The sequence below is a fragment of the Magnolia sinica genome, chromosome 19 (genome assembly GCF_029962835.1).
Source record: "Magnolia sinica isolate HGM2019 chromosome 19, MsV1, whole genome shotgun sequence".
Taxonomy (NCBI): domain Eukaryota; kingdom Viridiplantae; phylum Streptophyta; class Magnoliopsida; order Magnoliales; family Magnoliaceae; genus Magnolia; species Magnolia sinica.
In genome coordinates, this window is record NC_080591.1 from 21,689,620 (window position 1) to 21,761,708 (window position 72,089).

Consider the following 72,089-nt stretch of genomic DNA (forward strand, 5'->3'; position numbering starts at 1 on the left):
ACTAACGAGCGGTCTATAGCTTGTTCAAAAAATGGGGCATTTCTGTAATGAATTAGGTATTGAGATTTCTTATGGGCAATAATTAGGGTTTGGATTAACTATGTTCATAGTGTGACCTATTTATAATTAGTGAAAGTGGAGATTTGGTCATGATTACTCTAAACCGTCGGTTTTAGGCTAAAAGAGTAACGGGGTTGATTTGGTCTATTAGTAAAGATCCGGGACTTATCTGACTCGACTTCGGTTAGATCTTTAATTTATTTATGATTGTCTTGATTAGTTAGCGATGAGATGGTCAGATTTGGGTCTTATGTGAGTAAATCATGGGGTTAAATTTGATGTTCAAGTGATCGGGCGGATTCGTTGGCTTCTTACGATTGATTAATCGAACTTGTGCGGTTCTTTATTGGTATCACCCGTGTATAAACTAACATTGAGTGCTAATGGTCAGTAAGTGATAATATAAGTTAATTACATTAAAAAAATTTTAAAGAATTTTTGAAAATCCAAAACAGTGAAAATCTAGGACGTTACACAGTTCCTCGACGTTAATGTATTTCTGAGCTCTATTCAGTAGGTCAGCTAGGTTTGTTGGGGGAGTTTTTCCAAGCGAGAAGAGGAACCTCCCACGCCTAAGCCCGACCATCATGGTCGTGAGGGCTACTTGGTCGGAATAGCCATCGACCTGGATAGCCTTGGCATTGAATCAGACAATGCAGTTTTTCAGCGACTCGTCGTCCTTCTAAGTTACCATAAGGAGTTGTGCATATATCTTTTACCTCCGATAAACTGACTGAGGTAGGAAAAAGAGCCAATGAACTTCAGCTTCAGATTTCTGTACCACTTTTGAGCTTCCCCAGTGAGTGTTAAGAGAATGCCTTGCACATCATGGGTCTGGAGGTGTCGTGAAGTTCCATCCATGCTTTGAACGATTTTAAGTGCTGTCGCTTGGACCTGAGTATGATGTATCTGGGGCATCCAAAACCTGGGTGGCGGCTGAGTTTGCATAATGTCATCGGTGAATGCTGATTCGATCTGCTCGAGAAGGGCGTCCAAAAATACTAGGGCCTTTACTTGGTAAGCCTACTGGATATCACCGAGCTGGTCTCGGATCTCTCTGATTTCTACCCCCAAGGGACCTCATATTTTGTCGTGACTTATGGGGTCTTCCCATGGGCTTATTGCCTCTCGTCTATGATATGACACAGGTTAAACTCAGTGAGCTCAATGGTTGCCAGGGTCCATATTGGGGTGACGAGGCTTCGTCTGGCTCGGGGATGCTCATGATGCAACTTGGGGTGTGACCGCACTGGGCGGGACTGCTCAGTTGCTACTTTCGCTACTGCATGATGGTTGGCTGGGTGCACTTATTGTCTCTCTAATAACTTCATGAAGTGATTTACATTACTGGTCAGAGGTCCCACTTGGTTCTCGAGGGAGATAAGTTGACTTCCCCAATTTCGAGATTTCTGCACCACCGCTTGTGAGGGCGGTTGGGACTTAAGAGGTGATTGTGAATCCTGAACCTTGCCCGATGTGGCTTGGTGGGAGGTTTCGGCTGCATGCTGTGGTCTTCCCTTTTTTCCTTGCCAATGAAGGGAAGATGAGGAATGATTTAAGCTGAGGACGGTGAGAATATGGCTTTGCTGTCGTTCCCACAGACGAGCAATCGAGGGGGGAGGGGGTGTGGACCCTCCAATGCCTTAATCAGGGCAATAAATTCTAATTAAAGGTGTAGGCTAAGCATTTTTTGATCTTACCTCTTCATACTTAGGATAGTCGTATATATAGGATCCTCGGGCAATTATGAAACTGTTGTGTATTAATGGGATACACTGGAGAGTCCCTATCTTGACAGGGAACTGCTTTCAAAGATGTCGTGGATCCCGCATCTGTTGGCGTGATCGTTGGCGGAGGTCAAGTTGGGTCCTCCTTTCCTGGGTCTGGAGCCTAATCCCCCCGGTTAACTTGATCAGCTCGAGGTGATGGGGGAAACTAGGGGCTCGAGCTCATTCACCGATGGGTCTTTTACCTGCACTGTAAACGTTCCAGGAGAGGTGAATTCTCCCACCAAGACCCGTCCTCTTACAACTCAGCTAAACAACTCATGCTTTATGAACTAATCATCTCGTGCCAAAGGCTTTTTTACTTGGATGCAAAGTCACTCATAGATAACAATGGCATAACGCTATCTCTTTTAGCGTGAGGGGACCAACTCAGTTTTCCCACGACAACGTTGATTCACATCATCGGCTGCACGTTGATTTCAGCGGTGAATGGACCATCTTCGTATGGTCCCAAGCGATCTTTATGGTTGGGTCCACCTTTTACAAGGATCCGATGTTATGCACGTCAATGGAGAATGTATTTGATAACCACTCTCTTTATTATATACAAAACTTTGATACTCTGGCAGACCGCCATTGATGATACACAAATACTTACAAAATAACTTTCGTAAACTAAACTTTAAGCTTATCTGATTATCCGACTATGGAGTTGGTGGACACCAATTGGACGGTTATGAATGAATAAAAAAAATCAACAAACTAGTGTATTTAAATCAGAGGTTAGAATTGCTCACAGTTTAGACGGTTTAACTTAAATTAAGAACACCAAGTCTCAGTGCATGCATACCAGGTGTCATGGTCTGGCACAGTATCAAGTAAAATCCTCTCTTGGCTGCCCCAGAGCCTGGTGGGTGGAACTTTCGTAAGATCCACCCCGTCCATTTGGTACACTGCCTCATGTTCACCGTCAATACCAAAAATCATGGTCTAGCACTCAGCTGACCACAACACGAAGCGGTTGAGATGGGACGCCCATTAGTTGTGTGTACGGTCATTATGGTTTTTTATGGAAGCCGATGCACAGTGAGTAATTCAGTATGCTAACGTACTGAATAAACTCTGTGGGGCCCACCGTGATTTATATATTTTACCCACTCCGTCCATCCATTTTACCAGATAATTTTAGGGTAATGTACCAAAATTTAAGAATATCCAAAGCTCAAGTGGACCACACCGCAGGAAACAGTTTGAATTGAACAACTACCGTTGAGAAATTCTAAGGGTCACTGAAGTTTTGTATCAATCTGATATTTTTTTCCCTTCATCCAAGTCCTTATGATCGTATGAACAAGTTGGATTAAATAAACATCACTGCACGCCCAAGGAAGGTTTCAATGGTGGACATCATTATTACCACGGTTTCCTGTGGTGTGGTCCATTTTAGCTTTGGATATGCTTCAATTTTGGGCTCATGCCCTAAAATGATCTAAAAAAATGAATGGATGGCGTGGATAAGATTCATACATTCAGGATGGCCCCACTGAGTTTACTCACTACAGTTAAGCATACTCTGTACACTCGTTTTGTATAGAGCTGGGCATTTCTGACCCGATCCGGTGGATCTGACCAAATTTGACCAGATCCGACCCGATTTGTACCGACCCGACGGCCTGGATCAGTGCGGTTCGGGTAGGATCAGGCAGATCCGACTGTTTATCGGATCGGACTCGGATCAATGTCAATCCGGATCGGACCGATCTGAAATCCGATCCGATTAGATCCGATCTGATTCGGACCAATTCGATCTGGGTCATATATGGTGTGTATTTTATAGTTTCTAATAAATTTTATTTTATATATGTATAAAAAAGGGGGAGTTGATAAGAACTTACATAGATTTTGAGCTGGTATGCTACCATGAGAGTTGCAGAGAGAGAGAAAGAGAGAAAGAGGTGCAGTTCGTTGCTTCTTGCTTGATATGCCAGGCAAACGATTCAAATGTTCAAGCGAGCAGTAGACAGGAAGCGGATTGGCTTGTGTACCTCACACCAGCTATATAGCTGCTATATTGATGTCAGTAAGATCTGTGGGTCTGATATCCAAACTGTCCATCCATTTGGCGAGCTCGTTTTAAGGCTTGAGACAAAAAATAAAGCAGATCTAACCATCAACTAGACCACACTACAAAAACTAGTGGGAGATTGAATGTCCTCTATTGAAACCCTTTTTAGGGTCACAGAAGTTTTGGATCAATATGAAATTTGTTTTTCCTCTTCATTTAGGTACTTGTGACCTTATAAAATTTGTTTTTCCTCTTCATTTAGGTACTTGTGACCTTATAAAATTTGTTTTTCCTCTTCATTCAGGTACCTATGACCTTATGAACAGATTGGATGTAAAATAAACGTTACGGTGGGCCCTTCAAATTTTTTAATAGTGAAAATCATTATCTCCACTTCTATTTCTTGTGTGGTCCAGATGATCTTTGGATATGATTCATTTTTTGGATAATGATCTAAAATGATCTCTAAAAATAGATGAACGGTGTAGATATAATAAATACATCACTGTGGGGCTCATGTAACTTTGATCTCCTTTGAACCGTTCGTATAACTCGGAGCTCGAGGAGTGTCAGTGCTCGTCTTCGCACGACACGTACCTAAAGTAGCTATATAGCTGGTGTTAGCTAGCTACAGACAACATTACTTGAAGCTTCTTCAGGAAGCCATATAGCTGGTATAAAGCTTCTTCAAGAAGCTATATAGTTGGTGTGAGCTTTAAATAAGTTGTATGTTTTTATCCTACTAAGTAAACTATGTGGGGCCCATCTTGAATTTTTGGTTTATCCACACCGTCCATCAGTTTTTCTAGATCATTTTAGGGGTTGATACTAAATTTTAAGTATATCCAATAATCAAGTAGATCGCACCATAGAAAACAATGAGAATAATGATTTCCACACTGTTGAAAAAAATTAATGATCCAAACCTTACCCAATCTGATCCGACTCGATTTTCCTGACCGAGTCGGACTCGGATTGGTTCAGGCCAGCAAGTATTCGGATCGGATCGAGTTAGATGGCCCGGAATTGGTACCGGATCGGATCGAGTTCGGGTCAGGCCCTGCAAATTTCGAACCGAGTCGAGTTGGGCCTAATCCAATCCGACTCAAATCGATGCCCTGCTCTAGTTTTGTATATGACATTCATGTGATGTGATGTGTCTCATATGGAGGAAAGAGTTATCCAAAAATTGATATGACGTGTCTCGTGGGGACGAAAGAATAACCCAAAATTGTTATATTTCCCAATTCAGGTGGACCATACCATGTGAATTTAGAAGTTTTATATATATATATATGGAAAAGGTTCTATGCGGTCGAGCTCGTGGGAACTTTCCATGAGGTCAAGCTGTGTGGGTCCCACCATGATGTATGTCAAACATCAACACCGTGCATTTGATGGGTCCCCTTTAAATTATGGGATATCCCAAAAATCAGCCGTATACAGAACTCAGGTGGGCCATACCATCTAAAATTATGTGAAGACATTTCTAAAACATATAAAAGCACTTGGTGGGGCTCACCTGAAATTTGGATGTGTCTGAAACTTGGTCTGACCCCTCATCTATGTGGGACAAACATAATGGATGTGCTGGATTTGTGAACCACATCTCGGTGGACCCAACAAATGATTATGAATGTTTTAATGGAGGGTAACCCCTTTCAACTTTTTGTATGTGGTGTGGCCCACAAAAGTCACGGATTGACTTGATTTTTAAGCCCGAGGTCCACCATGGAATGGTGCATCTGATTGATGGGGTAGATTTTCGACACGCATCACGGTGGGCCACACAACTCTGACCTCATGGGAAGTTCCCATGATCTCGACCGCATAGAACCTTTTCACACACACACACACATATTATGTGTGTGTGTTTTGGTTGGGCCACTAAGTGTTTAAGTGCTTTATTTTTTTAGATCAAGGCCACTGATGAGATGGTATAAGTCCCGTCATTAAACTTGTTCAAATTATATGTGGGGTCCACTATCGTGTGTATATTCCATCCAATCCGATCATCTGATGTGGCCAGGTTAGCCAGGCCGTGATGAATGGATATGCCAAAAATTAGAACATTCCAAAAATTAGGGCTTTAGGCATGCTTTTACACTGTTTGTGGATTTGATTGAATTTTATGAACCATGATGAAAATCTGACAGCCCACCTGATGAACGAAGTGGATTTGATGCACGTTTGTCTCACATAGCCATCGATTGCCGCAGGTCAGACCCTTCGCGTGCCTACCCAAGTAAGGCCAGCATAGGGGAGTTACTTGATACTCCGTTGCGAGAATTGATACGCAAGCACTAGAAATGGTACACATGGCTTATATTAACACAACTTAAACCGACTACATTATGGAATCCATTCTCTTTGAGTAATATGAAAAAAATTAGGCGATCGGTTGAACAATACTGATATCTGATTCGCGTACACTTAGTTTTTTAAATAAGAACATTCACTTATAACTGTCCAATAAATTTTCAAAAATTTGACATTTGGATAATCTAGTATGGTTAATTTTTGTATTGGGATACATATAAACTATTTCACATACTTTAAACAATTTATTTTAAATTATTTTTGTTATGGGAAAAATCAAGCTGACCTAACGTATGAAATACATGGCAGATAATCATCAAAGTAGACTACTCAAATTATCGAAATACCTACTACCAGGAAAGCTGAGCAGAGTTAGAAAATATGATGAATGAGCTGAATCAGTCTACCAAGCTTGCTAATAAGATTCATCGACCAACCTCGACCATGTACACCAACCTCGACCATTAACACTGACCTCAAACTCAGATATCAACCTTGAGCTCGGGATGGAAATATCTAGAGAGAATTTCGTGCTGTATATGGGAAGGATTACTGAGTGAGATTTTAGCCAAAAATCACACCAATCGAGGCATAATTAGAGAAATACTCGATAACAGATTCCAACTCCAATATGGGTTCCTCTAGCGTATCTCACAGATCTACTCAGATAAGTAAGCTGCCTAACAAACCTATAAATACATCACCCTACTTAAAGGGAAAGTATGTACAATGATCCTGACTCTAATCACACATACTTTGAGTTCATTTACCTGGCTTAGGCATCGGAGGAGGGTCCCCGACCACAACTGATGCCCCTAGTGTCATCGTGTTCTTCGTTAAAGTGCAGGTACCCAGCAGCTCACAGGAAGTGTTATGAGATCGATTAGATTTCTGCAATAACAGTTTGGCGCTGTATGTGGAAACGACATCAAAGCCATTAAGAAGTTCCCCCTACACCAATGAGTTTAAACGCCTTTCTACTTCTCCCCCTTTGATGGCTAAAGGAAAAAAGAAGGGCTTTGGTTGCTATCACTAAGCCGATACTAGAAGAACGGCCTGAAAACCCTCGAGTTCTGCAGTTAGGCCTCCAGCCTGACCCCCATTACCTGGCGATCGCACAAAGATTCCGGAACAGGGGAAGTCGGCTCGTCTATTTGGAAAACCAAGTTGAGGCTCTGATTGGCAACATTGATCGCATCATGCGAATATTAGAAAGGCAACACCTTCTCCCCAATGACTACAATATAGAATTGGAGGCGGCGACCGAGCAATCTCGTCCTTCGCTCGCATCTCCCGACTCATATGTAGTAAAAGATTGGCCAACACAAAGCATGTGTGTCCCCACCTAAATCTTGGGAACAATTGAGCTTGCAGGGTCTAATATACGACATACCCTTGAAAAGAGAAGGCGAGTTGGAGGAAAAGCTCCTGAAGTCACATCAGAAAATGAAGTCCCATGGAGGCGAAACTAAAAGAAATCCGATATCAGCTCGGGGATATCCAACAGGCATGTCGGACTAAGGCCCCTGCCTCTATAGACACCGTGCTCGAAGAAATCGAGCCCCCGTTCACTGACGGCATCATGAGATCCCAGCTACCATCTAGGTTTGAATGCCCCAGATAATCCCATACTCGGTGGTAGAGGATCCAACTGAGCATTTAGAATCATTCCGGGCATGGATGGAACTCCACGATGCCTTTGGGTCTGTAATGTTAGAGCGTTCTCCCTGACTTTGTCAGTAGCCGCACGAAAATGGTATAGACACTTGAAGCCCAAGTTCATTAGCTCGTTTGTCTAACTTAGGCATTCATTACTTAGTTCATCAGCAGAAAAAGACAGTAGAAGGCCTACAACTCACCTCCTCACAATAACATAGACAGAGGATGAGCTTCTAAGGGACTACATTGCCGCTTTAATGCTGAAGCAGTCTAAGTAGATGGTTACTCTGACCAAATAGCTCTTACCACCATGGTGGCCAGCCTCAAATATGAAAAATTTCTCTTCTTGATTGGTAAGAATGCCCCGACTACTCTAGCTGACCTGCTCAACTCAGTTAAAAAATATTCGAACACGGAGGATCTCTTCAGTTCATGGAGGGCTACTTGTGGCAGAAACAGCTCGGCAAGAGACATAAAGCGAAAAGAAGAGGGGGAGCCTTCTGTTGCTAACGCCAAAAGAAAAAAGGAAGATGATGAGAATAGGGGCCAACGACCCAGTTGACATCCAGAGAGTCGCTTCCACCCGTACACTCCCTTGAACACTACGCCAGAGCAGATACTTATGGAAATACGGGACAAAAGAATCCTGAGATGGCCAAGCAAGGTGACGGTCGACGCCGAGAAGAGATACAAGAGAAAGTACTGTCATTTTCACCGAGATCACAGTCATAACAAAGCTGAGTGCTTTGACCTAAAAGAAGAAATCAAACCCTTGATTCGAAAGGAACATCTATAAGAGTTCATCGACAAATAAAGGGATGACCGACCGACTAAGTAATCAGAACAACATGATGAGCAAAACAATAATGAAGCGACATGTGAAATACGCACCATATTCAGAGGACTAGACGGTGGTGAACACTCGAACCAGGCACGCCGAACACATGCTCGAAGTGTGACCAACAACGAGAAAGAGTACTGTGTCTACCTCACTGGTAGATATATGAAAGAATCTAAGCTGAATTCATGTAGTTCGACCTTCACAAAAGATTATGCTTGAAGGCACCACCACTTGCACGATGATGCCTTGGTGGTCGCTATGACTGTGGCCAACCACAAGGTACATCAGATATTGGTCGACACTAGCAACTTGGCTAACATTTTGTTCGCCAATGCATTCGATAAAATAGGGGTCGAAAGATCCACATTACAGCTGGTCCAAACACCCTTGCTCGCCTTCGCAGGGGAAAAGGTGACCTATGGAGGGAGCATTCTACTGCCTATAACTACCGACAAAGGTGCTAACCAGATGTAATACCCCGGTTCTTGAAACCTGATTAGACTACTCATTTTCCAAAAACCCGAGTGTTAACCTTTAACGGTGACTCAAATATCACGTACATTTATTATTATTATTATTATCAGAGTTAGCAATTTTAGCAAAATAAAAATAAATCAAGTATAAGAGGGAGTCTAAATATACATAACCAAATATTCTTATGGTTACCCAAAAACTTATATAAACTAATGTCTTAACTTATTATAAAACATGACAGTACAAATTAAAATGAACTGAAATCAGGAAAGAGAGTCGTAAGGTCCTCTAGCTCCTCCTAATCCACATGAACACCAATATGTGCATCATCTGTGTCTCCTGCACACTAAATATGGTTCAATAACGTCAATGACTATTGTAGTGAGGTATACCCCTCAAGATTTATCGTATCATCAAGATAATTAAGCATAGTTAACAAAGTCAGTGTATAACAAATATTACATAATGATTATCATAAAAATTAGATAAGGTTCATCAGATACACATTCATTAAATAAATTTCATAAAGATGATCTTGTTTAAATGCATGGATGCATGCACATGCTCATAGACCTGGGGATGCACATCCAACTGGTAAAAAGTTACCCAAGGAGAACTAGTCACATGGAAAAGTACTCAAAGGTATGCCCAATGAGACTAGCCACCTGAAAAAGACTATGTAACGAGGTTGCCCAAGGAGAACTAACCACTCGGAAAAGTACTCAAAGGTACACCCAAGGAGAACTAGGTGCCCGGAAAAGACCATATGTCATGAAAATGCATGATTAGCCCAACCATTATTATTCCAATTTCAAATAATCATTTTAAGAAAGCTCAAAGGTCACTATGGGGGGTTTGTCATCCATCATAGGCCGACAACTCAGGCATAGTATCCCATTCCATCATCCCTGGCTCATGAGATTAACAAATAGGGTGTTTAAAGGTAACCTACCCAACTAGTGGCCAATTATAGTTGGTTTATCCCAAAAGTCACTTAGGCAACAAACGTTCTATAAGATGATAAGTCCACATCAAATGTTCCATTTAATTTATTAGGCAAAGTGGCCACTAGTTTTAGGACCTCCAATCATTCCATCAAGTGATCATGAATGACAAATTATATACAATATTGATATAGCACATGCATATTTAAAGCATTCATTTCAAATCAAAATAGAGGTAATTAGATCTTACGGCATATTCAAATATTAAATTTAAGTCTAATTTATCAACCATCATAAGGAATCAAAATTGATAAGAGCGATGAACCACATTAAGCAATTAACAAAGTAAATGAACAAAGATAAATGAGCAAAGTTAATTATCAAGATGTAGAAAAGCTTGAAGGATAATCCTCACCTTATATTTTGGATTGACCTCTTGAGTGACTAGAATGCAATTACAAAACTTCACCATCACAACTAATTCAGTTAGAAATAGTTAGAATCTTTAGGGTGGAAGCTGGGTTTGATCTCCTGCATGAAAATCAAGATTAATTGGATTAATCTAAAATTAAGGTAGAATTAATATTCGTAAGGTAATGAAGTTTAACTCTCTTCAAGTAAACTTGGTTCAACTAACCCGATTTTGATCACGGTCCAATATGGATCTTAAACAAGATGAAGCTAAAGACACACTAGTAACTTAGATTACTCTAATTAAGATACTAGACTTGAGATTAACTTACCTCAATGCAATCAATCTGGCTTTCCTAACTTGACTAGGGGTTGATTCATTTTGAACACAATACTTGGACTCGCTTAACTCTTGGATTGAACAAGTCAGTGAGTCCGTGACTTAGCAACTCGAATGTCATCTCTCTCTTCTTCTCCTACTTCCTCTTCTGTTTTCTACCTTTCTTTCTTCCCCTTTTTCTTTCCTTATGCTTCTCTCACTGCTTGACCAGAGAAATTCTGGACCCGGCCTGCATTCAGCCGCGACTTAAACCAAGTCAACTCGAGCTAGCGAGTCACTGACTCGTCCACCATTTCTTCTCTCAATCTCTCTGATTTCCTTCCTCCATTTCTCATTTCTTTCTTCTCCCTTCTGCTTCTCTCTCTCTAAACATAAATGGGTTTGGACATGGCCCCAACCACTCGGACCAGAGCTAGAGATACAACGAGTAGACCCGGTTGGGTCAGCGACTCATCAGTGAGTCATCAATCAATAGTGAATCAGGACTCCTGCTGATCTTGCCTTCTTTCCCTTTCTTCTCCTTTTTCCTCTCATCTTCTTTCTCTCTTTCTGCAAATTGCATCTAATAGATGGACTCAGCAGCACTCGACTCACAGCGACTCAACTAGCCCCAACTTGACTCGATACGGCAATGGAGAATGGCGCACGAGCCCTCTCTCTCTCTCTCAGATTTCTCTTCTCTCCTCTTCTTCTGCTCCTCTGCTTCTTTCTTTTCTTCTGCTAGGAGGACCCGAGGCATGAGACACGGCTCAGATTTGGCCCAGACACTAACTGAGTCACCCTGTAGTAGCAGCAGCGACATTCTCTCTCTCTCTCTCTCTCTTTATTTCTTCTATTTTTTTTCTTTTCTCTCTTTTTGAATATGTTGCCCTAAAAGGAAAGAGGGTTATTTATACCTTCTTAGACGTCTAGAAGGACTGGCAACTAATCACGGATTAGTTACCGGTTCAGTTGCCTAACCCGACAGGATTTGAGTCGGTATGATTGTATTCTAATAGTATGGTTGTGATCAGAATGTAGGGAAGGATTTCTGAGTCAGTGGCCCACCAAATGATCATTTTAGATCCAGGAATGGGGTCCATGATCAGATGGTGTGTTTGTCGGCCAGACAGGGAAGATGACTCCACCGTTAATGACAATCCCTCAATGGGTGGATGGTCCTATGATTTGATGTGTTTAGAAGGTTCAGATAGGTCATAGAGACCTTGTGGGACCCACCATTTGGATGGACAACCATGAAAACTCAATGGGTTCTTAGTTTCTAGGTTGCGTCGGTTCTTCCAATGCGATGGAAGCCCTAATTGGTGCGAAGAGGAATGGATAGCTAGGATTGACTTGTACTGAGGGTTAGGATTGTGGGAGAGTCCCACACATAGGCTACCAGCTAAGAAGGAAAATGAATTTCTGTTTTCGAAAATGAGTCGTGCGCATAACTCGGTTTGTGCTGGATCTCGTTGCACACGAGTGCATAGAGATGGGTGTGAAGAGTAGGGTTTTCGCTAGAAATCTCGTCCAAATCAGATGGATGGTGTGGATTATCGGGACAGGTTATGATGGTGGACCACAAATCGAACGTCTATAGTCCGTTTGAACTGCGTTCGAGCGGAAGCACCAAAAGGAAGGGATTTCCTTTCCCAATTTGAATTATATCGGGCTAACACCCGATTTCTCTTGACGTGGATCCAGTGTGTCACACCCCAAACTCGAAAACCAGGCTCACAAAATTTTTGATTACCGAATCCGGCACCGACTACCTCCGTAGTACCCCATTCTCGGCTCCCAGTACCCATACGCTAGATTCTGATCATGGGATCCTATAAGGAGGATTTTCAGTATAAATTTGTTTATAAATGAGCATAACCACAAGTGTACCCAAACCATAAGAGTAACATTATCATCACATATCCACTAATATAAATCGTTGATTACAATGTTGAAAGGAAATACATGAATATAATAAAATCTACACAAAGCTCGGCCTCCACGCTCCTACCTCAATGCTACTACGACCTAACGTCACCTGCACACAATGGTCGTGCATAAGCTTATAGAAAGCTTTGAGGGTGGTGTATGTGTGTGCAATGCACGTGCCAAGCATATAGATATCAGAGTAAACAGAAATATTGACAATTTCATCAATACCATCAGACTTATCCAGACTATACAATGCAAAGACATAAAAAGGCAACGTCATAAGCTGAGGAAGCAATGTAAATCGACTACGCAATGCGGAGATATAGTAAGTCAAATGTCATATCTAGGCCATACAGTGCACAATCATAGTAAACTCAATGTCATAAGCTGAGGGTGCAATGCAATATGCGAGTGCAAAAGAAATGATAAAGCTAGAGTGTGTAATCAGGATGATAGTATATGGTATCGCAAGCTGTAGGGTTCGTCACAAGGAACTTCTATCCAAACTAGTTCCATACCTAAATTTGGATAGCCAAACTCAATGTGGTAAGCTCCTGAACTCAGGTTGGTTGCGCACCCTAACCGAAATCCTGGCCATTGCGAAGGTACACATAATGAATTAATTGCGCACCACTAGCCCAAGTGGATAGTGAATGAATGAATGAATCAATTAAATACTGAGTATGCAACTCCTGCTTAGTAAGTCCACATATTAGTATCATACATCTCTGGAATCATCATCGGGGTCTAGTACACTTTATGCCAGCTTGTCGCCCCAACAAGTGCATAAATGGGTAAGTGGAAGAGACCTCACTATCTGCTTGCCAATATCGACCCAGCTCATCGATAACGGACCCATTTATGAGCTGGTCAGACTTAGTCTAACATTGCCTACTCCCTCGGGCGGGTAAGGCCACACCCCCTTTCAACTGACCATGACATAGTGGGAAGTGAGACCTCCTAGTATTCGGCACTCGGTGCTTTGCATCCACTCAGTCTAGACGTTAGAGGTTCTCTAGTACTACGAGGGTTTAAGAAATTTCACCCAGGGACATCTATAACACCCCATGTAGAAAAAGATTTTCGGTGTCCCATCTGACCATCCACGATATGCCTGTGGAGGCTACAACTCTGATGTCCCTAGGGCGTATGGTAGACATGTCACACAACGCAAGATGCATGAATCACACTATCCAGTTATGCAGCAATCCTGCACGTATCGCGTGCTCATGTGGGGCAACTCCGCCTATCAGGGAGTCTCATAAACAATCTGCCCAATGACATATGCTATGATTAGTCACTCCTCGTATCAAGCATACATATGATGCGTATGGGCATGTATTACGATGCTATGCTAAGCATGTTCTACTAGAGTAAATACATTAGCATGATTCTCAAATATAACGGGCGATGATCGGCCTTAACCGGTATGTTACTTACAAGAGTAGGGGCTGAACGATACGCCCCATTAGACACATAGAAGTCTATATGGAATGGTCCATGTTAGACTATCATAACCTACTCTAGGTACCAGCATATCATATGTCCTAAGGCAGGGTCCACTGAAAGGATGACTAACCTATGCATTAAGGTAGTTTCCACAAAGTGGATATACCAAATATGATATCACGTATCCTTTCATCTACGACAAGGAATGATGATGTAATAATGTCAGGGATGGACCTCACACTTGTCTCAACGAGGAGATGGACAGTGTGGAAGATATGTACGTGTCACGAGGTCTTAGCAAATGGGATACAAGGGTAGGATACATTTCTCGTGGGGGAGTGAAGCGGGTATACAATAAGGTGAATTCACAGGGTGAGCTAACCAGGTGAACAATTGGGCTTTCTCAATCTCTTATCATGAATAAACTGGGCTTCCATATGGGACCTGATACATACACAAAGTGGGCTTGGTGGAGTTCATACATTTAGGACTATGTGTCCCTCTAACGAATTGGGTAGCCTGCTCAACTCCTAAGTGGACCTTGGGTATGGTAGCTAAACTTACGCAAAATATGAATCTAGATGGGTCACATTTCTATGAAAAGCCTGGTATGAGCATAATGTGGGTTCCAAGGTTTGGACAACCCTACAGGGCATGGTGAGAAGGTACTAGCATCAATGGGGGCCCAACGGTTTGGGTTAGCCCAATAAGAGAGACGGGTAGTACTAACATCAATGGGACCCAATGATTGAGGAGAGCCCAATAAGGGAAGATGGGAATAGGCCTAATAATAGGCCCTAGGAAGATTTACAATGGTGGACCTTTAACCACCATTGTTCTTACAATGCCGCCCATTAGGGGATTGGGATCTAACTCACGATGGGTCCCACGGTCTTTATACAAATCTGGAAAAAAGGGATGGAGAGCGTGTGTATACAATACATACAGCTAGGTGGGTCTCACAAGGCAGCCACACGGGAAAATGGGTATTATTATCATTGGTGGGGGCCAAACAGTTTGGGTTAGCCCACTAGGGTATCGGTGGAAATGGGCTTAACAATGGGCCCTATGAAAGTTTACAACGGTGGACATTTAACCACCATTATCCTATGGTGCGATCCATTTGGGATTGGAAAATGGAATCACTATGGGGCCCTCAACTTTCCAAATATCTAGAAGACAGATAGACAGAGTGTACATATAACATGCACATCATGGTGGGCCACACACATCACAATTGGGCCTCATATACATCACATTGGGCCTCACACAAGGGCCTCACATATATCTTAATGGGCCTTGCTTAAGGGCCTCAAACACATCACAATGGGCCTCTCATGTACATCACATTGGGTCATACCTTATGGACCTCAAATACATTACGATGGGCCACATCCGTGGGCCTCAAATGCATCATAACGGGTCACAACCATGGGCCTCAAATACATCTCAAAGGGCCACATCCCATGGGCCTCAAATACATCATAATGGGCCATATCCATGGGCCTCACATACATTGCATTGGGCCTCACTCATGGGCCTCATATACCTCAGGTGGGCCCTGCATGCTGTAGGAGGGCCTACGTCTAGTAAAAACAAACCGACGACGTGGTTATAAAACACAGATCGTGGTGGTTTCCACCGTCTAGACCGCTAAACGGTGTGGATGCCACACGTGCATCAAGTCAAGGCCCCACCGTCCTAGCCCCTGGACGGTGCGGGATAACATACATCAAGGTGGGCCCGTTAGACGGACGGTGTAGATAAAACGTTTACCTCATGTGGGTCCCACCATCTGCGTGTGGACGGTGCTGGACAATATATATATATATATATATATCACGGTGGCCCCTGGGAGGACGATATGCATCCAGCACATATGTTATTGTGGTATCTCACTATCTAGATGGACGGTGAGGATAAAACACATGTATCAGTGGGCTCCACCGTCAATTGCTAGATGGTGGACAGCATGGATAAAACACTTACATCCAGTGGACCCCATGGATGGATGACCTGGATATGACACGTACCTCATGATTAGAACCTCAGAGCTTGCTGACGTCAATAAAGCAGCTATGTCTCTGGTGGGGCCCACAGTCCCTTGCTGGATGGTGGGATAAAATACATAAATCACAGTGGTCCCCACAGATTGACGACATAGATGAAACACGCATATCACAGTGGGTCCAATAGATGGACGGTTAGGATGAAACACATATATCACAGTGGGTCCAACAGATGGACGGTTAGGATGAAACACATATCACAGTGGGTCTAGTAGATGGACGGTTAGGATGAAACACATATCACAGTGGGCCACACTGTCCTCAGCTGGACGGTGTGAAGGAAACACATACACCATGGTGGTCCCCCACCTGGTATTTGAATCTGCCTTATATATGGGTGGACGGTGTGGATCAAAACACACACGTCAGCGGGTCCCATCGTCCTTAATGGATGGTTAGGCAAAACACATACATCAGGGTGGTGCCAAGTCAGTGTGGCCCACCCGTTTTAGGATCAAAGCTGATATTTGTAGTTTCCCTTCGTCCATACCAGACTGGTCCAGGCAGGGGGCCTGCTCGCTGGACGATCTGTCCAACAGCAAGGCGGGCCCTGCCTGCTGGATGGACGACGTGGATAATACATCAAGGTGGGTCCACGTGGTGGCCCACCAGCTTTGTATATAAGCTGATATTTGTGGTTTTCCTTTCATCTAGGGCCTATCCCAAAAATGGGCAGCAAGGTGGACAATGAGGTGGCTGCCACTGATGGACTATGTGGATCTAATTCATTCATCAAGGTGGGTCGCAATAGGAAAAAGAGAGAGAGAGAGAAATTGAGAATCACGTGATGGAGGGCTCCGCCACTATGAGACCTCCTAGGATTATAATACATATAAAAAGATGGGTCCCAAATAGGATCCATACCATCAATCAGTAGGCCCCACTTGGCCCATTATCAAAATACAAATCTAATCCTACAAAAACACCCACTGATTGCTAATCTTCTTAGTTCTATGGCTTCCTTAGCTCCTTGGTTTCAACTTAGACGGAGGATGATAAAGATTGAAGGGTTGGGATGAGAGATGAGGGGGTAGGAAGTGGGCCACACTTTGAGTCTCCTTGGGAAGCTTGGACGTCCTCTCTTGTTGCTTGGAGAAATGGTGGAGAAAATGTGAGAGAGAGGAGATGTAAGGAGAGAGGTGATGGGTGATGGGTTATGTTGACTTTGGGGGTTGGTTGCTTGTCTTAGGGAGAAAGAAAGCATGGGTTGTTGATGGGATGTGTACTTAATTGATTAATGTGATGGATGGTAGAGATTCTTTCGGGATTTGCAATGCGCGGCATTTCTTCGAAATAAATGCGGGCCCACAACTCCTAGCCTAGGTATCGCATCGGTGCACAAGTTGCGGCGTAGAACAGCGGTGACGGGGCGGTCGCTAGGGTACAAGTCCTGGGTCGAGTTGACTCAGATATACGAGATGTGACTTAGGGTCACGCGCAAACGTTAATTATAGGTCACGAATTATCGAAATTCGACAGGGAGGATCGCAGAAGTTTACGGAATGGTACGGACTAGGATACGGGCCTTAAACAATGCATTGCGTGTGCACAAAGTGGGTGCACATTTACAAGCCGAAAAGTGGGGTCCATGGTGATGCTTGGTGACATCCATACCGTCCATTCCTTTCTACTTGTCTAGATAAACCGTCTTTCTGACGTTGAGGCAGATTCAACGCTTAGGAGACCATATTTACTGAAATATCAGCCGTTAAGTGGTCATTATCATCGATTTGATGGTTGGATCAGTTCTAATTTGTACATTAAGTGTACTAATAGACCACTTACATTATATTTTAATTTTCCTGGAATCATCTCTGAGTCTATTCTTGGATTAAAGTGTTTTGGCAATGTTTGGTTGGATTCTAAACTGTCGATCCATGACAACATCATAAATCGATGATCAATAGGTTCCTCAGGATTTCAAGGTGTAGGTGTTTAGTTGGACTCCTATATCAACGGTTAGATTGGCTTTGGATCGGAGATGGAGTGTCCACGGGATTTCTTCCCAAGGATCCATGGTTGGATGATTCGATAAAAGCGAAACAAATGATCTTTTAGTCCCTTTAGGATTCTACGATGTAAATGCATGGGTAAACCCTTAGATCGAGAATCAGTTCATGTAACTTACAGTTAGATTGTTTATAAGTCATTGATTTATGGTCTTAGAATCTCTTAGAGTTATTCAGGTGAATTTGAATGATTGATTTGGTAATCATACGGTTAGATTTGTATGATTTTAGGTAGGTTATCAATTGTTATGATGTGAATCAACTAAATAGTAGATTTTGTGGCTTAATGATAAGCAGTTCAATCTATCTAACAAGGCATGGTTTGGACTTTAATTGTCACTGGAGTCTTGATAAATGATTTTCTAAAGTTCTATGTTAGTTTATAATGACGTGATTGCCTATTTTGAAAATAAATAGTAGGATAGCTTAGTCCATGGACAGAGAGGGTTCATAATTATCCGATTTATGTTAGAGTGAAGTAAACACTCAAATGAGTCAGGTTTACATATGCACTAAGTTAGGTCTCCATGGTAACACCCAAGTAGTGGAAAGTACGGGGTGTTACACCAGACCACTACCATGGTCGATTTCCTCGTGGTAGACTGTCCATCAGTTTAGAATGTGATTCTGGGAAGACAATCCTTAAACACCATGAGGGTCGTGGTATCCACTTACCACCTCACCATGAAATTTTCAACTGAGCACGGGGCTGGCTAGGTTAGGGGCGATCAACATGAGGCCTGACAATGCTACTCAACGTTGCTCCAAGCGAAAGTGCACCAACAACAGGCGACGCACATAACCTCCTTGGACCCACGAGAAGAAACCACTGAAAGAGGATCACCAATGGAAGACTTCATGCCAATACAACTCTCCAAGTCTGATTCGTCCCTCACTGTCCAGGTCGAATCGTTGCTTGAGCCAGGACTTCAGGCGGAGATAGTCGAACTACTAAGACAACACACCGACATCTTTGCTTGGTCCCACCAGGACATGCCCGGCATAGACCCGAAAGTTATGGTCCATCTATTAAATATGAACCTTGACCACAAGCCAGTGAGGCGGAAGTGATGAGTAGCGATTCGACTTGGAAGTCGGGGAGGAAGTCGACAAACTACTCGAGGTCGGGTTCATCGAGGAAATCTACTACCCCGACTAGTTAAAAATGTTGTACTAGTGAAAAAGGCTAGTGGAAAATGACGAGTTTGTGTAGATTACACCGAACTGAATAAGGCGTGTCGAAAGGACAAATTCTCCCCTAAGGATTGACTAATTGGTTGATAGCACTATCCACACTTGTTTGTATTTAGAAAATGTTATCGATCTTAAAGAAATATCAGATGAAGCTAAACACGAACAAGTGTGCCTTTGGCGTCAGCTCGGATAAGTTCCTAGGCTTCCTGGTCAATCAGATAGGGATGGAGGCCAACCCCGACAATATTCGAGCCCTTCTAGATATGAGCTCCCTAAAAACTACAAAAGAGATTTAATGTCTCATGGGTAGGATAATAGCTCTAAATAGGTTCGTCTCTAGGGCTATGGACAGATGCCTACCATTCTTCAAGCAACTAAAAGGGTACAATTGGCCGACCATCCATAAAGACGCAAATCAATACATATGGAGGTGTGACAAGTGCTAACGTTTTGCTGCAATACCGCGATAACCGCCTGAGCAGTTGACCCTAATAAGTGGTCCGTGACCCTTGTGCAGTGGGGGGTTGACGTTATAGGACCTATGCTAATGGGCAAGGGAGAAACTAAATTCATCATCATTATTGTCGATTACTTTACCAAGTGGGCCGAGGCTGAGCCCTTAGCTAAGATTACCAAGCAAAAGACTACTAATTTCATCTGGAAGAACATCATTTGTTGCCCTACACTATTGTTATGGACAACGACATGCAATTCGACAATGCTCGTATCCGAGGACTATGTGAAAAAGTTCAACATTTGCAATGCCTTCTCTTTACCTTACCACCCCCGGGCTAACGGACAAGTGAAAGTTGTCAACAAAATCATAAAGAACCACCTAAAAATCAAACTCGAAAAGTTCAAAGGAACATGAGCTGATGAGCTGCCACATGTTCTGTGGGCATACCGAACCATGATCCATACAACGACTGGTAAAACCCTGTTCTCTTTGGCCTTTGACACAAAAATAGATGTCCCAGTTGAGATTGGGATACCCTCAATATGCACTGAGTTATTCGAACTGGGCAAAAGCAATGAGAATGTAGTTTTAAGTTTCAATCTAGTTGAAGAATTAAGATAAAAGGTGCAGTTAAAGGTTGCCACTTATCAACACAGGGCTGCTCGACACTACAACATGAGGGTCAAGGTGCACAGATTCTGAGTAGGGGACTTAATCATTCATGAAATCTTTTAAAACACCAAGGAACCCAGCTCGAGAGCCCTAGGACCAAACTGAGAAGGACCATATAAGGTGGCTAGTATGTCCGCCCTGAGACATATTGACTAGAAGACATGGAAGGTTAGCTCTTGCCCCATCCATGGAATGCTGAGCACATGAAAATCTACTATCCATAAGGGCAGACCCAGAGAAAATCTATAACATTTTTACTGTCCACCTCGAGACAAAGCTACTGACTCGACATTTTGCTACATATGTAAGAAACCTCCATTTTTATCAAGGAATAAGGTTCTTTTCTATTATCTTGTCTATTAATTTCGTGACTAAGAATCTATATGCTCGACTATCGACTAAAAATCTACATGCCTGATTATTATATCAACTAACCCACACATAAAGACACGAAGCTGAACAAAAAAAATTATTTTCATTAATGAGAGAGAATGTACAAATAAAAGGAAAAAAGAAAGAAAGAAAACAAAGAGGATGCCTATCCTGAGGAGGCTCCTTAACCTCTGGTGAAGCATCATCAGGACCTTTGGGAGCATCTTCATTAAAGCAACCCAAGTCCAGGTCAAGATATCTTTGCTCGACATCTTCTCGACATCGCTGGAAGCCGACATTAAAAATCTCCTCCAACTCGGCCGTGTGCTCCTCAGAAGCCTTGAATGCCTACACGACAGTTGCTTCCCTCCCAGGAATTGAGGCCTTAACCTCTGCCAGCTTGGCTTCCGTGTTGACCGCCCAATCCCCCGCCTCGGCAAAGCGGCACTCCACCTCAACCACATGGGCCGCCAACTCAGTCTTCTCCTACTACTCTATGGCCAGCAAAGCAATGTTGGTGGCCTTGTCCTCCTTGGAGACCCTCAAGCCTCCTGGAGGGCCTTAACCTTAGCATGGTCCATTGCCCCTTCCTCTATAACCGCTTTCAACTTTGTAATCTTGGCCTAAAGCTCGACCTTGGCAGACTCGAGTCTTTGGGCTGCTTTTTTCATTTGGCCACTCAGGTCGGTTAAATAATGATGGGTGGCAAGAACCCCAATGGCACTCTACAAACAATAAATGAACAAAGGTCAGCAAATATATATAAACAATAAAGAATAAAAGTATAGCAAAGGGTATTGGCGTTATTACCTTGATCAACATCAGCATCACCCCACCTAGCAGAGGTTCAAGGTGCAGGGAGAGCATCACATTGATCTCCTCCTCAAGCACATGACCGCAATTCCAATGAGCCAACACGACCATGTGTTGCGGGAGAAGCACATGGAATGTTGTCCCTAACGTCCCGGTGGCTGTAAACCCAACCCCCTTAAGGGCTTGGCGCTTAGAGGCACTCCTAGCTCCAAGGCCTCTACTCGTCTCTCCTTAGCACGGGCAGGAGACGACTCTAAGTCGACCACCTCCCTCAGGGGCACGTACGAGGAAGGGGAGCCCTGTGTAGCACCATCTGGGGCAACATCTTGGAGTACCACAGTTGCAGCCTCCATGCCTACCCTTGTAACAATGGCTGCCTCCGCCTGCTCAGTCGAAGGAGGAACCTTGAGGTCGGGCCTCATCGTCAACCTCTCTGCGGTGATCTTCGCAACCTCGACCCCAAGTGCGCTCTAAGTAAGTGCAGAAGGAGCAACCTTCTTTACGGCAATCTTCAGTCGCTTCAACTCCATTGTGGAGGGGAGCCTCAACTTCTTTGGTCGGGGGTGATCTACCATCTCTACAAAAAAAAAAAAAACACATAAGGTACAGAAAGAAGCTGACAACCTTCAAAACCCCATTGAAATCAAACATACCTGCCGACTTGGCCACTGACAAGTCGACCTGCTCCAAGAGGGTCAGAGTGATCAGCTTCCTCCAGTCCCACTGGGCTGCAGGACACTCCTGAGTGATCTTGACTTGACGAAGGTGGAATGCAGAGAGTTAGGGCTGACGCTGAGAGAGAGCTGCCAAAAAAGTAATCAGATCAGTAAGAAATTACAAAGGGATAAGTAAAAAATAAACTGCAACAACCAGAAGCTACAAACTAAAGACCTGACCTGGGGTAGCAAATTCAGTGGGAACTCAAGCCCGCAACCTGCCCAACTCTGTTGCAGGGGCCTCCCACCCTCCTGTAGTGAAGAATTGCATATTCTTCCAACCTTTATTGGAGTTGGGATTGCTGGTGATAATGGCCCGACCCTTAACTGACCATGAAGAAAAATAGTACCAGCCGCGAGAGCATGACTTGCTCTTGGTCTGGTACAAGTACATGAGCTCATCCGCAGTAAGCTTAGAGTAGCTGAGCTGGTGTTACAAAATATATCATCCAAAGACAGCTCGTCACATGCTAGGGTTAAGCTGTCATGAGGCAAGCCTTGGGCACTGCAACACCTTTCTTACCATTAGATGAAGAGGCAGCCGTAGGCCGTAAGAAAGGAACACACGATAGAGGGCTACCTCCCCCGCGGGAGGACTGCCCGAAAGTTCCCCAACTTGGGGTAGGCACAACCCCACCGAATTGGGGATCCTAAACTCCAACTGGAGGTCATAAAGATCCTCCGATTACAGCCAGGAATCAAAGAAACTGGACGATTCAATCAACACATGGGAAGATGAAGAAGCCACCTCTGCTTGGGGCGGAAGGGCCTCCTCATCTCGAGCTACCATTGCCAGTGATGGTTCACTCAAAGATGCTGTTAACCTGGAATCCGTACTATCATGCATAGATTCACCATGGAAAACCTTCGATACAGAAACGCCCCTAGAACCTTTAAAAGACATAGCAACGGGGGGGAAACAGAAGCAGGAAAAGAAGAATGAAGAGCGTAAAAGAACACGTACTAGAAAAAAGCTAAGTGATTGGACGATCCACATAGTGAATGGAGAAGAACTAAGATAAAGAAAGGAGAAAGATGGTCGGCACAGCTCGGACTTCACAAAACCAATGGCGAAAGAATGAGAGGGAAACCCCTATATATAAGAATCCTGAAGGCAGAGCCTTTAATGCTAGCATTACTCATGAGAGGATGAAAGGACACATTGACACACGATCTCCTCCATGTGGTGATACGGGGTTCTTTCAGAGCCCACATTAATAGAGTAGGGACATGTGTCCGCTTGTGAGTCTCCCGAAAGACGAAGCGGTGCTTGTCACTCTGTGTATGACTCTTTGTACGGAGATATTGTCATAATATCATCCTCGATTATCGTAACATGTGCCGTCTCTTTCAATTCCCGCCTTCATCACTAGACGATAAAATCGAGGAACACTTATGGGTCGAGCTGACCACCCATAGTTAGAAATTTGAAATCTCCCGCTCATACATTAATTTAATTTTTTTTACTTCTCGAGCTCACGAACTTAAAACTTGAAAGTAGGGGGCAACTGTTATGAGGAAAATTGTATTGACTTGACGCATGAGATACGTGACAGAGAAATATCAGAGTAAACTCCCTAAACTACCAAAACACCTACTACTCAGAAAATTGAGTAAGAAAACTTGATATGGACGAGCTGAATCAGTCAACCAAGCTCAGTAATAAGATTCATCGGCAGACTTTGATCATGGACACCGACTTCGACATCGGATATCGACCCTGACCTCGGATATCGAGCTCGAGATGATAACATCCAGAGAGAATCTCGTGCCGTATACGAGCATGATTACCCAACGAAATCCTAGTCGAAAATCATGCTAATCGAGGCATAATCAAAGAAATAATCAATAATAGATTCCAACTCCAATATGGGTCCCTCTAGCATATCTCACAATCCACTCAGATACGCAAGCTGTTTAACAAACCTATAAATACATTAGCCTTCTTAAAAGTAATATATGCACAATGATCCCGACTCTAAGTACATCTACTTTGAGTTCATATATCATACTTAGACATCGGAGGGTCCCCGACTACAACCGACACTCCTAGTATCATCGTGTTTTTTTTATATTAAAGTGTAGATACCCGACAGCTCGTAGGAGGTGTTACCTCTTAAGCCATATCAATTTTTATACCGCTTAAAGCAATTTATGTGTAATTCCTAACTACTGCGTATCATCCACCATGCATTGCCAGTGTACCAAAGAATTTCTTATGTGTGGTGCGCTCAAAGTGCAGGTAGCCAGCAATGTCATCCTATTTTTCATTAAAGTGCAGGTAGCCAGCAATGTCATCCTATTTTTCATTAAAGTGCAGGTAGCCAGCAGCTAGCAGTAGGTGTTACTGGATTATCAGTCTTAAAGCGATATCAATTTTTATACTGCTTAAAGCAATTTCTGCGTAATTCCCAGCTCGTACGTGTCATCCACCACGCATTGCCAGAGTACCAATGAATTTCTCATCGGTGGTGCGCTCAAGTGGTACCGGTACCACCGTAACCTATGGTGCTACCGGGTAGATGTGGGATCCAAACGGCCACATCATAGGGAGCAAGTTGACAGGGTAAGTCCACCGTTGATTTTAGTTTTGGGCCCACAGCGTGTGTATATGCAATCCATGCCGTTCATCCGATGAAAGGTCGGGACCAAATTTAGTCTGTTTTGCAACTATTGTGGCCCCGAAACAAATAAAGAGTGTGAATTCCATCCCATCTACACTGGATACCATAATTTTGACGGTTTGATTTTACTAATTTTATGCCACGTGTGCAATTTCCAAGTAATTTCTTAGTGCCTGCGTATCATCTACCACACTCAGCCAGAGTATTTGGATTTTTCTCATATATATATATACCCTCCTCCCTCTTTCCATCTGTCTCTCTGTCTGTCTCTCTCTCTCTCTCCCAATGACCGATTCCACGACCCGCCGACTCGGCGGCACCGAGTGGAGCTGGGCCCAAGCCGTGCCGGGTGGAACCGGCATAACCGTTGTAGCCATTCTCCTCTCTAAGCCCCCCAACCTCCCACATCTCCAAAATGCCCTCCACAAACTCCAAAATCACCATCCTATCCTCCGCTCCAAGTTCATCTCCACCCCTCCGTCCTATTCAATCCTTCCCTCCCCTTTCCTCCAAATCCAGACCGTCGATATCCCCACCACTTCATCCCTCCTCCAAACCCCCCAATCGTCCGATCCATTTCCCATTTCACCCCTCCACCGCCTCCTCGAGCACGAGCTTAACATCAACCCCTGGGCCCACGACATCAACGGCCCGATCGAATCCGATCTCGTCTTCGCAACCCTCTACGCCCTCCCTGATTCCAACCTCGTCTTCGCGCTTCGTCTCCACACGTCGATCTGCGATCGGACGACTGCGGTGGCTCTGATGAAGGAGTTGTTGGTGCTGATGAAGGAGGGAGAGGGAGGGGCAGAAAGGGAATTTGAGAAAAGTGGGGAAGATGAGGTGGGCTTGCCGGTTGAGGAGCTGATACCGAAGGGAAAGGCCGATAAGCCAATTTGGACACGTGGGCTTGATCTGGTCGGATATTCGTTGAATTCCCTGAGGCTGGCCCACCTGGGCTTTGAGGACGTTGCTTCGTCGCGACGTTCGGAAGTGGTCAGGCTGCAGATGGACGAGAATGAGACTAGTCGGTTTCTTGCTGTACGTCTGATCATTGGGCCACATCTTTTTTATTTTCCGCAATTGAGCTTTTAATACTCTGGCAGCGAAGGACACTTGATACGCAAGCACACAGAAATTGTATACGTAGCATCCATTAACTCAAACTAAACCGACCGAATTGTGGAACCGGTAAGTCACATCCTTTGATGAGGGGATTTTTTTTTTTGGTTGAAATAGGACCGAAGGATGCTTTTCGCTTTTAACCGTCCAAACAATGGCCACCAATCCAATGGTCAAATGATCCAATAATTTTGATTATTTTGTTCATGATACATCTAGACAGGGACCATAATTTGGACGGTTTAATTTGAATTATTTGTATGACACGTATCCAATTTCAAGGCAATTCTCATGTGCCTGTGTATCATCCATCACACTCTGACGGAGTAGAAAAACCTTTGATACTCGAGAGTGCTACGGATGATACGCAGGCACTTAAAATGTACTATGAAATTGCATACCAGTCATTCAAATTAATCCGTCCAAATTATAGTTGCTTGGTTGGTTGTATTGTTGACCAAAAGTTACGGTTATTTTATATAACTATCACATTGGTAAATATTTATTGGACGGTTGAAAATGAAAGTCCAATTTCCCACGAATCAGAGGTCAATATTGTTAAATCGGTGTGATCTTTTATTTTTGACTTAGAGACGGTGGGTTCCACAATTTAATCGGTTTAATTTGAGTATCATGTTCTACATATATCATTTCTAAGCGCCTGTGCACGAAGTGTCATACACACTAGAGTATCAGATAACTCTGTGCACGAAGTGTCATACACACTAGAGTATCAGATAACTCCGTGAGATTATATTGGTGCAATGATTGGCTAAGAATCCAGTGCGGATGGACTATGGGGGCGCGGATTAGCTACTACCCCCGCCCGCCTGGAGCTCAGGACGGGCTGGACGTGTAGCTCGTTGAGTGGTGGTAAATGGTTACGTCATACGGTACGAGGCCACGTCATTAGACGGAGGCGTTAGTTCGCGTCCACAGGAGAACCCCAACCGTCTCCTGATTTATTTTTGTTTTCTACCTTTGTCTGTGCGCGGAGGTTGAATAGCGAGACTCGCTTTTAAAGTAACGTCCCCAAGTTTTGTGGCCCCACAATGATGCATGTCCACTGTCCATACATTTGAAAAAATCATTTTAGGGCATGATATGGAGAATAAGTCAGATCCAAGGCTAAAGTGGACCCCACCACAAAAAACAAGGGGGAGAGTGATGCCTACCATTGAAACCTTCCAAAGGTCCACCGTGATGTTTATTTGAGATCCAACCTATTCATGTATTAACTCAAACATGAAAGAAAGGAAAGCTAAAATTACAGCTTGATCAGAAACTTTTGTTGCCCTTAGAACTTTCCAATGATAGGCGTCGCTCTCTCCACTGTTTTGTATGGTGGGGTGCACTCGAGATTTGGATCTAACTCATTGTTTGTACCATGCCCAATATAATCTCTCCAAATGGATGAACCGTGTGCATACAAAACGTATATCATGATGGGCCCATAGAACTGGGTTACGTCACTTCGTGGTGAGTATGGCTGCTCAAACCGTGCACCAAACAGATAACGTGCATTCCAAGAAACCCATATACAATTACGAAATCGGATTGCGTACTGAGTACCTCTTATTGTATTAAGTAAACTCTGTTGGGTATTCATGTGTTTTATCCATGCTGTGCATCTGATTTTTTCAGATCATTTTAGGGTTTCAACCCAGATTTGAAGTATATCTAAAACTTAAATAGATCATACATAGGAAACAGTGGAATTATTTATTTCCACCGTTGAAACCTTTCTAAGGCCCAATGATGTTTATTTGTCATCCAAACGGTTCATAAGATCACAATGACAAGGATGAAGGGAAGACGTGAATATCAGCTTGATCTAAAACTTATGTTGCCTCTTATGAATTTTTCAACAGTAGACTTCAATTCACACTGTTTCCAGTTGCGTGGTCTACTTGAGATTTGGATATGCTTAATATTTGGGTTGAAGCTCTAAATTTACATGATAAAACGGATGGACGGAGTTTATACCATGCATGAACAACAGTGGAGCCCATGGAGTTTTCTCCGTACTGTCAGCATACGTTACTCAGTAAGCAATCCGCTTCCTGTAATAACTTCGATGGATCCGTCAATTAGCTACTAACAGGTTGAGGAGCGAGACTGGCTACCAAAGTGACTTCACCATGATATATGTTTTGTATCCGTACCATCCATACATTTGGAGAGATCATATTTGGGCATGGTCCAAACAATGAGTTAGATCCAAATATCAAGTAGACCCCACCATGCAAAACAGTGGAGAGAGCAATGCCCATCATTAAAAAGTTCTAAGGGCAACAAAATTTTTTGATCAACCTGTTATTTGTGTTTTCCTTTCTTTCATGTCTGAGTTAATTCATGAATAAGTTGGATCTCAAATAAATGTCACGGTGGACCTTCGAAAGATTTCAACGGTAGGCATCACTCTCCCCAGTGTTTTTTGTAGTGGGGTCCACACTAGCCTTCAATCTGACTTATTCTTTATATCATGCCTTAAAATTATTTCTTCAAATGTATGGATGGTGTGGATAAAATAAATGCATCATTGTAGGGCCTACAAAACCTTGGCGACGTTACTTTAGTAGCTACTCTCGCTACTCAACCTCCGCACACAGAAAAAGGGAGAAAATAAAATAAATAGGAGACGGTTGGGGTTCTCTGTGGACGCGATCTAACGCCTCTGTTTATTGACTGACGTGGCCTCGTCCCTTATCACGTAACCACTTACCACCACTCAGCGAGCTACACGTCCAGCCCGTCCTGAGCTCAGACGGGTGAGGGTAGTACCTAATCTGCGCGAACCGGATACTCCTGGGAGGTGGGCCTACCTTGATTCATGTATTTTATATCCACGCCGTCCATCCATTTTGCCTAATCATATTAGTACGTGAGCAAGAAATTAATGAAGCGGATCCAAATCTCATGTGGACAACGTGGATATAGTAGGTAGGCCCCACTGTAAGGGCCTACCTGACTTAGGTGGGGCCGGAGCTGCACGTAATCCGCACCCGATTCCGCGCGTGCCGCTTGGGTGGATCCCCGGATCCACCGAGGACTGTGGGGCTCACATTAATGTATGGCCTTACATCCACCCTGTCCATCCATTTTGAAAGCTCATCTTAGGTCATGATCTCAAAGATAAAACAGATGAAAATCTCAAGTGGACCATACTACAGGAAATGATTGACAATAAAAACAAGTCTTGGATCAAGCTGATATTTGTCAGGTCCCCTCATTCAGGTCTCTGTGACCTGATTAGAGGTTGGATGGCAAATAAACATTCCGGTGGTATGCGCGAAGTTTTTAACGGTGGGTATTCAATCACCAATGTTTCCTGTGGTATGGTGCACCTAGTATTTAGATCCGCTTCATTTTGGGGATGATTCTTAATTCCTAAAATGAGCTGTAAAAACGGATGAATGGCGTGGATGTAAGGCACATACATCAAGGTGGGCCACACAGTCTTTGAGCCATCGAAGCCGGAAACGGATTGGCTACTCCCCTGCCACCAGCCACAGCCACGTGGCTGGTGGTCGGTGCTCTGTGGGCCTCACCATGATGTATGTGTTTCATCCATTCTGTTCATCCATTTTTGCATGCCATTTTAAGGCTTGATCCCAAAAATGAGAGCGATATAAATCTCAGGTGGAACACACCATAGGAAAACAACAGTGATTGGATATCCACCATTAAAATCCTCCTAAGGCCCACTATACTGTTTATTTGACATCCAATCTATTGATTAGGTCATACAGACATTGATGAAGTGAAAAAACAAAGATCAGCCTGATCCAAAACTTTTATGCCCCCAAAAGTTTTTTAGTGGCTGACGTTCATTCAACACTGTTTCCTGTAATGTGGTCCACTTGAGATTGTTATATGCCTTTTTTTTTTTTTTTTTTTGTTTTTTATTCTCATACCATAAAATGATCTAGAAAAATAGATGGATGAAACACATACATCAAGGTGGCCCCACAGAGAACCGACCACCAGCCATTGGCTGGCGGCGGGGGAGTATACAGTCCGTTTCCATCGCAGCCGTCAGGATGGCCCCACGAAGCACGATTGTTGACACTGACGGACGCGGATTAGATACTTACCCACTTCTATTTATGGGTTTATCAACACCGTATCTCCATTTTATCCCATCATTTTAGGATAAAAGCTTATAAAAAGAAAAAAGAAAAAAAGACAAATGGACCACACCATAGTAAGAAATGGTGATAATGACTCGTTGAAAGTTTCTTAGGGCTCACCATGACGTTTATACAAATAGCTGCTTGATCGAAAACCTATGCGGATGAGCTATGCAACACACGGCCTGGACCAATGGAAATCTGCCACCTAACCTGTTGAAACCTTAGAAACAGGTTGGATGACCAGTAAACATCAATATCGTTATCCCATTGTTTCTTATGGTGTGTTGCGGCTGTAGCTTTGGATATGCTTCGCACCATAGCTAAGTTATGTGGTCCCACCATAAATGTAAGTGTTGATGGCCAGTTTGTTGGTGGCTGGAGCTGAAAAATACGGCAGACCTATATACCACAATGCAAAAAGCAGCTGGGGATTGAACGTCTATCATTGAAACCCTTTTGAGGTTACAGAAGTTTTGGATCAATATGATATATATTTTTTCCTCTTCACCTGGATTGGATGGAAAATAAACGTTAGGTGGGCCCTATGAATGTTTTAACAGTGAGAATCATTGTCCCACTGCTATCTGTGGTGTGTTCCACTCGAGATTTGGTAAAATGATCTCATCAAATGGATGAACGGTGTGGATATAATAAATACAGCATTGTGTGGCCCATGTAACTTTGATATCCTTTGAACCGTTCGTACAACTGGGAGCTCGAGGAGAGTTGGCGAAACGGAGCTACGGAGTGGATAAAACACATACATCATGGTGGGTCCCATATCGTCCTTAGACCATGTAGCTACATCTTGTTGTCATTTTCAAATTTGGTGGGATTTAATTGGGCCACCTACCGAATTTTCAACAACACCTGTACCCATATCGAGACCATTCAAAATATGGGGCACACTGTAGGTGAGCACATCTCAAAAGATCACACTGATTGAACAATCCTAACTGTCCAACCAGGTGTTATTAAATAGATGGTTAAAAGTGAAATATTCAGTGGTCTAGTTCAATAGGCGAAATCAGATGGCTGCTTTCATCTGCTCCGTGTGCATTTTTGTTCATGCTCCATCCACTATCAGTTCGGCTATCTGTACGGCTTGGATTTTCATGGAAGCACTACTATATTTAAATTGTGGTGAACCATCGTGCGTGGCTGTGCAAGTGTGCAGTTGGTGGATTGGACTTTCCATCTGCTGGGTTCTACTATTGGTCCCACTGTCGGTGGGCCCACATGATAAAGACCATAGCAAGTGCTAGCGCTGAAAGAGGGGCAGGTTGGGTCAGGTTGATTATCAACCCTATCCTAATCCAAGGTTCCTATATCTCAACCCTAACCTAACTCAACTCAACTTTGGGCTGAGAATTCTCAACTCAAGCCCAACCCAAGCAGGCTCCGTCAGGTTGGTCGGATGGATACTGTCCTTAAAAAAAGATGCCTTAAATCTTCTTGTTTCTCGACCAGTCGAGGGACTGGCTCGACTAGTCAAAGGTCTCTTCGACTAGTCAAAGCCTGCTCGACTTAAACTCTAGCAATATATTTGGGATCTTTGGGACGCTCGACTAGTCAAGGGACATGCTTGACCAGTCGAAGGAGTCCTTCGACCATTCGAAGCTCTGACTTGACTAGTCGAATGTTACGTAGACTGCGTGCGGATTACGTAAATTTGAGGTCGTTTCCGGACTTTTCCAAAGTCGGTACATAGGAGGTGTTTCTTAAACTATAAATAGGAGTCCTTAAGGCATTTTTTAGAGAATTATAAGGCTTTCTAAAGGTATTCCAAGGGTTTCTAAAAGGGTTCTAGGGTTATCAAAGGATGTAGCAAGGATGAGATTAAAGGTTGTTCGAATCGGGTAAGTCCCATTTCTTTGTAATTTCTATTTTCATAGTAGATTTCTGTTACTTTGTGCTGTGGTTTTTTTTCCGCAAGAGTTTTCCACGTTAAATCTTTGTGTTCTCTTGTGATTGCTTGACGCTATTGGATTGCTATCTTAGATCCATATCTGTGTGATTCTATAGCACAAATCTCAACAAGTGGTATCAGAACAATCGTTGAGTTATAGATCTGAGTATGCAAGAGTAGTAATAATGGAAAACGGCAAGTTTGATATTGAGAAGTACTTAGACAAAAATAATTTGGAGTTATGAAAGGTTAAGATGATTAGTCTATTAAGCAAACAAGGCAAGATTAAAGCTCTTGAGGAGTGAAAATCTACAATGAAAGATGAAGAATAAGAAAACCTTGATAGTAATGCTTTAGCCTTTATCCGTTTATATCTCACGGATAAGGTTCTCTATAATGTTTTGAGGAAAAAAACTGCGGCTAGTTTGTGGGACAAAGTTAGAGAACATCTATACGAAGAAGTCTTCTAAAAGGGAAGGTTATGAGAAAGCTAAATGATGACATGAGACATTTTCCAATGCACTGATTACGAGGGGCAGAGATTCTGAGCGAGGTACAGGATCTTGAAAACCTAGATCCAAATCCAAGGGCAAGGGCAAAGGAAAATTAAAGTGTTGAAATTGTGGAATGTGTGGACACATGAAGAAGGATTGTAGAAATTCTAAAGTGAAGAAAGAAAATTCAGTTGCTTCTTCTAAGGAGGCTAATGTTGTCACATCTGATGAAGAAACAAGTGGTGGTGATGTTTTGTCTGTTTTTATGATTGGTCACTTATACGACAATTATAAAGATGAGTGGATACTTGATATTGGAGCATCATATCACATGACTCCTCATTGGAGTTGGTTCGCTAGTTATAAGGAATGTGATGGTGGAAAAGTTTTATGGGCAATGACAATGCCTGTAATGTTGTGGCTATTGGTACGGTGAACATTAAGATGTTTGATGAGATGGAGCGTACCTTGACTGATGTCAGGCACGTTCCTGATAGGAAGAAAAGTCTGATTTCTATCGGTGCACTCGAGGCTATAGGGTGCAAGTTCACTGGTATTGATGGTGTCCTTAAAGTTTTAAAACGGGCACTCGTTGTTATAAGAGCGCAAATGCACGGAAACCTGTACAAGTTAATCGAAAGCACATCAGCAGGTGCAGCGACAACAGCTATTGCAGATTCCACGTATCTACGTATATGACATGCTCGTTTGGGCCACATGAGCGAGCGGGGCATAAAGGTACCATTTGATCGTTGTTTGATTCCAACTTTCAAAAATTCTGATTTAGATATATGCAAGCATTTTATATATGGTAAACAATCTAGATTGTCTTTTAAATCTGAAAAACATGTATGTAAATGAGTACTTGATTATATGCACTTTGATATATGGGGGCCATAGCTAGAAGTTTTCATTGGAAGGTCATCATGGTTTGTTTCATTCATTGACGACTACTTCAGGAAAGTTTGAGTTTACTTCATGAAATATAAATATAAAGTTTTCATCATATTCAAACAATGGAAAGTAATGATGGAAAAACAATCAGAGCGGAAAATAAATGTTTTAAGGACTGACATTAGTGGAGAATTTACTTCCACTGAGTTTAATGATTATTGCAAGGATGAAAAGATCATCAGGTACAATACAGTGTGCTACACGCCCGATCAAAACAGTGTGGCTGTGCGAATGAATCGGACTCTCCTGGAGAGGGACAAATGCATGTTAAGTAATGTCGCGTTGGGTAAGGACCTATGGACAGAGGCCGTTAACACGACTTGTTATTTGGTGAACCAGTCTCCTTCAACGGCGATTGAATGTAAAATCCTAGAGGAAGTATGGAGTGGTCAGAAAATCGACTACTCAGATCTATCCATATTTTGTTGTGAGGCTTACTTTCATGTACTGTCAGTTGAGAGAGATAAGCTACACCATATAGCTAAAAAGTACATCTTTGTTGGATATGATATTAGTGTGAAAGGTTACAGGTTATTCGACAAGGTCACACGCAAGGTCATCATTAGTCGTGACGTCAGATTCGATGAAAGCTCTCTATTCCGCAAGAATGATCAAGAGGAGCAAGAGGAACCAAAAATGTTGATCGTGTTCAGATTGACACAGATGATACTCAGGCAAAGACAGATACACAGATAGAGGTACAAGATTAGGTGGAGCAGCTACCTATGAGAAGGAACCTACCGCGTGATCGTAGGTTACTGACAAGATTCAGGGACGACTCTAATATTGCATATGCCCTCATTACAGATGAGGGGGACCCGTCTATTATTTAGGAGGCTCTCGATGAACCTGATGTAGAAAAGTGGAAGACGGCTATGGATGATGAGATGGACTCGTTGCACAAAAATCACACATGAGAGCTGACAGAGCTACTACTGGGCCAAAAAGCGATCGGATACAAGTCATTATTCAAAAGGAAAGTGGATAGATACAAAACAAAGTTGGTAGTGAAGGGTTATGCTTAGAGAAAATGAATTGACTTCATAAAAATAATCGCGCCGGTGGTTAAGCAGGTGTTTATTAGATTCGTGTTGGCGTTGGTTGCCCAATACGATCTTGAGTTGGAACAGATGGATGTTCAGACTGCATTCTTGCACAGGGAGTTGGAAGAGCAAATTTACATTAAGCAACTAGATGGCTACGAAGTTAAAGGGGCAGAGAAAAAAGTTTGTAGGTTAATGAGGTCGTTGTACGGCCTGAAACAGTCACTTAGGTAGTTTTATAAAAAAATTTGATTATTTCTTGTTAAGTCAGAAATTTACTCGGAGTGAATACGATCACTGTGTCTATTATAAGATATCGAGTGATGACAGATTCATCATACTAGTATTGTATGTTGATGATATGTTGATCGCCAGCCATTATTTGTCTGAAATCATCGTATTAAAGACTCAGTTATCAGAGACATTCGATATGAAAGATCTGGGGGATGCAAAGAGGGTTCTCGACATAGATATTCATAGAGATATAAAGAGGAGCAGGCTTTGGTTATCACAGGCAGAATACCTTAAAATGGTATTGATCAAGTATGAGATGGACCAGGCAAAGCCGGTGAGCGTTCCCCACGCGACTCACTTCAAGCTTTTCTCAAATCAATGTCCTAAATCAAATGAGGAAAAGGAAGTTATGTCTCATGTGCCTTATTTAAATGCGGTTGACAGTTTAATGTATGTCATGGTCTATACAAGACCAGATATTTCATAGGCAGTCGGTGTTGTAAGAAGATACATGTCAAACTTCGGCAAGCAACATTGGGAAGTGGTGAAATGACTATTTTGATACATTCGAGGTACGAAAAACTACGTCTTAAATTTTGAGAAGACAGAGACAAAGTTGGTAGGGTATGTGGATTCCGACTATGCAGGCAGTGTGGATTCCAGAAAGTCTACTTTAGGATACTTGTTTGTACTAGTAGGTGGAGCAATCAGTTGGATGTTAAAGCTTTAGTCCGTGATGACTCTTTCCACGACTGAAGTAGAATATATATTAATGATGGAAGCATTTAAAGAAGGTGTTTGGCTCAGACGCATGATAAATCAGTTGAGACTTCAGTAGGAGGCTGTGCCGGTTAATTGTGATAGCGAGAGCGTTATCAATTTGGCTAAAAATTATGTTTATCACTCACGTACTAAACACATTGATGTTCATTACCACTTTATCCGACAGGTGCTTGAGGAAGGACGCGTAATACTGGAGAAGATTCACACCAACATGAATCCAACAGACATGCTCACTAAGGTCGTTCTTACAGAAAAGTTTAAGTTCTGTGTAACTTCACTGGGCTTAGTGTTGGCGTAAAAGAAGGACGGAGTATGCATGAGAAGCGTTGATTGAAGCTATGATACGATGCAGAGCTAAGAGAAGAGGTCAAGAAGCTATACGGTTGAAGATTAAAGACATGGTGAAGATTGTTGTTAAAAAGGGATGCCTTAAATCTTCCTGTTGCTCGACCAGTCGAGGGATTAGCTCGACTAGTTGAAGGTACTTTCGACTGGTCGAAGCCCGCTTGACTTGAAGTCTAGCAACTATGTATTTGGGATTTTCAGGACGCTCGACCAGTTGAGGAACATGCTTGACCAGTCGAAGCCCTGACTTGACCAGTTGAAGGTTACACAGACTGCGTAAATTTGAGGCGGTTTCTGGACTTTTCCAAAGTCGGTGCGTAAGAGGTGTTTCCTAAACTATAAATAGGAGTCCCTAGGGCCTTTTCTAGAGAATTCTAAGGCTTTCTAAAAGTATTTTAAGGGTTTCTAAAAGGGTTTTAAAGTTATCAAAGGGTGAGATTCGAGGTTGTTTGAATCGGATAAGTTCTCTATTTGTATAATTTTTATTTTCATAGTAGATTTTTGTCGCTTTGTACTGTGATTTTTTTCCCGCAAGGGTTTTCCATATTAAATCTTTGTGTTCTCTTGTGATTGCTTAGCGCCATTGGATTGTTATCCTAAATCCATATTTGTGTGATTCCACGGCACAAATCCCAACAGACACATACTAATATTTTCCTTGTTACTTTAGTCTATTATATTTCAATACACGTCTTATTTTTTGTACTAATGATTTTATTAATTATATATGTAGTTATTTATAGTAAAGCTGACAATTTTTTCAAAACAAACAAGCTAAAATACAGGACAACTACTTTAAAAGTCGTGTTGTGCAGCACGCAGTCTATTTGGAAGAGAAATCCGACATATATTGTTAGCTTGAGTCACCAGAAATGACGTTGATCAATGAGACCCGACGGCATTGGAATTTATGTGCCTTCAACACAAACGATCCTCACTCGATTATAATTTATAAGTTACTTATATATTGACCGGGTTCGGGTTGGGTCGAGCAACTCGAGCCCGACCCAAGTTTTATTGGGTTGGTGCTTGTATAGCCCAAGCCCAAGACCGAACCCGATACATCCTACTCAAGCCCAACCCAATGTTGGGTCGGTCGGGTTGAACCCGCCCGACTCTCAGCCCTTGGCTACAACTGCTTGCAGCGTGTTTCTCTACTGCTGAGTATCTCTGCTAGGACCCATGATGTAGATGGTCTGGATGGGCTAGCCCAGCCTGTTAAGTCACTGTTTGAGGCCCATGTGTCAGGCCCTGCGTGAATTTTTTCAGCCCTAGTACTAATTAGGCCATTCGGTCTTAACTTCCCAGGGCCCAACTGCTCAACCCAACCTGGCTGAAGTTTGTATAAATAAAGATCTATGACGGTCCATGGTAGGGCCCACAGGAAGGTTGATCTTGTACAAAACGTTGAGGTATGAGCGTCTATGCAGTGATATCATAAGTGGCGTTGGGCTGGGTCTGGACCACATCTAGAAATCAGGCCCATTTTATTTCTTGCCTGTGATGCAGTCGGATAGGACGCGGACCTGGGTCTTGATTGGTCAGCTTAGGGCTAAATAAGACGGCTGGTCCAACAACCCTAATCATAGTATCATCCACTAGAAAAAATCAGGTAATTCATATTAGCACCCTAAATCAGTGTTTCTGGGACTGCTAACCCAATGGACCCACCATTAGAATTCATGATGGCTCATTCCGTGTTGGCAGCCTAGCCCTCAGGCTAAGTTCAATGGCCCAAGCCCTAGCCCTTCTGGGTCCGGTCAGTGAAACTAGGCCGGGCAGCTGGGCCCATTGCCACCCTAGCTCTGGGATCAATTAATAAGTGGGCTTAAATTTTCGTCCTTGCGGCTGTTCGAGCCCAACCCTTGCTCAAGCGAACTGGCTCAGTTCACACAGTGCCTTGGTTCGAGTAACCCTGTGTTGTATTTGAGTCGACCTTCTACGAGTTGTCCCATGTCAGTATCATGTAAAGACCCGGGACCGAGTTTCCTAGCAATTCAGCTCAGAATCTCAGTGAGTCGTGTTGACTCAGCCATGTTTTGAGTAAACTCAGTGAGTTTTAAACCATGTTTCTGTTACAATGGCAGTTAAAACAAGTATTATTAAGAACTGTAATTCTTGCCGACAACCAATCTTATTATTTTTCTTAATTTTCCAATTACAGGAATGCAAGGATAGAGGGATCAAACTCTGTGGAGCATTAGCAGCCGCTGGATTGATTGCTGCAAATTCCTCTAAGCATCTCACTGATAACGAGTCAGAGAATTATGCTGTGGTCAGCTTGATCGACTGCCGGAAGATTCTGGACCCACCACTCCATGATCACAATCTAGGTAAAGCTCTTCCAACCCCTTGATCATAGGGTGGCTCGTTTCGTTTGGCTTTGGGCTGACCCACCCACCCAAATTGGGGTGTTTCGGGGTATCGAATTGTGTCAAGTCCGACTGAGTTGAGTCTAATTCGATGAGTCCAAGTCTGAAAACCATGACCCGAACTGGTATAGGCTGGGAGTGGAGACTAGGACTGGAATGTGGGTGGCTTGACCCGGTTCCAAGCTAAATGGGCAGTAGTCGGTCTTGGTGTAGAAAATGTAGCCCGTTTAAGTAAATGGGTTGGGCTTGGGTTGAACCTTACCCAACCTAACCGGCTTATAAGGCTTTTAAATGGGCTGGGCTTCTGACCAGAATCTGAGTCAACTCAGACGAGTCTGAAAACCATGAATTGAACGGCTGGGTGACACATCCCATCCGTCCACAAGGTTGGCTGCGCAATCAGTACCTACATTGTAGATTATATGAGTGGATAGGGCTGTTCTCTGCAACTTTATGGTGGGCCAGCCCTTTTGGACGGGTTGGATGTTGCACACACTTGACACGTGGACACTTATGCGGTTGTGGAACCACGGTAACTCATGGTCCAGCTACTTGCCCTGCAAATGATCACATGCATTGGAACGCATGGTAATTACCATACATTCAAGCTATGTGGGGCTCACCACTAGTAATATGTATGCTGAATCCAAACCACACATCTATTGCACCTCTTCATTTCCACCGTCCACCCCAAGAACCATCTGGATCCAAAATTTCATGTGGGAGACACCACAGGGAGCAACGTATAGTCACGCCTAGATGAATGTGTTTGATGAAATATAAACAACACGATGGACCCCACATTCCATCTGTAAGTTTCTACAGTGGACGTAGAGCCACCCCTAGTATTCCCTATTGATCTCTTTGGTGTGGCCCACCTGAGTTATACATCAGGAAAGATTTTAATGGATACTCACATGTAACAATGGATCTAATGATGAACGGATGTGATTAATCCTAGCCTTTCATTAGAACTTCTTCAGTGGCTATAATCTCTGTTAATGCAGGTTTTTACCACTCTGCTATTCTAAATACACATAAGATAACCAACGGTGAGGATGTATGGGACGTAGCAAAGAGATGCTACACAGTATTCTCGAACGCCAAGAACTCCAACAAGCATTTCACAGACATGGGCGATCTCAACTTTCTCATGTGTAGGGCCATCGAAAATCCAGGCCTGACGCCTTCATCGTCCCTCAGGACGTCGTTCATGGCCGTTTTTGAGGACCCCGTGATCGACGACTCAGGTGGGTCGCAGGTGGAGGTCGGGCTGGAGGACTACATGGGGTGCGCTTCGGTTCATGGGATCGGTCCATCGATCGCTGTGTTCGACACTGTCCGTGATGGACGGTTGGATTGTGCTTTCGTGTATCCATCGCCGCTGCATTCGAGGAAACAGATGGACGGTCTGATCAATGACATGAAGGCAATCCTCATGGGAGGCGGACGGTGATGGAACCGTGAATTGGGTGGGCCATGGGGTTGGTTTTGTGTGGTATTGATGGGAATAATCCTGCGGTGTTTGTGTGGTGGGGCCCAGTTCCTGTGTATGATCATGTTTATGCGTATTTTAGCCATTTGCATACGGATACACTACAATGAACCGTGAGGGTCAAGTCACCCATCGCAACGTATTTTCAACGTGGCTTCCACCTTGATTCGTTTGGACCGTTGGATTGATAGGATCCAACCCTGGATTTCCATGGCTTAAAATCTGCTCAGATCCAAAGGTCCAGACTGTTTGATCAAGAGCCTCCAGATGTGAGGATCAAATATAGGCAACAGTTGTTATTGAATGGAAGAAGTTTCATCTATTGGACAGCTTGGATTTTTAGATCTACTTAGATTTAATGGAAGAAGTTTCATCTATTGAATGGAAGAAGTTTCATCTCCAGATGTGAGCATGTGTGGCATTTTCTCAAACACATGAAGTGCACCTTCAATTTCTCACCGTTTGCAAAACAATATCAACAATTTTTAGGTATTTCATCAAATACTTTATATGCAGCATTAAAATCAAAATCTAAGGATAGTTTTATCATGTAATATTTATTTTTTGGTTAGTGATTTGTTTCATATCCATATCTTCCTTGCCACCAGTCGATCCCACAAATAATGCATTCACCTTAAACAATACTTCGTTGAGTCATTTTATCAAACACCTGGTGAGCAACATTAATATTAAAATAACCAAGTCATCGAACTAGTTCGATTCAAGCTCGGCCAAACTTGAACTTGGATTGAAATTTTTTCGACTTCCAAAAATCAATTCAACTAGGCTAAAACTTGGTTTCGAACCGAGTCGAATCAAGCTTTTTCAAGTTGAGTTGGGCGAGTTAACCGAGCTAACTCGGTTTGTGTACAACTCTACTTAGAGGTGCACATGGGTCAGTTTGGTCCGATTTTGGGGTGAAACCGGAACCGAACCGTTCCTAACGGTTCTATCATTTTTGGAACCGGAACCGAACTATTGGTACCCTGGAACCGAAGGTTCCAGATCGGTTCCACGGTTCTGTCCTAAAAATCAGGCTGTTTCAAGTTTGAACTTGCCAACATCAATGCATAAGCTACAAATTTTCCATGAAATGTTGTTATATATTTAATTAAAAAGAGTAATTGTGATGGATTGTTTCAATTCAAATTGAAAACATCATATTGCCAACCAAAAACTAGATTGAATATTTCAAATTGAAATTGTTCAGTGTTACAGAAGGTCAAGAGACTCTCAAAATATAAATGACACTTGAGAAAGCTTCATAACATTGGCCATTCACATATCACTACCACAAGAGGAGTACTGATCCAACAAACAGAAAGGTCTCAACATTAATCCTGTAAAGAAGAAGGCCAATACAGGCAGGGGTTGTCTCAGCATTAATCTTGTAAAGAAGAAGGCCAATACAGGCAGGGGTTTGCAGGTGTCGCAACAGCACCCAGATATGGTGAGAGAGAGAGAGAGAGAGAGAGAGAGAGAGAGAGAGAGAGAGAGAGGGTGACGCAGGGAATGACGTGAGGTCGAGCACTGTCTTCCTCAAGAGGATAACTATTTCGAATTCGCGGAACTTCTATGGACTCGTCACATAGACTTCTCGAATCCATGAGGAAAGAAAGCAAGAAAATAGAAATAAATTCTAATAAATTCAAAATTGATTGATTAATGAATAAAAACGAGTCACAATCCTTTAAATAGGGGTACCACGCAATGAGAAAGAAATCAGAATCAAACTACAAGTAAACTCCTAGAATTCGCAACTTACTATTTATAGATGGTCGTAATGTCTACTAGTGCACAAGGTTTTTGACAAAAAATAGTGTCTTATTTGGCTTCACCAAACCGTTACCCTAATTATACTAAGCTCTTTTCATGTTGGGCGCAACTTCTAAAGCCCAACGGATGAAGAGTTATAAGCAAACTAAAACTTACTATTTATAGTAAAAACGGAATTAAAATAGGGAAACGACCATCGATCCAGGGCTATTTCGCAAATCCGGCTTGCGTAACCCGACATAGTAGGTTTGGTTGGCTAAAGCAGCTCGTTCTACCTCAAAATCATATATTTTACGTCTGATAACTCATTTTGGATTGCGAGATACGCCCGATTTAAGGTCCGATGGTCTGGATCACTTCTGTCGTCGACCGGGCCTTTTTTGATCTATCTTGGCCATGTAACTGTCCACGACCCGCTCAACATCACAGGGGTAGGGTCAGAGGCGGCAGTCGGCGAGAGAGAGGGCAAGGGTAGGGCAGGGGTGGCAATCGGGTGAGAGAGATTATATTAGAGTTTTTTTTTTTTTTTTTTTTTTTGCTTTTTTTTTTTTTACTTTTTTGTTTTAAAGTCATATCTGGATCAAAGGTTCAGATCCAATGTTCGGATCCACGGTTGGGGCCACGGTTTGGATCAACGGTTCGGATCCATGATTCAGATCAATGGTTCGGTTCACGGTTCGGTTTGGTTCTATAAGGCCGTAAATCATAACCGATCCATATCTAACGGTTCTTGAAATTTTGGAACCGGAACCAGACCAAACCGGACCGATCCAACGATTCCAGTCTAGTTCCACAGTTCTACCGGTTCGATGTACCCCCCTAGCTATACTTGGACCTATCGTTTGGATATAAATATTTTGTTCGATTAATGGTTAAAAAAATGAATAGTCCATTATATATATATATGGATGGGAAAAGGTACTATGCGCTCGACCTCAGGGGTGGCAGAGATTAGATTAGGGTTTTTGGCCTACTCGTTGATGCGTTTTAAAATCTATTGTTTTCGATTCTACCATTCCTATCTTGTTCGTTTAGTTTTAAAATAGTTATCGTGATTGTAAACATACTGAAGTAGTCACATTAAATTCATATCATTTTGGGCATCCACGGATGTGGTTTGAATGCCACCATTAGTGTGTCCATTGGATCAGCGGTTCGAAACCATGTTTGACATTCAATGGTTGGTTCCACCAGTGCTTGGTATATGGTTCTATAAGGTGCTAATCGATTTTAGAGGATCCCACGAGTTCCGTATACGGTTCTTAAATTTTGGGAACCCATAATTAGGGGACCACATCAAATGTCACGGTCGTTGATGGTCACACGATCACGGTGGATGGCCCCCACGCTAACTTGACCTTCATTGGATTATATCTGTCGACGATTAGTACCTTTATACCTATATGATATATATTAGTATATATATATATATATATCATATATATATATATATATATATATATATATATATATATATAAAGTTTCAATCATCGGTCTAGACCATCAATCACATGGGTTCCAACTTCCCTTCCTTTTACCTCTCAAGAATAGCTTTGATTTAATAGTCGTGGTGACCACTAAAATGGACAGTCGAGATGAATTAAGACAAAAAGCTCCGATCATGAATGTGGACCGTCCACAAGGTGCCCCCACCGTTGACTCTCCACGCCTCTAAAAAATCACTTTGATCTAATACTGCTAGCCACCGATCACTTTGATCCAAACCATCTATAATTGAAATGGTATGAACTTGGATGTTGTGGGCCCCATTTGTAATTCCTCATTCCTTTATAGAAACTTCCATTTGATGATCCCATCTATCTGATCAGTGGCAAAAAATATGGAGGCCCACTCAACATTATGGAGGTCCACTCATCATGCCAGCTGGTGGGCCCATAATGGTTGTCACGTTGGCTGGTAGTAGATTCGAGCAGCCGTCCATTTATCCAAAAAAGACAGCCGTATTAGCCGTTTGGATACGGCATTTTGAGAATATTCGGAGTATAAAACCTCAATAATTCAGCCGGCTTCCAAAAGAAAACAAAACAAGATCTCTTGCCAAACAGTCAAACTAATAGAAAACTGGACAAGGAAGATATCGTCCATTGAGTTGCACATGACCTACTTGTCACATGCATACGAAATCTGATCCGTTGAAAAGGTTTGGCCGTTTATGATAATCTGATTGGCCTGATTTTTGTACCATGGCTTATTCCTAATTGTACAAATAAATGAATGATTCAAATCGATGATAAGTCATTTAAAAGCATTGGGGACATTGCTAATGCCTCCCACCGATCTTGGCGTTAGCAAAATCCTTTTTTAATATACTTTGGAACTAGAGTAGCACATTTTGTACTTTTTAAAAAAGTATATCCAAGTTGATGAGGAGTGAGCATCAAACATGTGTGTGGGGTCCACCATGGTGTTTGTATAACATCTTAACGGTGAAAATAGAAAGCTCAGTCTTTGGTATGTGGGATTAGGTGGTATTAAATTGCACTATGTAAAATTAAAACCATTTTTACATAATGATTATATGTTTCCAATCTCATGCTTGAGATCAAATTCTTCCTTTGAGAAAAATACTATATTAAATAAAATTAGTATTTGGCAGACCATGAAATTATAATCAACTCACCAAATTTCACCACTAATGCCAATCTCCCATACATATATGCAATTTGTGTGCCACGTGTGAGGCACATATAGTGGATTCCAGGTTCCATTAGAAAACCCTCCATAGTTCTTGCTGGAGTTGGATGATATTATACATGAATTAATTCAATCATTTCCATCTATTCCAAATGAAATTTACATTGGACCAAATGCAATTCCATACAACCTAATCCTAGTTCCAACCAAGCCCTAAAAAGATAGGATGATCAACCACCATGTCGGCCACCATATCATTGTCATTGTAATCCTTGTAATTAAAGCTTTATCCTAACTACTTGGTTGGCTACACGATCCTAATCCTCCGTGTCACTCCGCCATGGATTCTATCTTCAATTAAATTATATATCATCAAGATAAATTATATTTTCCTTTTGCGTTAGTATAGCCTTCATATGAATCAACTCACTCCTAATTGGTGCTGTTCTTGTGTCCATTTCATATGGTGGCCCACCATGTGAATGTTGAAAATTTGGGTCCTTGTCCATTTTTCTTTGGTGTGACCAACCGTACACCCCAATGACTAGATTTGTATGATTTTTGGGTGTCACATTTTCAAGGTGGGGCAACCCTACAATTTGAGTTGGATAACATACACACACTCAGTGGGCCCACATGCATTGCTTGTACAAAGAAAAAAAAGACAAAACAAGAAGAACAAAATGAAAATCCAAATTGGGAGAATCTGTGAACATGTACACAAGTATGCCCTTGTAATTATCTACAAAATTGTCGTATTAAAAACAAATCCGGAGCATCATACAATCCAAGAATCTCACCCAACCCTAACTCTTCTCTTCTTACTCAAGCTATATGGATCACACCCAGATCTATAGCTCAACTGGCAGACTGAGTGGAGATACCTCGTTTCAACACTTGAGGTCTTGGTATCGATCCCTAGCAGGGGTGGCTAACATCCAGTGTGTGTACACACATGGGTGTGTACTAACAAGCTCTAATCCAAAAGAAAAAAAGAAAAAAAAAAAGCTGTATCTAGATCATGGGCATTTCAAAAGCAAAGAACATTAATTAAAATTTTTGGAAAACTATACTCTTAATAAAATTTCTATAAATTGCAAAATGAGGCTCTTTCATGGCCTATCTAAAGAGAACAAGCTGCTTAGTAGCAGTACGGACATCTTTTTTATGTCATTTGAAAATTTTATAAAGATTAGAAATCTCAAAAATAGAAAATTATGTTTTGGCACCAGCCCAAGCCAAATGCACACATAGATTCCAGCGTAATTTGTAAATCGTAGCAATCATAACTGCGAATTGGAGGTTAGCCTGTCCAATTCGAGATCGAAACAATTTGCAAATCACCCAATTCATGATCTAGCATGGCGCCCAAACAGCGCTTACGCAACCAACTCGCCGACCAAGGTATCAAGATCAAACTGCCCATGACAACACTCCATAGCATTGATCACCTCTAGAAAAGTTGGCACGGTGCATGGGACCACTAATCCATTCCTTTGTTCAAAACCATACTCGTTGTAGGACTTCTCTAGTAACATCTTGAAGAGTGGGTGTGATAGGAATGCCATGGGCACGACGAATCTCCGCCGTTCTTCCCCAACATAGACCGCGAAGAACCCAGTCGGTGTCTCAGGCGAAGACGCCGAATCATCCACCTCATCATAGTGCAGGAGGCACTTGTATTGTGGTTTTTGCCGGCTTCTAATCACCTTCTTGGCTAGCTTCCTAACAGACTCCATTTTCTTCACCAACATCTTTCTTGAAATGAGATATGGAGAAATGGGCAGCTCTTGAAATGAGAGAGATGATAAGGGTGGAATTTTTAGTAGTGCATTGAAGGGGAATACCCCATAATTCACGCCTTTGATAGCTAATTTTCTATCCTTCCAATGACTAAATAGAAGGGAATGGATCTAGACTTGGTGAAATGTCACTGTCGTGTGAAAATGTACTTCTTGTACCTTGACTTTTAAATACAGTGAGTTAGGTTGGGTTTTCCAAGAGGGTTTAAAACCAAGCCCAAAACAACTTCAAAAGGACCGCCTGGAGTTAAATAACTAAGGCGAGTTTTCTTATACCGTGGCTATCCATAATTAGGTAGGTTTGGCATATTAGATGTTCTTGTCCAAAACTGAAACTGGTCTATTCATTAAAAACTTAGACATTACTTCATGAAAATTACTCTGCGAGAATAAAATATAATAAAAACTTGTATTTGTAATTAAAATTTATGTTATTCTTGTGTTTGGTACACCAAAGAAGAGAAACAAATTGTCGATGGAATCTATATTTGTTACTCAGCTCTATACACATCTTGAGATGCCTATTTGCTCTATTCAGGAGAGGGCATCTAGATGGTATCTCTTTGATGAATGGATTGGATTTAGAACCGAAGTTCCATGCTGGTGATTGAGTACATGACTTGCCTTGCACATGTGTGGGCTTAGCAAAGCTCTTTCTTTGGTGATAGTATTTAAAATATAAAAGTGATGCAATCTTGATCATGGAAATTAATGGACGGTTGCAATGAGCGGTATATTGGTACAATGCCTTTAATGTGGTGCAGTGCTATTCGGTCAATTGAGGAATCCTTCGGTCGACCAAACCATGATGTGATGTTCCTGGTCATTCGAGATATGTTTCGATTGACTGAGAGACTTTGTAATGTCTTGATCAATAGAAGGTGTGATTGAGTATAATGCAAAAGTTTGAATTTTTGTTTCTAATTTTGTACAAAAGTATATAAATAGGGTTCTACTTATGTAGTTAGGATAGAATAAAAGGAACCTAGCATATTTTGAAGGGTTTTGAGGGACAAGATATGGTTTCTTATTTATAAATTGTTCAATCTCTTGTAACTTCCTAATTATAGTAGATTGTTTATGGCATGGTACCGTGGTTTTTTCTTGCAAAAATTTTTTCACATAAAATTTGTACGTTCTCAGTGGTTATTTGAATTTTTCTTTCCCTATTACGTTATATGATTTCGTTTAAGGTTGCTTTCACACCAAACAAGTCATGTTAAAACATGTTGCATTCCCAACAAAGTAGAGATGTCAACCAACATCAACATAAGGATAGATGGTCTTCAATCCCACGCGTGGCGAATTGACAGGAACTTTGATTACAAGAGACGCATGAAATCTCGGTAGGATCAAGTATACACCTCTAGCAAATCAGACATAACACACCTTGCTAGAAATTTAGGAGGAAAACATATATTTTAAGATTACATATATTTATACCTTTATCTTAGCAAAAGGTACCATAAGTTATCCTAAACATATATTTCAATAAAATACAAAAATAATTCAAATATCCCTAATCTCATTACAACCATACATGCTTACAATAAATTTACTATGATTCACTCAAATGGTGTTGATATTACATGACCTTGAGCTCATTGCAAGTTTAATAAACTTTTAAGTGGGACCAATTTTATATTATTCAAGTATAATTAGATACCCCCAAATGGGCTATCTAGAGACCAATCTTGAGTTCTCTTATACATCATCATCCATTAGGTAAGTTTGACATGCTAGATGTTCTTGTCCAAAACTAAGGTGCCTTAGTGTTGAGATTCAAATATTGCATAATTTTTTTCATTTATATCTTGGTTTTATGAACATAAATCATCTTAATATTCTATTTTACTCATGTATGTGTTGCAAGGTGAATTTAAGAGCTTGGATTGAAAAAGGGTGCTAAAAAGCATGGATTTGATACTCAAGAATCACCAAGGTAAGGGATGGATCTTAGGAGACCAAGATTGAAGATTTCACATGCCAAAGATCCAAGAAAACCAAGTGAGGAATGAAGAGAATCGAAGATTTGAAGTGAAGAATCCTGAAATCGTCCTGAAAAAGTGTATTCTAACGCTGTGAAGTTTATTTTAGAAAACTACGCAGCAGGAAGTCTGTTTGAAACGAACTATGCAGCGAGAAGTCTATTTTGAAAAAATACGTATATTTGAGGCAGTTTTTAGGGTTTTTCAATTTTGTACGAAAATTGGAGTTCCTTACTTATAAATAGAGCTTTCTAGGGCATTATTAAGGATTATTCAAGGCATCCCAAAGAAAAATTTAGGGTTTTTAAAGAGTTTTTAGTTTTATTAGAGTTTTATAAGTTGTTTTTTTTAGATCTTTTCAATTTGCATTTATTTCTTTCTTCTTATTTTAATTATGTTTTTCTAAGTTCCTTCGGAAGCACATGGGTTTAATAATTCTTTAAGTTATGATGATTGATTGTTTTAATGATGAGAAGAATGGTGTATGCATGTTATCTATTATTTAGGTTTTATTTTTTATCCTCTTGTGAGATCCATATGTTTCCATCATATGAGATCCACATTGACGGATAGGCTTACCCTAGATTAATCATATTTCTTAGATAGGAGAGGTTCTTAACCTGTTGTATTTCTTTGATATCCATTATCCTATAGATATTGAATATTTAAAATCACTGACGCTTAAGAATATATATCAATGGTATAAATCCATGATTTTCTAATATTTTATATCACTTATTAAAATATTTAAAGTGTTTTATTTTTCGATTAGGCTGACCATAGTGCTCAGATCCTAGTTGTGTTATCCAAGTCATCATGATTTTGGAACATTAACTTATGTGTGGAACTTTGAAGCTTGGGTGTTATTTTATTCAGTTGAATTGCATCCATTCAAAAATTCCAAAATCAAATCATTAGTTTAGTTTTTATTACTTAGTTTGTTTTGCATTTGATTTTTTTCCTTCTCGCAATTCATCTCCCTCTGGGATCGACCCCGTATTCACAGGATATTACTTACGAACCTCTGCACTTAGAGGCAAGCAATCAATTAGATAAAACTTATTTTCAATAATTATATGGCTCAAATTATTTGGAAAATTTCATATTATTAAGTGCTTAAATTAATTTTCACTGAAAATTAGAAGAAAATTTTTTTTTCCAGCTCTCCTCCCTTTACTTATGTTGAAAGCTGAAAGCTGAATGTTGAAAGTGACGGTGCATTAAAATTTCTTTTCACTTTTGACTATAGTATCTATAAAATAACTTTAAAATTATAACTCAATATTTACGTTTTTAGAACTTTTTTTTTTTCAATTTATCAAATGATACCCAAGTCTAGTCTATTCTGCCGAGTAAAACCATTTTCAAAAAAACCATCTCATAGGCACAATAGAAACTTGAATGTAATTTCATGGAAATTATTCAACTAGAATAACATGTAATAAATGCTTGTACAGGTAGAGCTGGGCATCGGACTGAGTCAGGCCGGATTGGGCCTTACTCGACTAGGATCGAAATTTGGAGGGCCGAACCCGAACATGATCCGATCTGGAGCCGAGTCTGGGTCATCTGACCTAAATAGATCCTAATCCCTCCTGGCCTGAGCCAATCCGAGTCCTTCTCGGTCAGGACAACCGAGTCGGATTGGATTGGACATGGGTCGAATCGTCATTCTTTTCAATGGTGTAAAAATTATTATTCACATTGTTTCTTATAGTGTGATTTACTTGATTATTAGATATATTTAAAATTTAGCATCAATCTCTAAAATCATCCGAAAAAACTGATGGACGGTTTGGATAAACCAAAAAAATTCAAGATGGGCCCACATAGTTTACTCAGCTAACTCAGTAAGAAATCTATTTTTAATTCTACGAGTACTTGTATATAGGATATAGCTCTTGCTGTCTTATAGGCTATAGCTCTTGCTGTCTTATAGGCTATAGCTCCAGCAGGCTACCGGCTATATAGCTGCTTTATGTATGAGTGCGAACGGACTGGCTACTCCCGTCGGTGATCTGTGGGCGCCACCATGATGTACATGTTTCATCCATGCTGTTCATCAATTTTTACAGATCATTTTAGGGCTTGGTACAAAAAATGATAGGGATATAAATCTTAAGTGGGCCATACCATAAGACAAAAATAATGAATGGATATTCACAATTAAAATCCTCCTAAGGCCCACTGTATAATTTATTTGACATCCAATCTGTTGATTTGGTCATAAAGACCTGGATGAAGGGAAAAAATAAATATCAGCTTGATCCAAAACTTTTATGGCCCCCAAAACGTTTTTAGCGGTCAAAATTCATTCAACACTGTTTCCTGTAATGTAGTCCACTTGAGATTGAGATATAATTCATTTTTTTTTATCATATCATAAAATGATATATAAAAATAGATGGATGGCATGGATGATACACATACATCATGGTGGGCCCCACAGAGCACCGACCATCAACCAATGGTTGGTGTCAGGGGGAGTAGCCAATCCGTATAGGCTATAGCTCCTACCAGCTGTACAGAGCAATGTGTCGTGCGAAGACGAGCCCTGACGCTCCTCGAGCTCCGAGTTGTACGAACGGTTCAAAGGTGGTAAACGTTCAATCCCCCACTACTTTCCATAGTGTGGTCCACTTAACAGTTAGATATGTCTTAATTTTGGTCTCAAGTGTTAATACGATATTGCCAAATGGATAGACAGTTTGGATATAACACATACCTTGTAATCAGACCCACAGAGCTTGCTAACGTTACACCTGCAAATCCACTTCGTACACCAGCCAATATGCTTCTGTCAACCAGCAGGTAAATAGCTGTATGCCAACCATGCCTGCTACTACTCTCTCTCTCTCTCTCTCTCTCTCTCTCTCTCTCTCTCTATTTCCCTCTCCGGCATAGAAATCGAGCTCCAAAACCCAACGGCTCTCCCTGTATATTTCTCTCCACCAGAGAAATCCCATAAAAGCTCCAAAACCCACCGCAAGACATCTAGCTAACCTTCTTCTTACCTTCTTCTTCAACAAAAAGGGAGAGACAGATACAGAGAGAGACAGATATAAAGAGAGATAGAGAAATAGAGTTGGGGCTCAGGTGTACATTGGGCGGGGTTTTTTGGCGCCAAACGAAAAGCCAAAGATGCGTGGAGAAAGAATTTTTCAAAAATAAGGGATATTTATATCCCGGGTCGGGTCGGGTCGGACCTTTTTGGTTCGGGTTTCGGATCGGTTCTGTTCGGATACACCCCTATCCGAATCCGACCCAAAAAACGATTGGATCTCGATGGACAGATTCGATTAGGGCCGATCTAGGCTGTTGGTTTTGTTCGGAATGGTACTGAGTCGGGTCGGATCCACCAGTTCGGGTCCAACTTGCCCACCTCTATGTACAGGTACCAAAATTAGGGTCCTTGCTCTTGCTCCAGTGGTAGACTCTTTGGAGTTTTAACACATAGTCAAGGGTTCGAGTACCCGTAGGTGGCGAAATCCCACTACCGCTTGAGTGTGTGGTAGTGTGTGTGCGGGTGTAAAAAAATACCAAACCACCTCTACATATCTTAAGATGCCTATTTATAAAGACTCGTCACCCAATGACACAGTTCGTGTTTTGTTTTATCCATGGCTTCTAATTGAATTGAAATAGTGCTTGATGCTTACACACTTTTTTTTTTTCACACGCACCCACGCACTGACGCCGTAGTGGGATTTCACCACCTATGGATACTCTCGAGCCCTTGACGGGGTGTTGAAACTCCTGAGAGTCTACCACCGGAGCAGGAGTAAGGATCCTAATTCAACTCAAATAATGAAAATGTCCCTCATGCGCAAGACAATACGGGGTCGTTTGGCACCTTGGATTGGAGGGGATTGGAGAGGATTAGAGGGGGTTTCAAATCCCCATGGTTGTTTGGCAGCATAAAGCAACTGGGGATTGCCAATCCAGGGGGTTTCCAATCCCCTCTTTGAGGGGGTTTGTATTCCAAGGTGAGAGCTTGGATTACACCTAAAATCATTTGAATAGTTGCATGTATAAATGTATGTCACTGTACACTATCACTCTACTAGGCACATGGCCCACTAACGATGATCAACACCGTCCAAACATTGTTCATGTAGATCAGCACCGTCCAAATATTGTCCAGCACCGTTCAAACATTGTCCATATCAATCAACGATTAAAAATCGTTGGTTAGTCACTCAGACATGATCTTGTGCTTGCGGTCCATCTAAGACTGGAATTTCATCACTTGTAGACAAAACATATATTTTAGCGGGCTTATCACAACCATAGTGTCAAAAATTATATATCTCACTAATTGGGGATATTAAAGTTGATTTAGTAATTAAATTCAAACCCCCGTGAATATACCATGTACAGGTATTTTTGAATTAAAGTTGATTCACACTCAAGGGTACCAAACACACCCAGAGGATTGCCAATCCAGGGGGTTGCGAATCCAGGGGGTTCCAAATCCACGCTCCCAAACAGGCCCTACCAAAACTAGCTGCACTGTATGTAGGTGGACTATGTGAGTGGATGTACCTGATTCCAAGGAGAGGACATCTAGATGGCCGTAACTCGTGGTATTTTAGTTGACATTTCCACTGCTCCATTGAAATGGATGGCTGCAATGAAGAGTGGAAATGATGACCAAAATCATGGATTGAAGTGGACTTTGATTACTTGTACTTATGCTTTTATCTAAGTAAAAGATACCCTACATAATTCTATCCAATTTTTTCTCTGTGATTCTAATAATCTATTTCAAAAAAGTAAAAAAGAGCAAATATACCTTATCCTGTTACAGCCATACATCATAAATTTGGAAGCGGATCTGGGTACGTGTCGTGCGAAGACGAGCGGTGACGCTCTCGAGCTCTGAGTTATACAAACGGTTCAAAGGAAATCAAAGTTACATGGCCCCACAATGATTTATTTATCATATCTACACCGTTCATAAATTTGAAGAGATAATTTTAGATCTATATCCAAAAAATGACTAATTTCAAGGCAAATAGCAGCAGGGACAATGATTCTCGCCCTTAAAAAATTGGTAGGGCCCACCGTTTACTTTCAATCCAATCAGTTCATAAGATAAAAAAAGACATGGATGAAGAGTAAAAACAAATATAATATTGATCCAAAATATCTGTGACCCCCAAAAGGGTTTCGATGGTAGGCGTTCAATCCTCCAATGCTTTTTACAGTGTGGTTCACTTGATTTTTTGATCTGTTTTATTTTTGGGCTCAACCCTTACGATGAGCTCACCAAGTGTACGGACGGTTTGGATATAACTCATACCTCATGATGGGACCCACAGAACTTGGTGACATCAACACATCAGCCACATCGGTGGTGCATGGTACACCAGCCAATCCGCTTCCGGTAAATTTACCATGATTATCCTGTTAGGCTGTTACAAACGGAGACGGATTGGCTACTCCCCCTACCACCACCAGCCCGGTGGCTGGTGGTCGGTGCTCTGTAGACCCCACCATGATGTATGTGTTTCATGTCATTTTAGGGCTTGATCTCAAAAATGAGATGGATATAAATATCAGGTGGACCATACCAGAGGAAATCAATAGTGATTGGATATCCACCCTTAAAATCCTCCTAAGGCCCATTGTTCTGTTTATTTGACATCCAATCTATTGATTAGGTTATACAGACTAAGATGAAGGGAAAAAACAAAGATCAACTTGATCCAAAACTTTTATGGCCCCCAAAAAGTTTTTAATGGTCGACGTTCATTCAACACTGTTTCCTATAATATAGTCTACTTGAGATTGGGATATACCTAATTTTTGATATAATACTATAAAATTATGTATAAAAATAGATGGACAGCATGAATGAAACATATACATCACGGTGGGGCCCATATGGCACCGACCACAAGCCATTGGCTGGTGGCAGGGGAGTAGCCAATCCGTTTCCGTTACAAATATCCCTTATCCTGTTACAGCTATACATGATAATATGGTAAATTTACCATGACCCACGTACACGGTATCAATATTGCACGATCTTGGGCTCATTGCAGGCTTAATTGCTACTGAAGTGACGTCACTATGATTTGTGGGCCCCACCGTGATATATGTGTTGTATCCATACTGTCCATCCATTTGGAGAGATCATTTTATGGCATGAGCCAAAGAATGAGGCAGATCTAACGAACAGAAAAAAATGGGGCAGTGACATCCACTGTTGAAACATTTATAGGGCCTACCATTATGTATTTTTGATATCCAATCTGTTCATAAGTTAACATAGAGATAGATGAAATGAAAATTAGCTTGATCTAAAACTTTCGTGGCCCCTATGAAGTTTTGAACGGTAGGAGTCACTGTCCCCACTGTTTTCAACGGTGGGAATCTGCCTCATTCTCTAAAAAGATCTCTTCAAATAGATGTACGGTGTGGATATAACGAATACCTCATGTTATAGGCCACAGAACTTGGTGACGTCACTTCAGTAGCAAATTGGCTAGTGACGTTGTGAGTATCTAATCCACGTCCAAATTAATGGGCCATGAGATGAGCGACGGAAATAATAAGAGATGCTTAAACTCTATTTAGATATTTGAAACTAGGAGAAAATGTTTTGAAATTACTAGTTTGTGTTAGAAGTAACTCAACTAGAGGACTCTTCACGTGGGACCCACAATGGTGGCCCACTCAATTGTGAGATCACAATCACAGTTCTCTATGGTAAAAAAAAATATATGATCCACACCCTTGATAGCTTGGAAACTCTAGGCATCTGAGGGTCATGATCAAGGACCACTTGATGGTCAGTGGTGAAGAACAATAAGGCCCAGGTTGGGTTGGACTCATTCTCCATATGCTTAGTCTACAGGTGTCAAATTATCAAGGGTTGGCCCACATGAATTTTGAAATTTTGGGTCTTTGTCCATAATTTCTATGGTGTGGCCCACTGTCCAATCTGATGACTAGATCTGAGTGATTTTTGGGTATCAAATTTTCATGGTGGGGTAACCCTACGCACCCCCAAGGGCCCCCACATGCTCTGTTTGTACATAGAATAAAAAAGACAAGAAGAAAAAAACAGAGGCGAAGAACAAGAAGAAAATCCAAAATGGGAACATTTGTGAACATGTATACAAGTATGTCTTTGTAATTATTTACAAAATCGTTGTATTACAAACACATCTGTAGCATCATACAATCCAAGAATCTCACCCAACCCTAACTCTTCTCTTCTAACTCTGGCTGTATTTGGATCATGACATTTCAAAGGCGGAGAAAAATAATTCAAGAATGTGAAAACTATAACCTTAATAGAATTTTCAAGAACTGCGAAAAGGGTTTCTTTCATGGCCGAGAACAAGCTATTTCATAATGGCTCCAACATCTTTTCATGTCATTTGGAGATTTTATTAAGAATAGAAATCCCAAAAATAGTAAATTATGTTTTCTCACCAGCCCAAGCCAAATGCACACCTAGACTCCTGCACGAGATCGAAATGATTTACAAACCATTTATGATCTTGACCAAACACACCTGCAATTCGCGATCGAAATGATTTACAAACCACCCAATTCATGATCTAGCATAGCGCCCAAACGGTGCTTAAGCAACCAACTCGCTGACCAACGGCTCAAGATCAAACTGCCCATGACAACACTCCATAGCACTGACCACCTCTAGAAAAGTTGGCACTGTGCATGGGACCACTAGCCCATTCCTTTGTTCAAAACCATACTCCTTGTAGGCCTTCTCTAGTAACATTTTGAAGAGTGGGTGTGATAGGAATGCCATGGGCACGACGAATCTCTGCCGTTCTTCACCAATGTAGACCGCGAAAAACCCAGTTGGTGTCTCAGGAGAAGACTCTAAATCATCCACCTCATCGCCGCGCCGGAGGCACTTGTATTGCGGTTGTTGACGCCTTCCAAACACCACCTTCTTGGCTAGCTTCTTAACAGACTTCATTTTCTTCACCAACATCTCTCTCGATATGGGATTTGGAGAAATGGGCAGATCTTGAAATGAGAGAGATGATAGGTGTGGAATTTGTAGTCGTGCATTGAAGGGGAATGTCCCAAAATTCAAGCCTTTGATAGCTATTTTTCTATCTTTCCAATGACTAAATAAAGGGAAGGAATCTAAACTTGGTGAAATGTCACTATCTTGGGAAAATGTACTTTGTCTGTACTTTGACTTTTAAATAGAGTGAGTTGGGTTAGGTTTTCCAAGTTGGTTTAAAACTGAAAAACCCAACCCAACTTAAAAAGAACAGCCTCAAGGCAAATAACTCATGGCGAGTTTTCTTACATCCTTACCGTCCATTAGATGTTCTTGTCCAAAACTAAAACTAGTCTATTCTTAGCTGTGTAAGCTTGTTTTAACAAACCATCTGACAAGCATTATAGAAACTTGGACATTACTTCATGAAAATTACTCAGCTAGAATAACACATAATAAAAACTTGTATCAGTAATTAAAAATTTTATATCATGCTCTGAGAAGAGAAAGAAATTGTCGATAGAATCTATATTTGCTGCTCACCTCTACACATCTTGAGATGCCTATTTGCCTTATCCAGGACTCCTGATTTAATTGAAACAGTACTTAATGCCTACACATTTTCCTAACTCAAGACTGAAATAATCAAACTGTCTCTCCATGTATGTGGACTATGTGAGTGGATATAACTGATTCACTGGAGAGGGTATCTTGATGGCTGTATCTCTTTGATGAATGGATTGGATTTAGAATTGATGTTCCATGCTGACGATTGATGATAATATTTAAAATACAAAAGTCATTGAAATGGACCGTTGAAATGAGTGGTGGAAATGTCGACCCAAATGGACATAAGGATAGAAAGCCTTCAATCCGGTGAGCGACAGATTGATGGAAACTTTGATTACAAGACACCCATGAAAGCTTAGGATCAAGTAAAAATCTCTAGCAAATCAGGCAATTAAAACACACCCTTGTTAGAGATTTAGGGGGAAAACATTTCTTTTAAGGATACATGTAGTAATAGTTTTAACTAATCAAAAGATACCCAAGTAATTAATCTTAACCATTTATTTTCTATGATCCTAACCATCTATTTCAATAAAATAAAAAAATAACCCAAATATCCTTAATCTCATTAAGACCATACATGCTTAATTACAGTGGTTTTACCATGACTTACTCAAACAGTGTCAATATTGTAGGATCTTGATCTCATTGCTAGCTTAATAGACTCTTATGTGGGCCCAATTTTTTGTTATTCAAATATCATTAGATATCCCAAAATGGGCTATCTAGATATATACCAAAGTACCAAGGGATGCTTATACTCTATCTAGATAGCTGAAATTAGGAGAAAATCGTTTGATAGTACTAGGTTGAGTTGGTAGTCACTCAACTACTCAACTAGAGGACTCTTCATGTGGGACCCACAATGATAGACCATTCATTACGCTATCACAATCACAGTCCTCTATAACAAAAAAATAAAAAAATAAAAAAATAAAAAAAATAAAAATCAATGATCCAACCCTGCTAGCTTGAAAATCTAGGCATCTGAGGGTCATGATCAAGGAATACTCCATGGTCATTGGTCATGAAAAAATTGACCCACGACCGACTAAAGCGATTAGTCATGGGGTGGGTTGGACTCATTGTCCATATACTTACCCTAATAGTGTTAAATTATCAAGGATGGCGGGGCCTTTACGCATATCAAGCCTAGGTCCAGCTCAATTAATTATTGGGCCTAAATGCGGTCAAGGATGTAGTTTAATTCGATACAATCACTACACCAAAATCGCTATTTAGGAACGGTTGAAATCGGTAGTTTAATAAAACCTGGTCAAGAAAAGCCCCGATGCCTAGTCTGAAATAGGTGTGAAGCGGGTTGTCCTCATGCTAGTTTGGGCCATCATAGACCATTTTCCATCCTAGTTATAAGGGATGAAATATCATTAGAATCATTATTTGATAAAATTAAATTACATCATCTAGATTGCTAACTGGATTGCAGTTGTCGAAAAAAAAAATTCAACTTTTGAAAAGCTTGATTTTCAAATGCATTATGTTCAAACTAGCTCTTGAATGTCTAAACCTATTAGATTTTTTTTTGGAAAGAGGTATGATCATCTACAGGAAGTTGTGGGTCAGTCAACTTACAATATTTTAATTAAATAGAAAAGAAATTATGAAGGAATCCCAAGCTAGAAAGATTGCATTTCTCTTTTGAAAATCATTTACTTAAAAACATATTCTCATTGTTGGGATTTTCATTATTTTAATCTTTAGCTATTATTGTTGGTGACAAATCTCATTTCATTTAAAAAAATGTCTGCATGATTTAAAAAAATCGAGGCTTTTCTTGGGATATTCTCAGAAAAATGAGAGATGATTATATCCAACCGATTGGACCACTAAATTAACATCCAACAAGTGGATACTTTTTATTCTATCATGTTTGTGTAAAAACCAATCCACCCCAATGGTTTACCCACCATGAGGAGCACCTTATGCGAAGATCAGTGTAATCCACCCATCAGGTGGGCCACACCTTTGTTTCTATATATTATCACTGACCATCCATTGTTTTGTGCAATTTGTCCCATCTGATGAGCGGAATGGATCAACTTTTGCAATAGCCGATTCTCATAGTTCGACCAAGCTATTGAACGGGTTGGATTGTACACACATTTTCTTGATGGACAGTAATTAATTGTCCAACCAGTTGAATAAAAAAATATTACCTTAGCATGGAGATCTCAACTGCTTTTAGCTGTCACATGTTCAGTTCTTGGGGCTATTCATCGAGTGGGGCCCATCACATTTTCTTTATTCTGAAATCATTACTACTTCAAATGTATGGCATCTTCTTCTCACGTATAATGATGAGACTAGTGGTGAGAAGGTATGGACATGGAAGAGAATGAAATGGGGTGTGAGAGAGAGAGTGTGTGTGTGTGGTGGGTGGTTATGTCCATTACCATGCCGTGTAGGATGTATGTGTGGTGTGTGGTTATGTCCCCGATTTTATTATTATTTTTTTTTTTATTTTTTTTGTTTTTGTTTTTTTTAATACACACGCACGCACACACCACCACACACTCGCTGTAGTGGAATTTCATCACCCATGGGTACTCGAACCTCAACCAGGTGTTGAAACTCTTGAGAGTCTATCACCGGAGTAAGACTAAGGACCCATGTGGTGTTGAAACTCGTGTGGTTATGTCCCTTACCATGTGTATATTTCTTAAATATTTTTTAACAGGGAAGTTAAGTTAAAAAGTCAAATTAACGAAATAGTTTTATTTTAATCAGTACTGTAGCATTTTTTTTTTTTCAAATATATAATGGTTTTATTTTATTTGTTGTAACAGTTTTCTTTTTAATTTATAATCATTACAGAAGGAAAAAGCCTCCGTTGTCTCTGACTGAGAAGTTGATATTCACAAATTACAAATTTATAATTTCTATAAAACAAAAAGGAAAAAAATTTAAAATATTAAGAACAGGTTGAAGCACGTGTGATCATATTGTCTTTAAAGTGTTATTTGCATATTCTCAAATTAATTGAGACTGCTGACAAGTTGCAAGAAAATAGCTTTTAGGATACGGTGAACCTAAGTGAGGTTATGCATCCAGTAAGCATGAAGTAACTACTATATGGGACTCTCTGAATACAGTTTGTTGGTAGATGAAAATTTTAAAGAAAAATTCTCAAATTATAGAGGGTCAGAAAAAAATTGCTGACTTAGACCACTACACTAGCCTGTTTCTGAAGGACTTGCGAGCTTAGGTTCGTATTGAACCATCCAAGCTTGGCTTATATAAGCTAGGGTAGCTGGACGTTTTAGTGAGGGTTATAACTCTTAATTAACCGTTTCTGACTGTTGGTGAGAAATTAGTTGTTATTTGGTAGTTTCTGACTATTTTGCATGTGGAAAAACCAGCTGCATGCTAGCCACTTAGACTCAATATTGGCTAGTTGTTTATGATTGTTGGGCTACCCACATGCAGTAGTTTTTGCATGGTCCGGTCTATTACTATATGAGCAGTTACAACAGGCCTCTTAAATGGATACTTTTAACCCTTATATAAGGCAAACATGTCTCTCTTACACCTCTTACTTACAACACTCCAGCCACCTAACCCACACCTCTTAACCATTGTCTCATCACAACTCACACTCGTCTCGTTACGGTTCATAGGGGAGCAACCCATATGCGACACGATGCGCACGTGGGAAGTGTGACACTAGCGCCTCTATAACCACACTGTCTCACATGCACATGCACATGCCCATGTCCGAACCCTCGCACCAAGCCCGAGGCATGACCGTGACCATGCCCATGCATGTGCGTATGTGTTCCAGTACTTCACACTGGAACGCGCAAGTCTCGGTACTCCTCAGATTCACCAAGCAAATAGTAAGGTACTCAACACCCTGCTTATTAAGACAAAATTTTCTTCACTCCTTTTCGATATGAGACTATTCCCAAAAAGGCAAAAACCGAGTGTTTACAAACCTCTTACATATATTTATATATACTTTTTTTTTATTGAAAATGTTATGGAGAAATTTGGATAGCGTCAAAAAGGATTGGCCTTAAGTCATCCAGCCATATTAATAAGACCTTGGAAGGAGAACGTGTTGTTCGCGAATGGACTTCTGGACCACGACCCTAGGCCGGGCAAGACGAGCTCTCGTCCTCGTCCTCATTCTCATCTTCATCTGAAGAAGGTTGGCCGAGCCGAGGGCTCATCCTCGTCCTCATCCTCATCTTCATCCGAAGAAGGTTGGCCGAGTCGAGGGCTCGTCCTGGTCCTCATCCTCATCTTCATCCAAAAAAGTTCTGACCCCTAGATGTTCCAATGACAAATTCCGACTAATTATTCTCAACTGCAAGACCGGGCATGACGAGTCCGAGCCTGGATGAGGACTTTCCAAGTACAGAGCTGGGAAGCCAGCCAAAACGTGTACGTGTTCAAAGATCTTACTCAGGAATGCGCTCCATTAGGACACGATGCGCTATATGATCCAAAGGTTATGGAGTATCTAAATAATTGCAATATCCGCTTGATTGAGTAAGTCATGCCGAGATTGACGGACATGATCCACCCAACCCACAAGTATAAATACCAGGGGACCCCATAGCAATAGGTACACAATATCTTGCACCATCTCTCTATATTACACGACTTAGACCCAGATTCCTTAGCTTGACTTAGGCATCAGAGGATCCCCTGTTAAAGCCAAGGTTTCTTTTGCTCACCTTTCTGTGCAGGACCAGAGTCCGTTCAAGGCTCGCAACATTGAGTGGAGGGTGGTCCAAATTTCGACCTCAACAAAAAATATTTTTATTCAAAACATTTTCCATAACATCTCTATATAAGCAATATCAATGAATGATCCAATCCATCACCAGAATCAACTCTCTCTCTCTCTCTGCATCCTTTGTTCTTTTGTTTAAACTCTGCCAGTTTCTTAGGTTGAAATCATTGCACCTTTGTTATATGAAACTAATCTTGAAGATAGCGACTTAGTCACGATCAGTCCCTTCCAGCAACGCTACAACTTATTCAACAAAGTTCTTTTATTACTGCAACAAATCTAAAAGATTGTTGGTGCATCGGTTGCACATAACAATCACCATCCTAGTCTGATTCAAAAGTAAGCTCTTTCTTGTTATTAGCCTTTTTGAATTACCATTTTTATGACCAGCATCACCTTCGAGCACATCTTAAAAAACAAGTTCAATGGAACTAATTTTCAACGATTAGAACAAAGGGTGTCGTTTTTGTTGATATCATTAAAACTAAGTTATATGCCCCACTCATGAACTTGAACTCCACTTATCATTTGTTCGTAAAAAAATGGAAGAAGATAACTACATATGCAAGAACCATATCCATAATTTAGTTGTTAATCAAATCTATGACTTATATTTTGAAACTCATATTATTTGAGACTTATGAAAATTTCACACCCAAATATGACACATAGGTACACTCAACCTAGATCCTGCACCTGAGGGCATGACTTAAATTATACACTCACAAACTATAATTCCACAAACTAACACATAATATTATTCCACAATACATATACACTTTTCTAAGATAAAATCAATAATTATTAAAAAAAATAAAAATTATAGTCTTAAAGTCTAATAAAACCTTCCACTAAAAGTCTTCTTATTTTCGTAATGTTTATTTGTCATCCAACTTATTGATAAGGTCACATAAACCTGGATGAAGGAATTATTATTATTATTATTTTAAAAAAAATACCATCTTATCTAAAACTTATTGCCTATGAGAAGTTTTTAATCATGTAACATTAAATCACCATTGTTTCATATGGTATGGTCCACTTAAGATTTGGAATTGTTTCATTTTGGGCTCATTCCCAAAATTGATCTAGAAAAATGGATGGACGACAAGGATATAGAATGCATACATCAAGGTTGGCCCTACTAGCTCTCCTGCCTAGGATTGATGGTCTTCTCCAATGATGGGGGTATAATGAGAGGTAACCTCTAGCCGCGTGATACGCTGGTTACTGTCAGTCAATTACGTGACGGTGGTCTTATTGTATGTCTCAATAGTCGTCAAACGGTGGTTAAACTTTTCAAGAGCTTCGGCAATCTGATTCGGGTTCAAGGTAGGGAATAAACCAAAATTATAATCTTTTCACTTTTACATATACTAAATGACCCTAATGAGAGTCAACCTAGCTGTATGCATGTGTATGTTATATGATTAATGCGATGCGAAAATCAGATTTGATGATGTCCAATGTGACACTATATGATGCACATATACTTTATATATGAGGACCTAGTTAAGCAGGACTCAGTCCCAGTAGAATCCATTAGGTGTTATAATAGGAACTTTGGTTAGGGAGTAGGTCAGGTAGGACCACATGCCAACGTACCTCGTAGAGAGTTGTCGGATTGTTATGACCCTGAGGTTGTGACCCATGGAAGGGACTGCATCTAATCCCATGACCGAATGAAGATTCGGAAGAGGTCGTACCTAATCCACATAGAGAACACGTGATTTTTTATGTAGAAAACTCTTACGGAAAAAAATTCCGGCACAAAGCAACGATAAATCTACTATTTAGAGAATATTACAAGGATGGAGAGAACTAACAATAAAAATTTCATCTCTCTCCCCTTGGAGGCTCTCAGAACACAAAAAATAACACAAAATCATAACTTTCTCTTAACTCTAACATAACTAACCTTAAAAGTCACCCTTTCAAGAGGAAAATGTCAAAAATGTCATTCCAAGAGTCCAATAACACATGGGCCTTGTTAGCATATAAAACATGGGCTATATGGGCTCTTAAAAGTGAATAGTCCCATGGTGATTTTGGTGTCACAATTTTAACATTAATTGTTAAAGCTAAGATAAACTCCCATCCCATGACCATTGATAGCTTTCACAACATCATTTAGACTCGGGGGATTTAACTCAATGAGTCACTGATAAGGCATTTATTTTGGTAACATAGCTATAACATCTATTAACTAAGATAAAGTTAATTAGGAACCACAAAAGAAATTTTGGACACAAATAAGTCTATCATTATTTTATAAGTCCATTGACTTAGCCAAATGCTCGTTATTGCATTCATTTAAATGAATCTTTATTCATCGATTCTAACATTTTCTAAAATATATTTCATTGAATCTTTTAAGCTTGATGGTTGAACACCATGTTGTCTATTATTATTTTGATCAATCTCTTGTGATGAAATTAGTAGACACAACATCCTTAGAAAGAAATGCTCGAGCATCTCAGTCCAAGTCTGAGCAGTGACATCTTCTAAAAAGGATACAATAAATCTTATAATAAATTCAATTCAGAATTTCCATTCCGTAATTCCATTATGTAATTGAGGGAACTCTCTCTCTCTCTCTCTCTCTCTCTCTCTCTCTCTACCTCCCTTGATCATGAATTTCCTTTAATCTATAACATATGGATATTTAATTTGCATGCTAGTTTTAATTTTAGCAATAAATCTTAAAGCCTCGGCTATAACACTTGAGCAAGATTGAAATTTTGCTCTACATGCAGTAATGATGGCTCCCAAATTATACTTAATAATACACCCAACATTAGAGCGATGATTCTCTAATAACATTGAGTCACTCCAACTTATTTTATAGAAAATTATTTTAGTGGTAAACCATTTAAGAAGGATAATTTTTATGATGAATATTAATTGGTCATTGGTTCTATTGTTGTACAATAATAGCATCCTTTACTTGTGAAACAAATATAAATTTAATAGTATTACTGTTAAGTATGAAATATTATATATTTCTTTCTTATTATGCATTTACTTTATAAGCATAAATGCACTTAATTGATCTATTTACGTATGTTTTCTTATGTGAGGTGATTTGGAGAGCTAAAATAAAAAGAATGATTAAAAAGAAAATTTAATACTCAAAGAGTAACCAAGTAAAGATTTAGAGATTTGGAAGTGATTAATGAAAATTTCAAATGCTAAAGAGTCAAGAAAATTAAGAACAAGACAAATAAAAAAGATAAGATAAATCATAAAGTGCATTAATAGAAATAGCAGACTTTTGATCCCACTTAATACTGATTCGGTCTAACCAAATAAGTACAAAACAATCAAGTAAGAAATTATGATTTTTCAGAGTTAATTCAGCTTGACACTTAGGTCCAACTGAAGCCATATTTGGTGCCACCGAAGGGAGGTTCGGTGCGACTTAAGGGAGATAGAAACTTCAAATTAATATTGAAGAAATTCGACTACAACTGAGAGACTAATTTAGTACGATTAAAATGATATTCGGTGCGACCGAAGCATATAGTTAGTGCATCCGAAGCGTAATAAAAGTGTATAAATTTCAAGTCGATTCTAATTCTGTATGAATTTTTTCTATTTAAATGGGTGAAGCTTTTAGTTATTTTCAATATCTTAGTTTAATTTGATTCAAGTAATTAGTTTGATTGTTGAACAATTCATAGATATTTGAGTTGAATAAAGGTTTATTTCTAGTTTACTTTGATCCATTGTCGACTATGGGCATATTGAATGCTTAGGAAAGTTAAGAGTAATTTCTTATCTATTTGAAAGGGATTGATCTACAAAATTCATTGATTTATTGTAGACTAAGGGCACTATAGATGCTTTAAATTCCATGTGATTAATACTTTTGTGCTTTATGTGGGAACCAATTCAATTGAAGTTCAAATCTATTTTGATTTATGAATGATGATTTAACTGCTCTATTATTCGGCTGAATAGGGTACGACTTCGATTGCAGTAGAGTAATCTGATTGAATCAAGTGAATTAAACATTAAAGAATAGCTATAAGTGAACCCTTGGTGCTCTAATAATTTATTCCTATTAATTTTCTTTTTAATTACATCATTATCTCTTAATTCAAACTTCATTAGTTAATTTATTTCTAGTTATAGTTCTTAAGTGTTCTACAAATCGCACAATCATAAGTTCCTATGGGTACGACCTCGGTCTCACCAATTTATTACTACATTGCAGCCCTATACTTGGAGTTTGTCTCGATCAATTACCAAACTCTGTAAACATCCGCTGAGGATATATGTGTTATGATGCCTCCTATCCAAAATCTACTAATTACACATGTGTTCGACCTTGAACATAGAAAATGTGTTAAGACCACTCGTCCCCTCGTTGGATTTCATTTTTGGCCTCCTTCAGTGAATCATCTGACTTCTCATCTTTTTGAACTTTGAGATTTATACAATCCTTCTTTCTGTCCTGTCTTGCCACAATTTCAACACTTTAACTTCTCTTTGTCCTTAGACTTAAACCTCAATCGCGACTTTCCCTTCTCTCGCTGAGATAATCTTCTCCTAACAAACAATGCACTCGTAAAAGTACATTCTCTATCGTTATTCCTTCTCAATTGCTTCGACTGAAGGGATGAGATAATGGTATCAAGGTTCAAGGTATCCCTACCATGGTACAGAGTATCCACCAGATATTCATAAGAATTCGGAATATACGTCAACAAAATTAGGGCTTTATTATCTTTATTGATATTAACCTTCACACTTTTCAATTTACAAATCAGTTTGTTGAATGCAATGATGTGCTTAACAAGATCCGACCCTTCCACCATCTTCATATTATACAGCTGTCTCTTCAGATATGAATGAATTGGAGAGTTACTTCATCATGTGAATACTCTCTAACTTTGCCTATAGGCCCACAGTAGTCCTCTCATTAATGACATTATAAAGAACTTTGTCGGCCAAACACAATTAAATTATGTTAATCACCCTCTAATCAAGTTCATCATAATCCTCTTCTTTCATCGATTAATGTTGTTTTGCTTTACAAGAAGTGCTTGCATTAACCCTTGTTAAATTAGAATAACTTTCATCTTCAACTTTCATAATTTAAAATTATTTTTACCCGTGAATTTCTCTATCTCGATCTTCACATTTGATCCACTCGATGCCATGTCTCAAATTTTATATGAAAACCCAATGTTCTTTCTGATACCACTTACTAGATATATGACCGGTCGTGAGCCTCACTCGACTGGTTGAGGGTTGGTGCACGACCAGTCGAGACCAGTCGAGTCCGGACTCGACTCAAAGTCCAGCGACGAATTGAAGTATTTTCTCCGAGGTACTCGACCGGTCGAGGACACTGCTCGACCAGTCAAGGTTATGTAGATTTGAGTCGGATCTTATGCAGACTGCGAAAATCTGAGGCCCTTTCGCAAAGGGTGCGGAAGGGAATTTCCTAGAACTATAAATAGGGGTCCCTAGGGCCTTTCTAAAAAATTAAAAAGAATACAAAAGGGTTTCCTAAAGCTTTGCAAGAATTTGATAAAGGGTTTAGGGTTATCAAAGGTGAGAGAGTGAGAGAAAAGAGAGAGAGGAAGCTTGTGGAAGGGAGTCAATGTCTCAACGCTTCTACGTCCTCGTAATCGGTGATATCTCTCTGTTTTTCTTTAATTCCCTTATTATTTATCCACTCCTGCGTAAGTGAAGAAGGTTGTAATGTTCTACTTCATAGTGGATTGTTGATCTGGACGAGGTCCTATGGTTTTTACCTCTTTGAGGGTTTTCCATATAAAAATCTCTTGTGTGGTGTGTGGTTTATGCTTTGATTTATTTCATTACTTTATTATCCCATAATTCTGGTTTGTTCTAGGATGCTAGATCCTAAGGTTTTATGCAAGGCCCCCAACGTATATGACTTATCCAAGTGGAAGAAACTTCAGACAGAACGACATAATGCAATAGGCAAAGAAAAATTCAAGTAACTATTAAGAACATAAATTTTATTGAAAAAATCTTTGTGGGAAAAAACTACGATACCAAGTGACGAAGAATCCACTATAATAAGAAAGTTACAAGACATGGAATAACTTACAGATGAGAAACTCTAACTTCTTTCTTAAAATCCTTGAAAACGTATTAAGCTTCTTTTGTTCTACCCTACTTGTGTAATTAGAATACTATTTATATACTTTTGTATGAAATTAGAAACAAAAACTCACACTAATGTATTCTACTCAATTGCATCTTCAATCGATCGAGACATCAATGGAGTCTCTTAGTCAACTGAAACATATTTTGGTCGACCGGGAACATCACAGCATGCTTCGATTGACTCAAGAATTCCTCGGTTGACCGAACAATATTGCACCAGATTAAAGGCACTCTGTCAACATAATCAACTCAATGTTCAAGAATTTTTTCCATGTTAAGAAGTCAATCGATGGTAGTTAATGAATCAGGAATTCAAGTAACATTTTTTTTCAATAAGATCAACATTTCTTGTACCCAAGGGTCCTTGCAGATGCTTATTTTGTCTCTATTTCCAATGGTCCAAAAACATTGATTCCTAATCTTGTTCTTCTTCTTCTGTGTTTTTTTTAATGGTTTTAACATAGATTGTTTGTTTCTTGTTTAATTTTTCACCCTAATTTCAATACGGCTACACCATTCGCAAGGCTTTTTTTTTTTCTTAATTATTATTATATGAATTTATTTATTATTGTTCCAAAGGAATTTTCTTTGATGGTTTTTAATTTCTTAATCACTTTGACAAAAACTTGTAAATTTACATTAGACAATTCAAAGATGATGCCAAACCCAACTTAATTAAGGTGATTATTCCTGCCATATAAGGGAACTTTAGTCCAACCACTTGAATCTATAATGAAACTTATGAGTAGGTCTTCCTATTTTAGCTTTTAACTAAAAATTGGGCCTTCACTTGGTTTGAGGGATCTATCTACTGGTCTTTTAAACAATGTCCATTTTTTTTAATTCTCATGCATAAAAATGTTAGATGAATCATTATTTATTTGACTCGAACCACCTATAACAAAAACAACTATACTTACATCCAAATGATCTCATACAATTTATTGAACAAAAAGACCTGATATGAGAAATTTAGAGCATAGTTGGCATATAAAAAATTGAAAAGTACCAAGAAAGGCTAATTTAATTAATGAACTGGTTCAAGGTTCATTTGGGATTAATATGTTTAAATAACTTAATACCAAGGTTTAAAATTAGTTTACCTAAGTATCATATTGTTGTCCACCAACACACCCCACATCACCTCATTTCGTGTTTGGATCAAATTGTTTTAGGTCCATTCATTAGGTAGTGCGCACTAAAAATATGCCATGTACAAAAAAAATTAGGGTAATACACTCGATCGTCGGGTGAGCCACGCGTATATAGTGAATGGACTTAAAAAAAAAAAAAAAAAAAAACACGCACACTCTCACGCGGGATTTCACCACCTATGGGTACTTCAACCCTTGACCAGGTGTTGGAACTCCTGAAAGTCTACAACCGGAGCAAGAGCAAGGACTCATATGACAAATGGACATGATTTGTGATGGATCATCGACGTAGAACTTATAAGATTTGACCATCTAACCAGCAGATTAGTTAGTGTGTCCCACAAGTTTTACCGTTTTATTTGACAGCCCACACATATCAACCATCACTTTGCAAGCGAAGAAATAAATAAATAAACAAATAAAATTTGAATGCCCACTTATTAATCATTACTTTGCAAGCTAATAAAAAAAATAAAATAAAATAAATAAATTTGAGTGCCCACATATCAACCATCATTTTGAAAGCCAATCAAAAAATAAAAAAATAAATAATAAATAAATTTGAGTGCCCACATATCAACCATCACTTTGCAAGCGAATCAAATGACTCTTCAGATCATACAGTTTTTATTCACTTACTTGAGCATGGACCAGCTTTGGCGGATCATGTGCTTACATAGCACATGTGTGAGATATCTAAGCCATTAATCAGGTAGTCCAGACTGTAAGAATGCTATGGAACAAATATTAGGATAGTAAGTTCATAAGTTAAACCACATGTATGTTGAATCTGGACGGTTGGAATTCTTTTTAATTGTCCATTTTTATAAGATTAAACACATGGAAGGTCGATAGATGAATCTAATCCGTTCATTTAGTTGTTCTTGTCTGCATATTCCGTGGCCAAGAATCACACGGTCACTTGGACAATCATGAAAACAAGCCAGTGCTTAAAACCCATTTTGGAAAAGAAATCCTACCAACCGTCGGATTCTCCGATCCACTATTTAGTGTCCACTTTAGTTCTATACTCCCTCATTATATATCAGTTGACCTTGTGGTTTTGCAATCCAGACCGTCGGTTTGTTGAGGCCTTCTGAGGGTGAAGAATTCCAGCAAAATCTTTCAAGATGGAAGATCCCAGTGATCAAAATTCGGAACATGTTGTAGTATTTCTCTTCTTGACCGTTTATCTCTGCACCACATGTCTAAAGGTTAAGACTCTACTGTCAAGGAGATTTTTAAAGCATGGTCTACCAGATGTGGGACATAACGGACCAACGGCCTGGATTGCAAAAAAATGGGACTTATTTGTCAGAATTGAAAACGCTTGTTTACTATGCAAATATGCATTGGCCCGTATCATATAATTCCCCTCAAAAGCCTAGGAAACATGTTACTCTGGCAGCGTGTGATAGTTGATATGCGGGGCAAGAATAATGGTAACTCAATTAGACCGTCCAGATTGTGGGTCCTAACGTAGATGTACGATAGATAAGATATTAGGTTGATTTAATTAACTAAATTGCTGATTGGTGGATATGTACTACACGGTTGAAAGTGAGAAGAAAGAGAGAGAGAAAAAAAAAAAAAACCAACGGTCACAATTCAGCAAGAAAGTGTCCACGATTCAGAGGTTACAATCGTTCAATAAATCTAGTTTTTGTATGCCGGCCCATCTACAACGGACCGTACGTCAATCTGGACGGCTTTGAATGGGTACATGCCACGTGTGCAATTCCTTAATACCAACGTATCAATCAGCACACTCTGCCGGAGTATTAAATAACTCATAAATACCATATGGGCTTCTGTGAAGAAAAATAATAAAAAGACAAAGAACATCACAGCAGTGGGGGCCACCTACACGTAGAAAGTCGTGAGTCCCTGTACGGCACTATTTAAAGACGCGAGTCCTGGGGCAATCTTTTTCTTTGAAGATGACAAAGAAAGAAATGGTCCGTACAAAATACTTTATTGGTGGACTGGCCTCATCCCTTGGTGGGATCAACATTTGGTGATCTGGACCGTTCATTTTACTAAGATCTATATTTGGTGGTACATATCTCTAAGATCCGTAAGAGGATTGTTCGTGCATTTCTTGTATTCTAACCATGTTTAAAAGTTTTCCTCCTAAAGTATTTTTTTATGTTTTTAGGCATTTCTTCGCATGATTTTAGATGATGTGGCACACGTGAGTTCGGTATATGGCTGATTTTTGGAATATCTCATAATTCAAAGGGGACTCATCAAATTTACGGTGTTGATGTTCAACACGCATCACGGTGGGGCTCACATAGCTCGACCTCATGTGTCGGGCTCACGGGAACTTAGGAAGGGGTCAATTTGTGTGGGCCCCACCGTGATGCGTGTCGAACATCTACCCCATGAGGTCGAGCTCATGGGAACTTAGGAAGGGGTCAATCTATGTGAGCCCCACCATGATGCGTGTCGAACATCTACCCCATTAGGGCCTGTTTGGCTGGGAAGATCCCATGGTATTAGGAGGGATGGGAACAAATTTAAAGTAATGGTAGTGGTGTAAGTGAATTGTCTTAAGATCCATGGGATTGCTTATAACCCGGACAAGTTCACTGGTTCTATTGGGCACGCTCTACGGGAATTTACTTTCCAATCCATCCAACTAAGGGATAGAATCAATTTTAAGGTAATGATGGTGATGTCAGTAGTTTGTCTTAAGATCCATGGGATTGCTCATATACCAAGACAAGTTTATTGACCCGTCATGCCGATCCCATCCCTCCTAATCGCATCTAATACCGCATCCAACGCCCGGCCAAACACGCCCTTAGTCAGATGCACCATTCCATGGTGAGCCTTGGGCTTAAAAATCAAGTCCATCCATGGCTTGTGTGGGCCACACCACATACAAAAGTTGAGAGGGGTTATTTTCCTATTAAAACATTCATAATTATTTGTTAGGCCTACCGAGAATGTGATTCACAAATCCAGCCCATCCATTATATGTGTTCCACTTGGATGAGGGGTAAAACCAAGTTTTAGATTCATAAAATTTCAGGTGAGCCCCACCAAGTGCTTTTATATGTTTTAGGCATGTATTCACATGACTTTAGATGGTATGGCCCACCTAAGTTCCCTATATGGCTGATTTTTGGGATATCTCGTAATTTAAAGGGACCCATCAAATGTACAGCATTAATGTTCGACACACATCATGGTGGGGCCACACAGCTTGACC

The 72,089-nt window shown here is 40.6% G+C and overlaps 3 protein-coding genes across 3 annotated transcripts; 1 reads left to right on the top strand and 2 right to left on the bottom strand.

The window, feature by feature from the left end:
- The first annotated feature begins 25,379 nt into the window (after window positions 1–25,379).
- LOC131234696 (uncharacterized) lies at window positions 25,380–40,115 on the top strand. The gene is made up of 3 exons (XM_058231629.1): window positions 25,380–26,170; window positions 38,314–38,482; window positions 39,529–40,115. Exons 1-3 carry the CDS (start codon window positions 25,415–25,417, stop codon window positions 39,975–39,977), a joined length of 1,374 nt encoding a protein of 457 aa, XP_058087612.1. The 5' UTR covers window positions 25,380–25,414; the 3' UTR covers window positions 39,978–40,115.
- A 5,356-nt stretch (window positions 40,116–45,471) lies between these two features.
- Window positions 45,472–46,382, bottom strand: LOC131235164 (auxin-responsive protein SAUR21). The gene has a single exon (XM_058232305.1). The coding sequence runs from the start codon at window positions 46,199–46,201 to the stop codon at window positions 45,827–45,829; it is 375 nt and encodes a 124-aa protein (XP_058088288.1). The 5' UTR covers window positions 46,202–46,382; the 3' UTR covers window positions 45,472–45,826.
- An 8,937-nt stretch (window positions 46,383–55,319) lies between these two features.
- LOC131234829 (auxin-responsive protein SAUR21-like) lies at window positions 55,320–56,312 on the bottom strand. Its single transcript, XM_058231809.1, has one exon. The coding sequence runs from the start codon at window positions 56,213–56,215 to the stop codon at window positions 55,838–55,840; it is 378 nt and encodes a 125-aa protein (XP_058087792.1). The 5' UTR covers window positions 56,216–56,312; the 3' UTR covers window positions 55,320–55,837.
- Window positions 56,313–72,089: the final 15,777 nt, after the last annotated feature.

What these genes read in the sequence shown, in the direction of transcription:
- LOC131234829 (XM_058231809.1), bottom strand. Translation starts at nt 56,215, where the DNA reads ATGTTGGTGAAGAAAATGAAGTCTGTTAAGAAGCTAGCCAAGAAGGTG.
- LOC131235164 (XM_058232305.1), bottom strand. Translation starts at nt 46,201, where the DNA reads ATGTTGGTGAAGAAAATGGAGTCTGTTAGGAAGCTAGCCAAGAAGGTG.
- LOC131234696 (XM_058231629.1), top strand. Translation starts at nt 25,415, where the DNA reads ATGACCGATTCCACGACCCGCCGACTCGGCGGCACCGAGTGGAGCTGG. An exon ending in AGACTAGTCGGTTTCTTGCT is followed by an intron (nt 26,171 to 38,313) that starts GTACGTCTGATC and finishes TTCCAATTACAG; the next exon opens with GAATGCAAGGATAGAGGGAT. An exon ending in ACTCCATGATCACAATCTAG is followed by an intron (nt 38,483 to 39,528) that starts GTAAAGCTCTTC and finishes CTGTTAATGCAG; the next exon opens with GTTTTTACCACTCTGCTATT.